Genomic DNA, 72,089 nt, shown 5'->3' on the forward strand with positions numbered 1-72,089 from the left:
ATGTAGCCCCTCAGGTCCTAACACCACCCACCAGCCTCCCTCACCTCTGACACCACCCTCAGATAGCACCTAAGGTCCTGACAATACCCACCAGCCCCCCTCACCTCTGACACCACCCCCAGGTAGCCCCTTAGGTCCTGACACCACCCACCAGCCCCCCTGACCTCCAGCAAAACCCCAGGCCGCCCTGCCACCACCCACCAGCCCCTGCAACCTCCGACACACCCTGAAGGCAACCTCTCAGGTCCTGACACCACCCATCAGCCCCTCTCAGTTCTAACACTCCCCCAGGTACCCATCAGGTCCTGACACTACCCACCAGCCCCCTCACCTCCAACACCACCCCAGGCATCCCCTCAGGCCCTGACAACACCCACCTACCCCCCTTACCTCCGACATTACCCCTAGGTAGCCCCTCAGGCCCTGACACCACTCACCAGCCCTCTCACCTCCGAAACTACCCCCAGGCATCCATTACACCACCCACCAGCCCCCTTCACATCCAACACAACCCACAGGCTGCCCTGACACCACCCACCAACCCCCTCCCCTCCAACACAACCCCCAAGCAGCCCCTCAGGTCCTGACACCACCCACCAGCCCCCTCACCTCTGACATTACCCACAGGTAGCCCCTCAGTTCCTGACACCACTCACCAGCCCCTCACCTCCAACATTACCCTAGGTAGCCCCTCAGGCCCTTACACCATCCACCAGCCCCCACCTCTGACACCTCCCCTGGGCAGTCCCTCAGGTCCTGAAAACACCCACCTGCCCCCCTCACCTTCGATAAAACCCCAGCCGGGCCCTGCCACATTATGCCCGTACCAGTCCAATGTTGCCCAACAACTTCCATTAACACCACTGACCTGCCTCCAACATGAAGCACACTGGCCACATATCCTCCCACCCTGAACAATGTAGGGCACAGAATCCATGTCCATAACACATCACAGGACGCCATGGTACATCACAACCAGTTGCACAGCAACAGGGCAGCAGAATGTAGCACCAGCTACACTGTAAACACGCCATATACATGTGATGTGCTGTAAGTAATGTAACGCAATGTGACGTACCATTGTACCCATGTGCCATTGTAACGGCCTCAAAGTGCGCAACTGACACAAGTTGAACAGGCATCTGTTTGGGTGATGTGAAGGATGTCTCAAAGCGTGTGAGCCAAGGAGATGGATGATGTGTACAGCCAGACTTAAAAGCTCTCATGTGAAGATGTAGCGTTTGAGTGGCAGATGTACAGCATGACATGAGAGCATCTACTGGGTGATAGCTGATGTGTGCAGGTGGGTGGCTATGCATTGGGAGGGACACACCTACCGAATAACGACTGCACAAGTGATGAGTGTATCCCACACATCGGAAGTCAGGCCCCCAACCCACGTGACAGTCACAGAACAAATGCATTCCAAAACCATAGGAAACCAATTTCTGTACATGAACAAAGAGAAAGCAACAACTGCGTGATCGAGAAACTTAAATCTGTATTCAAAATATGTACACTGCACAAAGAAACTATGTGGAAGGGGGAAATGTCCAAAGATCAAAAATGAACAAAAGTGAAAAAGGAAAATCCACACGAAGAGCTATTCACACAGGCAGTGGGCTCAATTCTCTCTCATCATGTCCTCCAGGGCAGAGTCGCATTCCTCATCCTCTGTTCTTTCCTGGATGGCTTGCAGGTCCTCTAACTTCCTCCTATCCTCCACCACATCTCTGCAAGCCTCCTCCAGGATGGCGGCCCACCTCAGAGTTCGTCTCTCCACCACCTCTGGCCTGACCCTAGCAATCCTTGCCTCCGTAGTCCGCTGCCTCTCTGCCATCAGCTGCCTTCTGAACTCCATTCGGAAGCAAACCATATTGCATAGACTCCTCTGTTCCTCCTGCCAGGTTTTTGAACTGTCCTGGCTGACTTGACTCCTCAATGTTGAATGGCACTGTGAGGATTGCCTCTGTGCACTCCTTATCTGCTGGTGCCTGGCTGAGCGTAGGCTGTGCAGTCTGGAAGTTATACGCTGGGGGGTACAGTGCAGCACTGTCCTGAGGTGCCAGCTGTCCCACTGCTGCCTGTCCCTGTGTTGGTGCATGGGCAGGAACAGTGACCACCCTTTCTATAGTAGGTTGGTCTTCCACCAGAGGCAGGGAAGTGCTTGCCACCAGACTGGGCGGTGTGGGTGGGATTTATGTAGAGGGGGCCTTGATGTTAACTTGCAAGGAAGGCTCTCCGGTTTGATGATTGGGGCACAGAGGAGTCAGTGGAAGAGGGGGCAAGTGAATGTGCCAGAGCACAGAGACCACCTGAGAGTAGTGCATGTGCCAGCTGGTGCAGGTAGAGGCACATTGATTGGTGATGCTGTGACAGCTCATCACAAGTAGCTGTCACAGCATTCTGAATCGTGCCTGTCTGCCTCGGCAGACCAGCTAGCAGGGTACACACCAACTCTGCGATGGTATCCTCGACACAAGAGGGGGCTTGGTCGGGTGGAGGCATCCAAAAAGGTGGGCAGTGTTGCAGCAGATGAACCAGGAACAGGAGGTTGTGCAGCTACTTACACGATGCACTGCACATCCTTGCGTCCCTGGCCCAGGGGTGCAGTCTGAACACCCTTCTGGATACCCCCACCAGACCACATGTGCTGGCCTTCACTTGCCTCATCCTCCACCAACCCCTCCATCTCCCTGGATGACTCCAGAGAGCCTTCATCCCTAGATGGCTCCTCTGTTTCCACACACTGGCCCACAGCCACTGAGGAATCCTTCACCATAGCTCCACCTGATGTTACCTGCGCTCCACTAGCCAACTCTCCATCAGTGGTGGCAGGCCAGGGTGTGCGCTTCGGTCTGGTGAGCCGGTCCCCACCCTTCTGCTCCACTGCGATGCCTCTGCCCTCTTCACATGCTACTGCAACTGTGGAAAATGGGATAAAAGACATTGACATCAGTTATCGTCGTAAATGCATGAGTGGCATACACAACATTAACATACCAATCATGAAGCATGTTGCAACCAGGAACTGACACACACACAATGTACACACATGTATGTACCCATGCAAACTGCATGTCAATTGCTGCATGAGTGTAGTGTGAAGGCTGAATCACAGTCATGACACATGCACATGTCAATACAGCAAATTTTGCGTGGCCACCAACACATCACCAAAAACATGTACCACCACCATACCACTCACCACCCAACACAAGTATGACATTCAGCCAGGGGCATGGGAACTGCACCAGGGCACCTGGCCACACAAACATAGTCATGTGCCAGCATGACCTGCAAGCAAGCAACATGTACCGCCACACATATCTGGGAATCAATTGCTCATGTTGTGTGACCCAGCATACACATATTGCATGTACACACGTACAGGTGTGCACCAAATGCAGTGGGATGAGACGTTGCATCCCTGTCCCGGAGATGTCAATGCAACAACTTGTCATACACAGACATCCATACACATGTGTCACTTTGACTAGATGTGTCCGCATGGATGCACTTCCAGGTGTGCCACACATGGAGGTGTCCATCCTGCATGTCCCTCACTTGCCCACAACATAGTATGCCTGCATCCGTACTGTCCCTGTACTTGGACCATGATCCCACACAGCATGTGTCTGAGTTCAACAAGTCACTGAGGAAAGATCTGTAAATACCCATGCATATGCCAGTATACAATGAGCCTCATTCCGGATGTGGCGGTCTGGAAACAAGGGCACTTTCTGCAGGGAGAGTTGCGCCCAGCAGGGTCTGACCTGCTGGGTGCAACGGACCCTGCAGGCGGACTTTTCATGGAAGCACTGGCACTGTTAGCAACCGTGCTGGTGCTTCCGCGTTCCCATTCCCATGGAGTCCTATCGGACTCCACGAGAATGGGGACTTACTGATTTACCAAATCCCCCACCTAAATTCCCGCTCCGTCTGGACCTGTAATGTCCCGGTGGCACCGGGAAGTCAGGCGGCAGATTCAGTGTTTTAAGGTCAGTGGCAACCCGGCTTGAGAGCTTGAGGGCTGCACTGCATGATGAACTCTCAGCCACAAGGACACAGCTCCACAAGGAGATGGATGCTTTGAGGGAGACCCTGTCCCAGCAACTTGATGCACCACCAGTGAGCATGCATACAGACTCTGTAGCCATTCGTGAGGAAGCGCATTGTGAGCTCACTGCCATTGGGATTTTGGTGCATACTAAAGTGTCACGGCTGGCCCTGACAAATGAAGACCAGGCCTTGGCACTGCGTGGATTGGATACACCACCAGAACCACCTGCAGATCAATTGCAGGATGGGGGCCCAGCACACCCACGCCTCTTCAACCACTGTTGCTGTGATCTTCATGAGCCTATGGAGTTTGTTTTGTTTATCACTCATTTGGATATTGATATGCACCCTCCTCCTCCCCCCAAACCCTTCCCCTCCAGGACTGGCACATTTTTTTTTACCTGACCAGTGTGGTCTGATTTAATTTGTTTTGACCCCCTGATCAGGATGAACCCATTTTCCTTATTTGTTAATACCCCTGTCCAGGATTGAGGCATGCGTTTTTTTTTCCCAATCCAGGAAGGACTTTTTTTTCTTGATATATGTGCTGCTGCCCTCTCAAAGGAATGATGAGTGCAGTACTGGAGATACAGCCATGCACAGTGGTGTCAACTGCCATGGTTGCCTTGAGAACTACATGTGCAGGTACAAATGGGTTGATGGACTTTTTCAACAATGTGCTGGATGCATCAATTGCTACTATGGCTGGTGATATACCATGTCCCATGCTGTTGCAGTGATTCTGATTCATCCAGTGACTCACTCCCTAGGAGGTCCGCCCTGCTCCCTTTTTCCCCCCTAGTCCCCATGACCTCTGCCAGGCACAACGCCCTCCTTTCACAAATGTGGTGGAGGTGATGAGGGTTTCACATCAAGGCAGCTCTTTCAGCAGGTAAGTATGAGCACATTCTCTCATGTTGTATTTGTATTAGTCATCACAACGGTATTTGCATGCATTCTCACACATTTATTTTCTGGGGGTGTAGTGTTTGAATCACGGTAAAATTCAGTGCAGATGTGTGTTTGTCCACATGCATGTGGTACATCATCCGCTCCATCCACCTTCTGTTCATCTGTTGTCCCTGTAGATGTTGCCAGTGTACCCTGTGATCCACGCAGACTTACTGGGACAGTCACGTCCACGGTGTGTGGTCTGTTGGAGGGTGATTGAAAAGCTGCATATTGTTCTCATGTCCATTTACAGTGGTGTCCAACAAAGGGGGGTTGGTGCAGGGTATGGGAATGTGGTTGGAGGGACCTATGTGCTGGGATGTTGCAGACATAAGTCTCTTTTTGGTTTGCATGGCATGGTGGATTCTGAATTTTCTTCCTGTGATGTGAAGCTGCTGATTGACCTTTCACAGGTGGACTTTGTTTTCCAGTCTGGCCTTCTCCATCACCCACTAGTGTCCTTCCTCACCCCTAACATGTGCTAGTTTTCCATCTATGTAACTTCCAGGCTCTCTGACCATGCTTTGTATTTCTGTGTTTCTGAGTCGGTCATCCTCTCTTGCCCACCTTCTCTCTGCCCTCACACACTGTAATGTCCTGCATGTCTCTCCTCATCCCCCACCAGCCAGTATCCTCCTTCCACCATAATTCCCCTATCCCTCTCTCTCACTCCACTTCACTGCTATACATGCATTGCTCAATGTCCTGTCTCACTATTTCCCTCTGCCATCCTTCTCATCAGCTACCACACTTGCACTTCCACTCCAGAGACCATTGCCTCCTCACTTGGAGTCCTTTTCCTCCCCTGCATCCATGGGTGACCCTAAAGCACACATGACACCTGGCAGTGGGTGTGCAGGACTTGTATGCTGACAAACAATGTCTGGACTTGTGGCCGCATCCCAGGCAGGACTGATGCCTGTTTCCAGGGAGCATGTTGCGCTGTGTTTGTTATCTGTTTACTTTGCTGGCAGTGATTTATCTGTTGGTGAGTTTTGCTGTTGGTATATTGATAGTTGAGGATATTTGGTTCTTTGTAGTTCCGGTAGTTGACACTGGATGGTCCATTGCTATATCCCTGTTCCATACGGGAGTTGACATCACTGTCCAGTGTCTTTTCATTGATACAATGCATGTCTTTGCAAGTTCAGATGTTTTTTCAGGTGGGATGCTTTGGATGCCAGACAGGTAAGTCGAAGGCCCTCAAGGTGGCACTTGTGGTGTTTTGGTGTCAGGCAGTCTGGCACTGTATTGGGTGTATTTCTTGTTTCTGTATACTGATCTGAGCAGGTCTGGCTTCATGGGTGCGGGTACACAGGGTAACGGTAGGCTGGTGGTTGCAAGCTTGCTGTTTGTGGATGTCATTCAAGGGGAAACTAGCTATGGGGGGGATTATTGTGAGGGAGGCTGTCACTGTAGGGCATTTATTGGTGAGTTTTCATGAGGGTGGCCCATCTGGCTGCATGAGTGTTGGGACACATGGTAATTGGAGTCTAGTGAGTGATTGCTTGCAGTTTTTGCATGTGTGCTGCTTGCCACGCAGATTCCCATTCACTCAGCTGTTCATGTTATGTGTACCCATGCTGGCAGTCCACCCTTGGTACTTCTGCCCCTTCTGGGGATGGTGTGCTGAGACAAATACACACACAGCACAGCATTGCAAATCATTTAGGGGATGCCATGTTCACCACAGTCACCAGGCACATGCCATTGGACATTGGTCCCCGTGCAGTCCTCTCCCTGTGAACTTTGCCTTCCCTTCCTCTTGCCTGTTCCCTACTCCCATTTTGCGGCAGTCTCCCTGACCTCCTTTTCTCATTCCATTCTCTTGTCTGCTCATCTCTTTTATGGCACTTGCCTCTGTACCCTGCATTCCTGTATGATTGTTGTATCTTTGACCATCTGCCTTGTGGCAGATCCTGTCTTCACTGCAATTGATGAGATGTTTGCATTCTGTCATCTTGGTCTTTCCATTATCGCTCCCCTGCCAGTGTTTACTGCACTGTCCTGATGCCATTTTAATCAGGGGATGCCATTTCGTGGCATTGGGAGTGTTTGCAAGGGGATCCTGGGTTTCCAAACTCTCAATGATCTCTATTTTGGAGTCCTCTCAGTGTCATTTGGACTCACGCAGAATCAATGTGTTCACAATGTCCCCTCACCAGGACAAGGGGTAAGTGGTACTTGGTCCTTCACTGCATGGCACTGGTGGGCACAGGCAGTGTAGGTGTTGTGGGTGGGGATAGTGTCACTGTGTGGGGTGAAAGAATTACATGTGCCTGAAGAGTGTGGATCTGTATGCATGGGTCCAGGGACACATGGTGATGAGTGGCTCAGGAGTTCTTGTTTGCATGTGTTGCATGACACTCAGTAGTGCATATGTTACAGTGGTCAGGGACCATGTTGCTTATAGTGTGTGTTGTGTTGTGGACAATGTAGGTTAACCTCACAACAGACAGACATTGAATTAACAGCCCACTAGGGTGAAAGGCTAGGTGCACCCTTTTCGGGAAGAACACGAGCTTTGTTTCTCTGAATTTTAATGTGGCAGCAGGGTATTCTTTGTCCACTGCCACAATATTCTCTGTCTCATTCAAAACAAGCAGTACGTTATGTCTATGTAAGTCATCATGTGCGACGCATTTCATATAAAGTGATCAGCCACCTCCCTCATTGACTACCGCCTATATACATGCTTTTATTCACATACCGTCCAGTCTCCCATTGGCCCTCTCATCTTCTCCTCTAACTCTTTCACACATGAGTGATGGTCTCTTCACCTTGGGTCACTGTGAAATGATTGGTTATGCCTTCGATTACTCGACCCTATCTTGGGGTATACCCACATGATGTGCACTTGGCTCAGTAGACAACTTCAAGGTCAGCCGTGTCCTTGCAAACAAGGCGACTGTTTTCTAATCCCAGACATGCAGGCGCCCCAATCAGACCTCACGCCACATTCTTATTGATGTTGGCATCGCCCTTTGCTCTCCCTGGTATAGATGATGGACCTTGTTCTCCATTGCCCCCTTTGTCTGTTACCTGCACCTCTCCCCCCCGGCACTTCTTCCTCCTCCCTGCACTTGCACAATCTGAATGACACAAGGCCTAGTAAGATCACTGTTTTGTCCACCCTCTGTACCCCCTCCTCGTCTTGTCATGCCTAGAAACACCTTGGTACAGGTGCTTTAAAAATGACTTATCATATCATACAATACTGCACCCAAGGGGTTGGCCTGGGGTTCCTGCATGTTCGACTGATCCATTTGATTCATGATGGATTTATGATCTGTCTCCCAGGCCATCTGGTGATTCAAATATGATGACCATTATGATGGGGGGCACTAGTGTCCCATATCTCATCTCATGTTTTGGCAGCTCAGGACCTCTGCCCAGGTACCCATGGGTATGCCATTCACAATTGGCCACAGCCCTACTCCCATTTGACTGCTTGCATTCTTGTCTAATTGTACACAGTTGTAACCTGATATATGTGTATGTGTGTGTACATGCGTATTCTCTGCCTTACCTGGGGCTTGTGATGTGATAGTCAAGCAAGAGAAAGGGCCTAATTGTTCTATGTTTCAAAGATAGCCTGCAAGGATCGAGGCCTACTATCAACTACATATGTTCTGTATATCATGTGCATGCAATGTATTGTACGTTACACTGCTGCAAAGCAAGTGGTTCTTTTCACTTGAATTTGTAAATGCTTACACATTAACACGTGTGTCCCGCCAGTCACCACTACCCACATGATTCCCCCTTACCCCTATGCCCACCCTGTGCATTCCCCACATCAGTGTTCATTCCACAATTTGAATCATTTGGGAGAGGCTGGGATCTGAACGTGCTTCCCCACAACAAAATGCATTCTATTGTTTCCATTTGCTATGACTGTGTTGGTGTATGGTGCATGCTATATTATGTATAGGGGACACACACAGTTTCCCTCTCCCAGACACACATTCTCAGCGTATTGTTATGGGAACGGAGGATATGCCCAAATTCATCATGAAATGGCACCTGTTGGGAGTGTAGGGCATGCTACTGTCATTGTGACCGTAGCCACCAAGAGAAAGCTAATAAGCCCTGGTGCTTCTGTACTTTAGAGCCTCGGACTATATTACCCAGAAGCCTGGGTGTCATTGCTAAGGGCGTACGGCACGCCGAGCTGGCTTGATAAGGCACGTCTCTGCCCGGGCCAAGTGCTGGTGATTGATGGTTGGAGGCATGGGCGCAGGGCTTTGCTGAAGCTCCTGGTGAAGCATGGAGCATTTGTTTCCTTCGGCCCCTGAGAATGCAGCAAGCCTTATGAACATTGCTTCCCTGGCCGTGGCAGTGAGATGGGAGAGTTGCTGTGAACTGGCGCAGTGCCGGCAGAGTCAGAGTTGGATACTGCCTAACAACGATTGCTCGGGAGTCCTCACGAGGCTCCCAAGCCTCAGATAAGTGGCCTTGTTGAATGTGCAGCATATTCCCAGACTACACAGCACATTAAGTCATCATGGGGCAATGTTAGGAAATAGGTGACTATGTCACAAAAACCAAGTTGATGTGAAGCACACAAGTGAGGGACATGTTTGTAAACGCATTCATGGAGTTGGGTAACTTATACAGACTCTGGTGAAGGGAAGTTATGGTTCTCTAATATCCTCAGTGTGTGAGGTGAGCACATGAAGGCGGTAGGGGGGGAACAAGTGCTGATCAAGACATTCATTGAATGCTGTATATGTTATCATTTCGCCAATTCATCATGTCATTTCATTGTCCTTGCCACTGTTATGTTTTACGTACGAGGTTAAATACTGCCAAGATTGGACAGGAGAGGTTATAATTGAAGTCAAACCTGTGAAGAGATGAAAGGTGTTCAAAGTACTGGAGACAAGGGCATGTACAGGTTGTAATAGAGTCACAAATAAGAGTGATAGTGTGTCTAAAGAAATGATTGCCCAAATTCCCCTGTCCTATCCACCTGGTTACCCTAATCCTCTTCCGGTTTCCCTACAATCCCCTTACCCATCCACAACCCCTCCCTAATCCCCCCACTGGCTGCCTTGTGGTTACCTGTTACGTGGAAATCAGGAACCCGTTCAAACCAAGGTGAGAGTGGTCATATACATTTCGGCTTCTGTGGTTCGAGAGGGTGTGTCGATACCCTTCCCTTCTGCAGGTTGTGACAGCACCAGGGCTGTGGCCTCACGGTGTATGCTCCACAGGGACAGGTTTCACGTAAAGAATGTTTGCACCAGCAGGTTGCATGCAGCCTCTACCAGTGCCCTTTCGCCAACCAAGGGCAACAGTGGTGCATGTGGCTGAGGGCAATGTCCCTCCTACATATCAACTGGTACGCCACGCCATGTGGCTACATTGGGCAATACACATGTGCACCAATAATTTGTAGACTACTGGTGGGGAGTATAGCAATACCCCATAGGAGTGGTCTAGGGAGCAGAAACGTGACTTAAGCACCCCAAATGTGTGCTCCACTATGCCCCTTGTGGCCACATGTGCAGTATTATATCTTACCTCAGCTGGCGTGGCAGGATAACTGTAAGGCATCCTCATGAACAGTGATAGCTGGTACGAACTGTCCCTTGAAAATGTTTACATGGTTGTTATTGGCACTTATTGCCATGGATGTATTTGCCAGTTCTTACTCACCATAGAGCCAGGTGTTCCCATATGTTCCTGATGTTCAGGGCCTGAAAGAGTGTTTACTTTTGGTAAATGTAGCTGTCAGGCATGCTGTCAGGAAAATGTCCATTGACTTGCATGATTACTCCATTTGCATCACAGACGACCTGCATGTTGATGGAATGCCATTGCTTGTCATTGCGGTATATATGCTCAGTCATTCGGGGAAACCGAAGCAAAACATGTGTACAGTCAATGGCTCCAAGTACACGTGGAAATTGTGCAACCGTATAGAAATACTGGCCATGCAGGACAGGACCTGGTGAAAGCAGGGGGATTGTGTGGCCTGTGATATCCCACCAACTATGGCAGTGGTACGCTGGAACGAGCCATTGGAAATTAAATGTAGTGCTGTCAGCACCTTTACAAGGGAGGCAAGGGCCTGGGAGCAGATGGTGGGGGACGCTAGGTCTTGCTCCCACTCCCTGACAAGGTCTAGGATGATATGGGGTGGGACCCGGTACCTGGCATACACTTGGTCATCAGGCATCCCAAACAGTGTAGTGCGTGTAACAAACATCCGGGGCCTAGGAATCCTCCTCCACCTTCTGTGTCCATGGACAATGGCTCCCACTATTACAGTGTCCATCGTGGCAGTGGGTCATTGGTATGGTGTGCATTGCATTCCTTATATGCATTGGATCCCTTGCACGTTGAATTTTATGCCTGCTATCATGTGGTGGTTGGATCACAGGGTTTGTGTGTAACTTTTCCAAATGTAAGGTTGAGCGTTGGAATCCATGAATACGTTTGGGTTTGCAGAGGATTGAGCGTGCCATTGCTTTGCGTGTCCCGTCCCTCAGCATGCCCACATTATTCCTCATTCTGCATCGATAATGGGGCATATGCATATTCCACCCCCTATGTTTGTCTCTGCGTAGCTCCCACCCACACTCTGCAAGGAGTCTTGTGCAATGCATTTGACTGCACGCAGAGACGTGCCCGACCAGCGTGGCGTCCCCGCAAGGTCCTACAAAGTCCTGCAAAGTCGATTCCATGAATCGGCGATGGGAGGTTTTGCGCGCAGAATGGGCTGCAAAGTCCATATTTTCCCTACAAAGTATTCAATGAGTTGAGCCCTTGGTGTTGGTAGCATATTAAAACTTGATGAATCTAAATATACAAAGGCAAGTGTATTTCTCACACAGCAGTACAAAGAACAGAGAGTTGGCTAGAGGGACCTAGTAATGGTAAACATACATGTTGTCAAGCTGCCTGACACAGGAAAATGTGTTATTCAGACAGCAAGCTGCGATAGTTACTTCATACATTCATATTAATGACAGGCACTATTGAACCTTTTATTTTATGGATTTTATTTGTAATTCATTTGGTATTTGCTGGGCCCGAAACAGCATCATTAGGGCCATGTCCTCAAATGCAATTGATGTGACGTTTTAGAGCTCTCCTGATGTTATCATCCCACGTAATGCACTGGGCCCACTGGTGTCCTTACTCCCTCTCTGCTCTCACACCTTGTCGGTGACCCCGGACTGTCAAATTGGTTCCATCTCTCGGCCTGGAACTCGAGTAGGGCGTCCTATCTTTATGGGCTGAGTTATTGACTTAAGGGAGATCTCACCACCTCTCCTCCCTCGGAAGGAAGTGATGCTGTCACACTGGCAACAAGTCCAGACTAAGGGTCTGATTTACACAAATGTTTTCAACGGGAATTTCCCATGTTGAAACATTTTTGTAAATCAGGTCCTTAGTCTGGACTTAAATGTTCCCCTCTGTCTCTTTCAAACTTGATTTTATGTTATGCCTCTTAGTTTTATGTAGGCTTTCTTAGTGATAACCTATGCTCTTCCACCAACAGGCTCCTATGAGGGTCCCTTCTGCACGAGACCACAAGCATCCCCAAACATTTATCGGCCTCGTTGGGGCTCACCAGTGAGGAGCAGCTTGAGTCTAGCCCCAGCAGGAACGGTTGCCCAGACCAATGCCAGAGGTTGAGATGAATTCTACACCTTCCAGCTATCACCTCTTTTGTTTTGACAGGACTGATTTTCCACTTCAGCAAAAGTCTGGACAACGTTCATACTTGCCGCGCATCCCGTTCATCCATTTCTTTTACTCATGTTGGTGTGTTGGGCATTTAAAATTCGGCCAGGCGTTCCTGTTACCTGCAGGTGTCACTTGTTCATGGTGTTTTACACTATGACGCCCATTGTATTTCTCACCTCTCCCGTTTCCGCCGTTTCTTTTCTTGATGGCTCTTTCAGAGGCTGCACTGCTCAGTAAATGGCCCTAAACATTAGCAATTGCAAGTACAATAACATATAGCCAGAATGCATTATTTTTGTGTAAATGGAATTACAGGTGCTCTCATGTGCCGGTGGCAGCGCTTCGGTTCTACAGCAGGACTTCCTTGAAGTGGGGAAAGGGTAATTGTGCAAGAATCTTCACAGGATGTTTATTATTTCCGAGAGAGAAACTACCTTTGAAATCTTTGGAGTTCGCTTCAAAGGATTTGGTTAATGCAAAATATTTCTAATTCTTTACATTTTAATGGCTAACACATGAGGATTGCGGTGTTTTTTGGGAATGTTTACGAAGGAAGGCGAGATATCAGCCTGCACAAGGCTTGACAGCGGCTGTTGTTTATGCATAAAATGCAAACATTGATGCGTTAGCCTTGTGGTGGAAAAAGCGTGGAGCTTCACTGCCCTCTTGTGGCTGATTGTCCATTGTGCTATGCCTGGGTTTCCAAATGCCAGTGGGACACAGATTGACATCATTTGTTTATCTTGCCAAGAGCAATGGGACTTTGCCAATTTGAACTCAAAAGAATGAAAAGGAGAAAAACACATTCTTGTATCTTTTAAGTAATGTGCTAAAAAGTACGATGAATAGTTCAGTTTGAAAGTGAAATCATAGTTTAACATGCATACACCGAGGCTTTTGAAACTATTTACTTTGTACACATACACATATTTGTATTAACCACTGATTAGAAATCATTCATGTTCCTACATCATGGTTCCCCGGATGTGCTAACTTTTCAGTTGTATGCAGTCCATAATGCAGGCTGCTGCGCTATTGGAGTGGTCAGCGTCACGCGGTTTTATTGAGATCACTTTTGTACCTGTCCCCTACGAAGTCTGCTAGAGCGAGAGAACACTGCCTCAATGCAGAAGGACCTATTTCGCACGGACTACTTTAAATGGGTCGAATGGTTTTTGCTGGGTTTGCAAAATTCCCGTTATAATCACTGCTGATCATACCCGAGTTCTCAGAAAAGCCTCAGCACGTAGACCAGTGGCAATAACTCACTGGATGGACGGCCATTTTCTATTTCCACTCAGACGCCTCTACAAGGATCCATGTGAAATAATCAATCATATGCATGTGTTATCTGCATGTTGTGTCCTGATTCGTCCACCCAGGATCTATGGAACCTGATTGGCTGTACCCCCCACCCTGGATGCTAATTAAGCATTAGAGCCCCAACCAGATGTCGGTATGAGTTATGAGTTATGAGTTATGATATGATATTTGTAACGCGCCTATACACAAGTGTTTCAAGGCGCGACGAGGCAGGGAGGGAGGGAAACAAGGGGAAGACAGACAAACGATCCTACTAGGCCAGGTGTCATTCAGATCGCGCAAGTGCAGAGGTAAGGGGAAAAGGAGAAAGTGCAGGGGGAGGAGGTGGGGGGGAAGTGCGGTACAAGGTAAGTAGCGTAAAATAAATAAATAATAAATAATAAATAAAAGGGCCAGCTGGTGGCAAGTGCGAGGTAAGTGCAGAGCAAGTGCTGGGAAGGGGGCTGTAGGGATGCAGTGACAGTCCCACAGTGCAGGGGGAGCCAGGGAGGCAGTGCAAGTGGAGAGTGGCTGGGACCTGGACCGAGGTCGCTGAGAGTGGCTCAGATGCAGGTTTAGTGCAGAATTCAGTGGGGAGTTAAGCAGGTTTAGCAGGGGAGAGGGAGAGAGAAGGCAGAAGCGAAGAGGAAGGTTTTGAGGTGCTTCCGGAACCGGAGATGGTTCTCCTCAAGTTTCAGGGAGGCAGGAAGGCTGTTCCAGAGGGAGGCCCCTGCTGCGGAGAGAGATCTACCCCCAGCTCGTTGCTTCGAGAAGCGGCTGACCATGAGGGAGTTGGAGAAGGATGAGCGAAGGGCTCGTGAAGGAAGATATTTAGGAAGAGAGAGTTGAAGGTATTTAGGCCCCAGGCCCCAGAAGGCCTTGTGGACAATGCAGAGGGTTTTGAACTTAATCCTCGCAGCCACTGGGAGCCAGTGAAGAGATTTCAGTCCTGGAGAGATACGGTCCCTGGGCTTGAGGCCAAGGACAAGTCTCGCAGTTCTGTTCTGGATAAGTTGCAGAGGGCGGAGAGTGGAGGCAGGCAGATTAAGATAGAGGCTGTTACAGTAGTCCAGCCTTGAGAGAACCAGGGCTCGGGAGACAGTGAGCTTCTGGGGGAAGGAGAGGAAGGGAAGAATACCTCTGAGGAGGTGCAGCTGGTAGTGTGACTTCTTAGAGACGTCAGATATATGAGGAGAGAAGGAGAGTGTGGAGTCGAAGATGACCCCAAGGTTTTTAGCCTTGCAGGTAGGGGCAGGAAGGGGGCCAAGGGAGGCCGGCCAGAGAGCTGCAGGGAAGGAGGGAGTGGGTGTGCCGATGAGTAGAATCTCAGTCTTACTGGCGTTAAGGCAGAGGTCATTGGCGGCACACCATTCCTGGATAGCAGACAGACAGTCGGAGATGAGGGAAGGAGAGGAGGAGGCCGAGGGTAGCCTGAAAATGAGCTGGGTATCGTCCGCATAGCACTGGAAGTAGGGGCAGAGAGCGGCGATGCGGTGGGCAAGGAGTGCCAGATACTGGTTGAAAAGCCAGGGAGAGAGGTTGGATCCCTGGGGGACACCACAGGTGGAGAAAAAGATGTCAGAGAGGAAGGAGCCCATTTGGACCTGGGAGGGTCGACCGGAAAGGAAAGAGGTCAGCCATGCCAGAGCCTGACCAGTGATACCCAGGTTATCACGGAGACGGTTGAGCAGGATGGCATGGTTGACAGTGTCAAAGGCAGAGGAGAGATCGAGCAGAATGAGAACACAGGGAGTGTTGGAATCGAGGTTCAGGAGCAGGTCCTCACGGATGTTCAGGAGAGCAGTTTCCGTGCTTCGGGCCGCTCTGAAGCCGGATTGATGGTCATGAAGATTACCAACAGATTCAGCATGGAGGTTAAGCTGGGAGATGGCCAGTTTCTCCAGGAGCTTGCCCAGGAAGGGAGTGATGGAGATTGGGCGATAGTTGGCCGGGCAGGAGGGGTCGGAGGAGGGTTTCTTGAGGAGGGGGTGCACAAGGGAGTGCTTGAGGGGGGATGGGAAGACTCCAGAGGCGAATGAGTGGTTGCAAAAGGCAGCCAAGGCAGGAGCCAGGGAGTCGATGTGGTCCTTGATGGTTTTGGAGGAACAGGGGTGAACCTGTTTAGACGAGGCTTTCATAGATCGGACTTGTCTGGAAACCTCATCAGCAGAAAAAGGTGGAAAAGCAGAGAAGGAGGGCGGAGGGGAGGCTGCAAGAGAGCAAGAGGAAGGGCCGGGAAGAGAGGGAGGGAGGAGAGAGGAGGAGAGCGAGGACAGGATGTCCTGAGTTTTTGAGATGAAGTGCGAGGCCAGTGCGGTGCAGAGGGCCTGGGAGGGGACAGGAGAGGTAGAGACTGCAGCAGGGTTGGCCAGCTCCTTGCAGATTTTAAAGAGTTCGGCCGAGTTGTTAGATGCCTCAGAGATGCGGGCTTGGATAAGGGCTCTCTTCTTGGTGAGAACGGAGAGCCGGTATTGCCTTTGGAGCAGTGGTATGAGTGGTAGGTGACTGATGACTAAGTTAGTGGCCCTGAGCCAGAGGTTTTGCTAGGTCTGGAAGAGATCTGGGACTCGGGGCTAGCTAGCCTTTTAGTTGTAGCTCCTGAGCTTCTATCCGGGGCTACAACCAAAAGACCGGGGCTATAGCCCCTCCAGCCCCCCCTCCCCTTAGCAATGCCTATGATGAGCCGAACGTTAGGGCCTCTATGGAAGATGGGCACGCATGATACAATAGAGCCGAAAGGTAAGGTCTCTAACGTGTTTAGAGCCAACACATGGGCATAATGGAATCCTCAATGGAGGCTACCTGTAACTGAACCTTTTCATGTCTCTCTGCCCAGTGCCCAGTGCAAAAGGAGAAACATGAAATGCAGGCTTCTGTTGGGGGAAAATCCCAAATTCCACACTTTCTGATTTTCTTAAGAGGAATAACATCCTCTAACGTTTACAATTCTCTAACGTTTACAGAATCCATTGGTGTCATGAATACTGTACATTGAACTATAATATGATTGTTATGTTACGCTAAGCAGTATTTGTGATGCAGAAAGTTCACAATTCACATAATCACAACACATGGTATATGGACATCTACAATTAAATGGTTGTTGAACTTAGATTCTCCATGAATAGGCAAATACCGGGTCTGGCAAGGTGGTAATGACCCGGTAATTGCCCATTTCTGGGCGCTGGAAAGAAATGAATACCGACGGCAGATGTTCATGTATTACAGGCACGGCTACCGCCAGCCTCGTAATGAGGCCCAATATGTTTCCTTTTCCCTCCTCTAAGGCCGCAGCAAGATCCCAAAGGAGAGATGCAGGACTTTGTTTTTTTTATATTTATTTATTTATTTATTTTATTTGGAAAAACTTTAAGCACATACAACAAATACAAAAAAGTGAGCAACATCAATACATTTCATCATTATTAAAATACAGTTTAAAAAAGTGTAAAAGGTCAGCACATCATATGTTTACATTCTTTACTATTCCACATTCTACTTGATTACAGAATTAGGTCAAATCTCGTTGAGTCTTCCTGCCATATCTCATAAACTGCGGCAGTAATTACTATGGATTCGGCCCCGAGGATAGTTGACCCAAACTGATCCCAGAGATATCCTCAATTTTAGTAATATATTTTGAATATCCTTCTGTATAACAAATTAGCAGCTCAGGGCAAGCCGTTAATAGATGATGTTTGGTCTCAGCTTTTTTGCTGCAAAGTCGGCAAAAACGTTCCGTCAAGGGGGAATTTTCCAAAGAACCCAGAACCTCTTTAGCTCGGAGTACATTTTACCGCAGAAGCAAAATGAAATGCTTTAAGTATATGGGACAGTACTTAGTCAAGTGTAAAAGGTGAAACGCTGGCAAGAGAATTCCCAATATTTTTCTTTTTTGTGAAGTCTGTCAATGTTTTTGGCTCGATCCCATAGCCTCGATTCATTTTCTGGTCTGTGGGGTGAAATCTAGCCCCTGGGTTCCAGATATAAAGAGCCCAGAGCCATTTGTGTATGCCCACTGAAATATAGGGCCAGCACAGAAATGATGCCAGAACTGAGGCCTATGGAAGCAAAACGGGCCCAAAAATCTAAGGAAAGAAAGCGGGCTTGACTCTAAAGAGTGCAAAGATGTGCGCAATGCATTTCAGGAAAGAAAATAAAGACATGTGAGACAGCAGTGCGCACAGTATCCTCAATGGAATACCAGATTCTGCCCCAAGCAGCTAAAATGAAACGGGGCATTGCATGTAAATTAAATAAAAGAATGTCATTTTCGTTTTTCCCTCCAAATTGACAGTATGTGAAGTGAAATGCTCACTACACTTTCAAAATTTGAACATGGTTCTGCATATAACCGCCTTAGACGAAGGACAATTTAGAAGTGATACTTATATATATGCGGAAAATGTCTGCCTTATAAGATGTAATTGATAAGGGAAATTGTGTGCGAGTTAAAAGGCCATGTGCTGCTGGTAATTTCCCAATATGAAACCAACCTCCAGGACTTTTCTGTCTGCTGCCCTGAAGAGAGGCCTGGTTGTCATCATCAATCAGAACCGTCCTCAAAAATACAAGAAGGTACATACTTCTTAGATCAGAAACACAATGAAGACCAGATAGGCCCATCTCTGTTCTTGCAGCAGAATTGACATTGAGGTTACAAAGCCCATATAGTTTCCAATAAGAGCTGTTATCAGGACCACACATGCCGTGAAGGGGCAAGCCAGCATAAACACAGACCAGGCTCTGCTAATGACATGCCTAAAACTAGAAATTAAGCTAAAAAAAGGTTCGGGCCCAGTGAAGGAGGAGTGAAACTGCAGTTTGATTAAAATGGGAGAAATACATTGTATCGCATGAAAGGGGCAGTGTTCATGTCACAATGTTCATTCCAGACCTTGATTAAAGGTGACAGTCACCCCCTTTTAACCATGCTAAAACGATTTTGGTGGGATTAACTAAAGTTATTAATGAAAATGTGATTTGGTCCTTCCCTTGATTCCAAGAGATATGAAAGTTGGTATGAGCGTGCCGGTAATATTTAATATGAAGACTGTAAAGTGGCATATTGTTCCCTGATATGGCTCCTGAGTAAAATTAAGAAAAACAGTATCTCTGCATAGGAAGGGTGTGCGGATTTCAGACTAGTTTTATCTAATTCAAATCAAAATATAGTTCTGAAAAATATATGCATACTTGTAAAGATATTAAATATTAGGGCACTTGCCATGTTGAGATATTTTGTGAGCTCTAAGCATGCCAAGCCCACATGTCAAAGTGGGATGATGAAGCTTTCTCCTCCCACAACTGTCCCAAATCACTGCTCCATCCCCGTATTCTATCAGCACACAGGTGGGAGGTGGGTAGTGAAAAACCATACAGTCCATTTCGCGGGAATCATGACAAGTTAGTATGTCATTTGCGTATACATAAACTAGTTTGTATGAGAACTGGAGGTCTTTCAATAATTCTGAGAGGTGACCTGCTGCTAAAATCTGGTGAACAACATCCCGGCAGAGAGGCCTAAAGCTTAAATTGGAACCAGGAACCAGGAGACATAGAAGCTAATTTGGACCCCTGGAATGACTCAGAGGAGATCTTTGACTGAACCCCTTGCTGTCCCAGTCGTGCCCTGGTGTTCCTGACACCCAGTTCAAGGCCTTTCCTGTAAGTAGAACTGCCCCAAATCCATAGATTGTGTAGGCCCTATATTTCTCCAGCACTGTTTTAGTTATTTACCCATTGAAAAATATCCAGTTTTTCTGTGCAGATCCCTAGCATATTTAATCAAAGTAAATCAATGAATTCCCCTATAGTGATCATGGGATGGGTATTGTTGGTGTTCAAAAACCAACAAAACCCACCGTGTTTTGAACCGTTATAGACATAAAGATTTGGCCAATGAATGAATCCCAAGGCTCTATTTCCACGAGTGTGCGCAGGGTGCAAAACAAAATTAAGGTGCAGCACAAAATTGCCCCTGTGTATCCATTGTGCTCTGACCAAAATCCCAAAGCCCTGCCTGTTCTTTTTGTATATGGGAAACACATTTCCCATTGGTTTTCATTCTCACATTGCATCAGTGATCCTAATCCAAAAACCAATTGTCCCACTGTCTGACCAAAACCACAAAGCCCCACCTGTTCTTTTTAGGTGTGACAAAACAAATGTTCACATGTGCTTTTCTTTCTCCCATTGCAGCTGTGCTTAACACTCAAAATCCGATTTTCCCATTGTGTTCCCACTTCCCGCCACTGCCTTCCATTCAAAGGAGTCAAGCCTAATTGATGTTTGGAGAGGGAGGGTTGCTGGGAGGAAAGGTATTATAACATTGTGTTTAAATCAGAAATCACTGTGTGTCTTAAATTGTTCTTTTCTGTATTGGTGGTTTTATTTTAAAGGAAACAATTGTTATTACATTTCTCTGTGTTTTGGCGCTAAACGGAAGTCATTTTGTTCTTGTGTTGCCACAGTATTGGTGGCGGATGTAATCTGTTTGTCAACATTTTATTTAATTACATTATTCAATAAATATATTCTTAATACATACCGGCCTGGTTCCTAGTCGATTGCGTCACCAGGTAATTTGGAGGATTGTGTGCGAGACAGGGTGGAGGCCTTACCAAAGTGAACCTAATAAAATCATAGTTATTTGTTGTGCGCCGCATCCATTGGGGGAAAGTCACTCCCTGAGTTGAGTGTGACCGCGTAATAAACCGCGACAAAAATCAATTCATAATTGGGTTCAGAGTCAAAAATGTTTGGCTCGATCTTCAATGCAGGACTTTGTAATATGTTTGCAAATCATCATTATTATACCTACTTGTCCACTTCACTAGCAGGTGTGCATTCTACTCTCAAGTCAATTCAAGGATGGACCAAACCCCGTACTTCAAAAAATGCTGCACTGCCGTTGCTATTTTGTCAAACATTTGAAACTATATTTATGTATTATTTCCAGCACTATCTGCCAATACAGCCTCTTATGTGCCTGCAAGCCCGACTTATGAACCAAATCACTGTGAGAGTGCATTTAGAGAGGTGAGGGAGCATAAAAGGCGACTTTGCCAGTAATAGAAGGATTGCATTGGGGAAGGGTGAAAAAAAAAGAAGAAACCTGCTCAAATGGCCGCCAAGCAACAGACAATCATTGGCCTGGGGGAGCTGTCCGTTTTCCATGTTCATGTATGTACGGAAGTAGAGACGTTGTAGGAGGCTCTGCCATGTGCAGAGAAGGGGCAGCAGCAGCACAAGATCATGGGAGGAATGGAGGCAAGTGGCAAAAAGCAGTGAGTGGGTGTAGCAGAGGGGAAAGCAGTGGAAGGTTGGGTAAAGCGTGACATGCGGTACCGAGCATGGCAAATGGAATCCTGAGAGCCACCAGTATCCATGACTGCCCCAGCAAATATTGCCCGGGTGCCCAGGATCCGATTGGTTCCCGGGATTCCAACCATCCACCCGGGTACTAAATAAATGTATTAAACATGTCAGCTTTGTATTTATTCATAGTCATATGTAAAAATAGATAACAGGGAGCAGTAAACGGCACACCTTGTTTGTCAAAATGAAAGGTGAATGGAAGTTAAGGCTACGCTGTGTAAACTCTTTCACAGGAATCGGCTGAAATTCACTGCCTGCTCCTCCACCAGACATGACGGCAACTATGTCATCCTCCTGATGTTTTCCCTAACACTCCAAGCAGCCAAAGCCAATATGGACGACTGCAAGGGATCATGGGAGTTTTAGACCCAATTTGCTGGAGGATGATACAGTAGATTGTGCATCTGCCTAGTTAAAACGACAGTCAATTTCCAACTATGCACACCTTGAAAAATCAAGTTTTTTTTATTTTTATTTTTTATTACAAAAACAATGTTTCGTCTTCTCAAACTTATTACATTTTAGTAATTCATTTCAATCAGTTCCCGTTTTCAATTCTTTCCATAATCTTCTTCCAAAAATGAAAAATTATGTTTATCATTCGTTTCTCGATCCCTGACAGTATCCAAGCCCATCTTTGGTCAGAGCTCATTGTCTTTTGTGTAGACTCAAAGTAAGATCGACATACACTTCTTTCTTTAGCAAGGGCAGGACATAACATCGTCAGATGATACAAACTTTAACTCAATTTAATTACAGTAATGCTTTCAATATTTGTATAAATTGTTTCCAGTGCAAATAATATCATGCATGTTTAAAAGACAGAGGGACCTGATTAACAAAACCTTTTTTTGATCCATGCAAAGTGCTTTCTGTGCAGCGCTCAAAGTCGGCACGTGATTCACAAAAGGCACTTTGCGCTGACACAGCAGCCCTTGTTCCCTGCCCAAGCACGTAGAGGTCCAATTGCGTTAGCGCCATATTAGCACAATGGGAGGGCTGGCGCAAGGGCAGGGAATGGGGCAAAGTATGCATGAAGCCTCATTATTTCAAACAAGAAGAGTGACAAGGGCGTGATGAAGGAGGCACTGGGAAAACTCCAAAACACACCCACCAAAGTTCAAAACAAATCTAATTCACAAATAATATAGTGCTCTAGCACAAAACACAAACACATTGGACCTGATTCACAGAAGTGTTTTATAATGGTGCAATCCCATATGAAAACGTTCTGTGAATCAGGCCCGTTGAGTTTGTTCTCACAAAATGCAAGGAGGAGGAGGTGGCCTAGGGTCTTTCACAAATGCACCACCATTTTTGGAATGACAGATACAAAGGTTTATGGCACCTACAGATTTTGCCCCCACGTCATCCTGGACATGGTCAGGAAATGGGAGGCTGACTTGACACCGTGTGTTCGCATGCTGTACCACTGTATGGGAAAGTGTTAGCAGCCCTTCACTTTTTGGGCACTGGTTCATTCTAGCTGCCTGCAGCCATTGTAGGGGGCATATCAAGTCCCACATAATTACAGTGTTTGAATCAGGTGTTGCAGTGTACCATTGCATATTTGCATAAGCATATAGACATGACCCACACACCAGAGGCAAGACCAAGAGTGTTGCAGGAGCTTTAGGCCAAGGCACAGCTTCCCCGGGTCCTTGGAGCCATTGATTGCATGCATGCAGTATGGCAACCCCCCAAGGAAATGGAGCACACATACAAGACTCCCATGAATTAGCATTCTATCAATATGCAGGTCGTTTCCAATGCAAATGTCAGCATAATGCATGTGATGCACCCACAATAGCTCCATCCTCTGCCATTCCCGTATCCATCATGCTTTGGCATCTGGATAATATGGCACCATGTGGCTCCTTGCTGAGTGTGTCTGATCAAACACATCCAGCCACACACATAAACAAGCACATGCAAACATTCCCCCAACCACAGGAACCAAGCAAAGCAATATTTACCATTTACCTCTTTGCAGGGGACAGCACATACCTGCTCTCGCCATTCCTCCTGAAACCTTTTAGGAATCTATCTAATCAAGGTCAAACGTGCTACCATGCATGCTGCACATATTGCCACTAGAGGCATAGTTGTGCCCACCTTTGGAATTCTCAATTCTGGGTTCCGCTGCCTTGATTACTCGGGTTTTTCTTTTATACACACAACCAGTGGTGTGTAAAATCACACCAGCATTTTGTGTTCTGCACAACATAGTCACACTCCATGGCAAACCTGCGGGAGTGGAGGGTTTGTGTTCACATCTGCCCGCCCCACCAATACCTGCAGCATGCATGGCAAAGGGCACAGAGGGGGCACTTCCAAACATTTGGTCCAAACATTTGTTTAATGAAACACACCCTGTGTTGTGAAAACACCCCAAACTCCATCCCCAGTGGGCTTCAGTGATATAAGAGGGCAACACTTGTCTGCCCAACATAACACCATGAAAATGCCTCCCTCCAAGCAATGAGTGTGTGCACATTAACAGCAACAACATACTGCAAGCTCATCTACCTCTACATGGCTCAAACATATACAATCAGATACAGGACACGCCACTACCCATGCACAATGTAAGGACTACATGTAGTGCCATCATCAAATAATTAAAATCCCCACCAATAACAACAGAAACAACATGCATGCAAACATCTCAGAAAACCACATTCTTCAGGAGATGATATACTGCAGCCAACACTGGAATGACTCACTCGCCAACGCACCAGGAATCACAGCCCATCTACATGAAACAGAGTACACATAACCAGACATCACACTGGCAGAACACTTGTTAGTGAGAGCCCAGAGCCCACACAGATTTTGCAAAAGGGCAACATATGTATCCTTATGAGTCCCCTCGCAGTCCACCCCCGTAATATGCGAGCACCGACACCTTCAGGTGACTGATCACAGTCAAGCCTATGCCATCTAACATCACATGTGCTTTGAAGAAATGCATTACCAAATACTGTGCCCACCACAAATGCAGACAACATCACATACCGTGACGACGCATTGCCGCTGCTACTCACCAGACTCACAGAGCCTACGCAGAAGCCAGCTGCCTATGACACAATCTTTGGCCACATCCCAGGACCCCATCTGGGGGAGGGCAACACTCTTTCACAAATAGCCTGACCAACACTGGGACCAACAGCTCACGTAATAAACTCACAAAACAAGAAATGGTGTGGAAAATCCATTGTGTTAAATAAACCAATAGGGAGGCATCTAGGATATTCCCAGATCACAATATCACATATAAGCCTCGTAAAGAAGAACCGTACTGCCAACAGAACACATCACATCAACAGACATCCCAAACAGCTCCTTCAACATCAACACGACAACAGGGAGGAAAGCTCGGGGCAAACACACACTTGTCTTGGAAACAAAACAACGTCGAGCAGCATGGGTTTGAAACTGTTTAGCCTATACATCTAATTTAGACCAGGTTGTTTAGTCTATAAAGCTCATCAACCTCCTTACCTGGCTGCTAATTTGCAGCTGTCAGGAGGTTTAAGCATGACTGCAGGCAAAACTGTGCTCTGCCTTACATTCACCGAGCCAACAAGCTCGGGCATTTTCTCCTGTCATTCCACGCTTGTTTCTTTTTCTTGCCTCCTCTCTTTTGCTTTTTCATAAAAGATGGACACTTGCTTTCCTTCATGGTAGTTTAGTTAACCTTTTTTGTTATGTGTCGCTTTATTCTGTAAATTGTATTGTTTTTACATACATTTATCATAGATTGTTATTTAATATTGGGATGCCGCTTTTATGTTTCCGTGTCACGTTATATACCGCACTCCACATGCCTTTGGGACAGCTTACAGCAAAAGCACATATGCCTTTGCGTCAAGTTCCCACGATATTGAATGACATCAAAAACAAAAGAATACATCCTACTTGATGTCATATCCTCCCTACTTGGGCAGCGCCCTAACCGAAAGACGTGTATTTGTGCTACTGTTCTATATGCCTCGTGCGCTCTGACTGCACCACTTAGGAGGCAGCGCCTATTTGTTTATTGAAATATTGGCAAGTAATAAGCCTGCCTTCCCTCCAAAAAAAAAATCAACCACGTCACAGCGAATGGACGTGAATAAAAGCCAGGTACACCTAAAAAAAAAAGTTGTCTGGTTAGTTTAGGGAAACTAGCAAATCGTTCCTCGTTGTTTCTCAGGCACTACACAATGGCATTGATATTACAGTATTAAACATATGTTTGTGCTTGCACACCTACAAGATGGAGACAGATGTTTCCCTTAATGTTATTTCTTTATTTCCACTGTTTGCGAGGATGAGCCCTCTCCGTGGGCCACATTGGGAAATAAATGAGGAATGTTTTCTGAAACGGTTGAGTACAGGCTAGAGACGCCCATTCTAGAAGGTTCCTTCGTGCCGCCATCGTATCCAATCACGGTTTAGACTTCCCTCGTGTCCTTTGCTGAATGTCGGGTTTGCCACGTTAGGGGAATACAGTATTTAGCGCATTTACAACACTGGCCTGAAATCACAAATCACTTTCTCGTAGAATGTACAATTTTATAATAAAAACGAGTTTGCTTATGCATGGATACGGGCAATTTACTATCATTGCGCTCATCCTCATTCTATATGTACGCATTTCGCCTAGCCTGGGAACACGAGCCTGTTGGAGAATGGCGCAGTCCCTAAGCAAGAACTGTCACTGCTCCGGTACTAGCCTGAATAATGTTAAGCCTAATTTAGAAATCCTTTTCTGTAACTTTGACTCTGCTCCCAGAGAGGCTAGGAGGACATTCATTCGGTGTCCTGAGAGATAAATCTGTTAGGCCGGTTTGACATTTGTGTCTCCCCAGAGATCCCGAATCCCCTGCTCTCACGGTTTTACTGGAGCAGGTGTATGCCTCAAAAAACAGCTGATTTCAATACTTGCAAAAATAACATGGTTCTCTGACAAAGAAGATCAGGGTTTCACTCACCGCAGCCTGATTATCTATGCCTTTGGAGAACATTACTGTATAGTTAATTGTTGTTGGAAATGTGTTATGCAATGCAAGACCGCGTGTGCATATACTCAGGCAGCACGACGAGGGACCGGCACCCCCAAAATTATTCATTGGGTGCTGATATGAATATTCAACACCCTTCTCAGAGATGATGGAACGATTCTGATTTATGAGGCATGGTCTGAACGTGCCGCACAGGCGTTTCTAAGGGGGGGGGGCTGAGTTGGCTATAGCCCCCGATCATTTGGTTGTAGCCCCAGATAGAAGTGCCAGGGCTACAACCAAAGGGCTAGCTAGCCCGGAGTCCTGATAGTCCTGACATTAGCGTTGCCCCGGATCTTTTCAAGACCTAGCAACACCCCAGTGCATGGTGTTACTGGCCAAAGTTTATTGAAATAGACCACACGTTGGCAGCACATGTGCAGTGCAGGTTATCGGAATTGAGACCCATTGCATTAGTGTTGTGAAGGTTAGGCCCATCACAAACACTGTATTCTAGGTTGACGTGATCCTGGTCAGCAGGGGGCGCCCCTGGGTACCGTTCAAGAGCCCTAGCGCATCTGTTTCCTATATAGTTCATGTATGGGGCCAGACCTCTCGTGGACGGTGTTCAGAAAAGGAACATATGAGGGGGTGTCAAGGCAGCAGGGGAATTACTTGATATTGAAATAGCCCTCCCACCCCCAAAAGGGAGTTTATATTTTCAAATGACAATGTAGAAGAAGAAACATGAAACAAGCTTCATTAATTGAAACCTGGTAAACATGAAAAACTGGGGAAACAGCTTCTACTGAACCTTATGCAATGAAGAGAAATCCATCCAAACAGATATTCCATTACTGCGTGGACTGTCAAAAATGGCGATTGGGGTAAACAATTCGAATACAGTGTTGAGTCATTTACATTCCCTGTTGCACCTTTTCAACCCAGGCTGGCAGTGGCAGCCATACGTGACACTCGGAGTCTGAAACACACTGCAGACAAAACATAGGGTAATCTCATGTCAGCCCTTCAAAAAAACATCTTCCTTCAGTTAAGCTTACAGCTAATCGCAGAATGCTTGCAGAGCAACCGGCACATAGCCCACGTGTACACTACAGAGCAGAAACAGTGCATACATGAGGGGAGACCATCTGTTACATGAACACTGTATAGGTGAGAACAAGCCGCCAGTATGAATGCCATGATAACGTGTAAAGCATGTAAAACACTTCCAGAATGTTCCACTGCCTAAACCCCGAATGAAGTTTCCTTAATACCCATTAGACAAGGTAACATTTGCGCCAAACCGGTCTGACTGCACCAGGAAGGTTCTGGACAATATTTTATTATGGTGAGGTAGACTACCATATTCTCTGTCACAGAGATCCAACACGAGGAGGAACAACAAGTTATCAAAAACGGAGTGACCTCCAGGTGACAGTGCTGCCTGATTAGACACTGGACACCGAGACCATCGGGCATCGGGCAAACACCAGTTGCAACATCAAGACAAGCGCACTCCAGAAAATTTGGACAGTTTATCATTTTTCGGCAATAGGTTATTTCAAAGCGCCTGTGTTTTTGGTACATTGTGTCTCATAACAACTCTGGCAGTAGCCGTGCCATTAAAAATGGTACGGCTGCCGCCGGAGTTGCAATTTTTCTGGCACCCACGAATGGGCAAGAACCGGGTCATGCCGAGCTCGGCAGACCCGGTAATTGCCCATTTGCGGGTGCCGGAATCAAGGGTGTCCCGATCTCCATTCTGCCCCATAGGGCTGAATGGGGATGAGGACGGCGGATGCACCGGCACATTCAGAGTTGTGTCGGTGCATCCGACGTGCTCTGCTCGCGGGTGCCGTTACACCTGCCAGGACACACCTGCCGGGTGAAACGGCACCCGCGAGCAGAGCATGCTTACCGGTAACGTAGTTCCCCGACCACCATGGTTGTAATGAGGCCCATTGAGTCACCCAGACTAACTGTACAAAACACTGAAGTAGGCTGTGGGTGCAAGGCCTAGTTGACTGGGTGAGAACATCAGAAACGGCACTGACCAGAACACAGGAGTTCTAGTGAAGAGCAAGTGTGTGCTATACTGTTTTCCCCCAATATAGTTGGTGTAATAGACTGCTTTTGTGTGCCCCTCATACCATGTCAAGTGCACCAGAGGCGTGGAGTGAGAGGCCATCTGGACTAGAATGCTATGTCTACACAAGAAAAAACAAGTAGCTGCTCATGTTGCTTCAATTCGTAATTTGACACCAAGGAGCTGTTACATGTTGACATACACTTAGGCTGCTCCCCGCCGCCACATTTTCGTAATTTGCACGGTGGAGTGCTAAAGTGCAGGGCAAAACCTTTTGCACTGCACTTTTGCACTCTGCCGCACAAAGTGATTTAACACTGCCTGCTCGCATTCTAGGGAGTGTTTATTTTAATTGCGTGGATCACAATTACAATTAAAATGGGGGCAACGTGAATTGAAAGCCTGAAAGTCCTATGTCCTTTTACGCTTCCAATTCAGTACGCCCCTGATGCAAATGAGCCCCGCAATGTTTTCATTGCCCTAGGCCCCCACAAGGGCTTTGATGGGGATGGAACTGCAAACTACCCTCTCAGGGGAAACTGTCAATGGTCAACGACCCACTTCAAGGACGAGTACATTGATTGTCTACAAACATAAAACAAGACAGAGGATCACAGAAGAAAAAGCCTGCCACAGCAGGCATTGCAACATTGTCATTTAGGTACATTGAGCAGATGTGGGTGGAGCAATGCACGCTTCATACATTCCACGTGAGACAGAGGGGACAAGATGACCTCTTTGTTTCTGATAAGGTGTGTGTACCAATCCAGCAGTAGTGAAGAGTTGCAGTACCCCTACATTAAGCCCCATCATATCATCAAAGGGGCATTTGTGATCCTGAAGAACAGGCCCATACATTGCAATGCATTACATCTTTGATAAGGTGTTCACTATTTCAGTTTTTTTTATTGGATGCTTCACCACAGCGCCAGGTGCTGCAATGAGATTTTGCCTCAAGAAGAGGATCATTCGTCTTTTGTGGACAGTTGCACGAATCATCTGCATGGTTGGATTCTGGAGATTCAGGTTGATATATGAGTGAGCATGGGATATGTGGTGGGGAATTGGCTTCAAATGAATGCAGAGCCTTTTGTGATCAATGGAATTTATTCGGCACCCGAACATGTTCAAACTCTGTTCGGAATCTGGTTGTCTAATCAAGCAGAGGTTCTGTTTTGATTTGCTATCCTCTCCCAATTATCCCAGTTTCCTTTTGATATTTGGGATTCCATCACTGGAGAGAAATAACCTTATAATAATTGAACGCCCCATTCTGTAAGTGTGTGTAGGATATTTGGTTGGATGGAATGCAATCAGGGCAATTTAAGAACCCATGATTGCCTTTTTCATATTCTTGAATGGATTGATTCAACCACAGGATAACCACCATACAGTCAGGCACAGGAAAGAAACTGTTTTGTAATCATTTTTTTTTATTTCAGAAAAGGACATCTTACATTAAAATGATTGCATAGACCTAGTCACATATAACTAGGCAGTTTATTTACACATATTTTAACCATAGAAAAAATAAAAAACAATGCTGTCTTTCACCTTTACTTTACTTTAATATATTCATAATGCGTGCCTGGGTACCCGGAGGCTTAAGGGTGCAACAGACAGACAAGGAGAAAGAGACAGGTACGAAGAACCAGACCACCATCCAGAGGGGAACATCACCTTAAAGAATTGCCAAGCAACGTATGTTGGAAATGGCATTTAAATTGAACACTACTCCTTGTAATACATGCTTTCAACTCAATGCATATCAGCGATCACTCTGAATGATGCAGTTGTCAGATATCTTTACAGAATTTACAACAGTATAGTACATGGGTGAGATGCTGGAAATGCTTTGGAGGGACATGCCCCCCTCGTCCTTGTCCCACTACTCCCCTAGCATGTGTTTTCTGCTTGTTTTCTGCATTGGATTTGAGTTTGGACCCCTGTTAGGGAGAATTCTCTGTTTAGGCTGAATTTCCTAACCTAGTGAGTCCCCCAGCAGCTTTGCTGGATTTCTGGAGTTTGTTTTTCCCATCCTGCCAAGAGTGTGACCCTTTTCCTCTCACTCTTGGACATGTATGTGTGTAATTCCTTTGAGATGTCAATGTGTTCGATGGGCTATGGGGTCTTTTACTCCATAGGGTCTCATAAGTTTTTCTATGTGTGTCACTCTGCACCCTACGTGTCGTGACACGGGGGCGCCCTCGCGGGTCCCCCCACCATAGACTCCATACCCGGGGACTGACTACTGTCTCCCCGGGCATGTAAAGTCACCATTGGCTTTACTAGACCTAAATTTACTAACAGAACTAGTACCAACCATCTTATTGTGGACGTGCTAGTAGGGGTAATACGATTACTCCTGGATCTGTTACTCGAGGGGGCACTGTCCCGTCCCTCCTCGTCGAGTTTTGGCTGGTGGCAGTGGAAACTACTTGTTATGTTCGACCCCGAGCATAACTCTATGGGATTCGTCCCATTGTTGAAGATTGATACTGTTTTTCGTTAATCTCCAACGTACCACCGATCTACTTATCTTAAATAGGTTTATCGAGTGGTATTTTCTGCCAGAACTCGGGTTGTAAAATGGCGTCTGTGTTTTTCTCTGTGACTCCTAAACCAAAGGTTGAGCCCTTTGTTCCACTTTTGGCGGGCCTCTGGACAGAGACCCGCGAAGGTGGCGCCATTCTGTCTGGGTTACCTCAGGGGTGTGGGAGGGGATTTAGACACCCTGGACCGAGTTGCCTTGCCAACTCAGGTCGCACTCTGAAGTGATTGGCCCAGGTGGTGAGCCTTCCCGCTCACCACTTAGCATGTGTTGATTGACAAGCTAGGCTGAATGAATGGGGGACGTCTGCATAAAAGCAGGGCCTTTGGGACTGGATCTTCAGGAAGTCGCCACTGGACCTAAAGAATCCGACGAGGGTAACGTTGACTCGACCTGCACGACGACACCTCCGGTGGAGCCCTGCGGAATCGTCTCACCATCTCCCGACGACAGAAGAGATCTCCCTGCCGGAGAGGCTCTTTCCCTGGCTGGTGGGAACAACCAGTCTTCTTCTTCTTTGTGCTTTTTGGTCGCCCAGGACGCAGTGGTCGAATTGCCCGTGCAGAGCACCTGGCAACCGGATAGCCACTACTCCTGCACCGTGATCGAAAGGTGGTGCCTTGTGACGAAGCACTCCGCGGCTGGTTTCTTCCCTGGTGGTGCACCGGACATCTTCTCTTCGATGACGAGAGCATCTCTTCTCTTGGCCAAGACCCGTCGTGCATCCACCACCAGGAACAACTGCCCCCGTCGGAGCTGTCTTCCACAACAAGGTACCGTAACCGCCTGGCTTCCCTTTTCGATCGGTTCGTGTGAGGTATCTGATTCCTCTCCGTTCCGTTGGGTTGCCTCCAAGCTTTATTCACTCTTTGTTCTGAACTGGTTCCACCTGTCGCTAACCAATTTGCTAAACGAGACTTGAATGCATCACCCGTAGAGACTTTCCAGGACATCGTGCCTTGCCTCTCACCGAGTGGGCCTGGCCGCCGAACTGTATGATCTAGTGTGATTAATGCTTTCTTGCCGTGCATTTTTACCCACTTCAGTGCGAACCGTGTTGACTTCGTTACCTGCCTTTCTCTTCTCTCCCTTCCTCACTAAATATTCGAGTGTCATCTGGGTTGAGGTATACACCTCTGTCTGAAAATAAGTGGTGCCGTAGAACCTAGAGTTGTCGATAGTGTGTTTCGGGGGATTGAGCTTATTCCATTCTGCAGAGTAATTGTATTTTGAATTATTTGCCGTGTTCTGCTTTAGTATTTTTCATAGACGTGCTGTTATCAATAAATAACTTACTATCTTTATACTAAAGCCTGGTTGCGTGTTACTCGTTTTGCTGCAGAGAATTACCCTATCTTGTATGCTCCCTATACTGACCAACTTTTCTTGAGAGAAGTCTGACTGCTCAGCCACAGCTACCAATTGAATCTGTGTGGTACAGACTGCTACCAAGTGGGTTCATCGCAACACCTGTAGTCCTAAATCTTTTGCAGTGGTCCCAGAGGGAAGTGCACAGGTTTCCGCCTAACAACCCCTGGCCGTGCAGCTCTTCATTTTCTTTTGTTTGTGAACAAGACCCATGGGATGCCCCTATGGCACCCATGGGTAGGGTTACACCTTGGTATCCGTAGTGTGTGATTTTAGTCAGCTGTGTGTAGCTCAACAGAGAAGGAAATGGGCTGATGTCAGCTACCTGCTGATTTTGTAGGAGCTCTGGGTCTTCCCATTTTGGGAGACTCAGGCCCTGTCATAGGAACCAATGGATTCCTGAACAAAGGTAAGATGGATACTGCCATTGCCTTTTCCTTCCTGTTTCTCAAAGTCCTGAGAAGCCATGGATCTATATCCCTTCCCCTGATTGGATGTTGGATTGAAATACCATATATGGTTCTTGGGTTGCCTTCCATAGAGACTGGTTGTTTTGGCTAAACCCTAGGGGTGGAACCTGAAGGAATGGAAAGAGGAGTCAACTCAAATTCTGTGTTTTGGATGTCTGGTTTTGGTTGTGTGTCACAATGCCTGTGGTCAGGCTGAGCCAGCCCTCTCTGAAACTCGAGTAAATGCAGTGTGTGCTCTGAAAGGCTGGGACTTGCCCCCAGTACACATCCTCTGTTTTGGGTGTCTGGTCATGGGTGAATGTCCTGAATGCCTGTGAGCCTGATTGGGAGCTGCAGGGTGAATGCACTGGTGTGTCATTGGCTGACCTGCCTAGGACATCCTGAGTGAATGGGCGATTTGTGTATATCAGAAGACCCCTCAGTTGTCACAGCGTGCCACAAGCTTGCAGTTTTCCCGGATGTGTATCCTGAAACCAGATGGAGGAAGAGGTTCTGCTGCTGCAACTCTTCAAAAGATACAGATGCTTCTGTGCTGATTCAAAGGCTGATCAAGAGAGGACTTTGGACAGGTGACATATTCCCACAGCTACGAGTGGACATCATGCAACTGCTATTCTTCACCAAAGTGTCCTTGCAGCTTGTCCTAAGTGCCTGCTATCCTGCAAAGGTAACTTTTCGATCCAGAAGAAGAGTGACCGGACATCATGTGCCCAAGAAGTCCACTAGCATTGTGCAGTGTCAGAAGGCTGTCTGTGACTGTTGGAAAGCCAGATTGCAGTGCACCACCCAGATGAGGGCGTATCCTGGCATAGGGCTGCTCAATGCCCGGAGCTTGCCAAGATCCAACTAACTGAAGAAATCTTCAAGTGACACTGCAACTTTGACATCTGTCCCCATCGCCCCAGTTGAGGAATTCCAGTGTCGACACCTGCAGAGAAGTGCCTGCTGGTGGATTTCCCACCACTACGCATTGAGGAACAAATCTTGAATGTCCAAACTTGGTAGGGCCCTGCAGGTAATTCCAGTGCTCGAGTCCAAGTGCCCAGAAAACAGGCTGTCATCCAGCGACACACCATGAACCAGGGAAACTCGACACCTACTTCTGGCACTGCAACTGCCTCCACCAAAGGTTGATGGAAATCAAAGAACTGTAGTATAATTTATTGTACTTTGGAGTGCAGCGCCACTGCATGGGATCACATTATTGCTATAATGTGGCACACATATAGCCAGCCAGATGTTGCCAGTGTAACATATGGATATGCAAATGAAGACAGGTTACGGATTTAAAAGCATAATAGAATTTCTTTTTTCTCTTCTCTCACTTGAAATGCCTCATTCACAGGAGACCACATTATCTATCTAATTGACTAACTTAATTAACAAATACTAACACTAATTCTAACTAAATAACATTATAATGTGCTCTCCATGTGGAAAGGGAGGCAGAAGAGATGTGCTCTGAGAGTCATTTTTAAACGTGCATTTTTCTCTGATTTTCTCTGGCTGCACTGAAATGTGAAGGACGGAAAGGCAGCAGGAAACAGAAACAGAAACAGTTATTACAGTATGAAGATCACATTGTTTGTGAAACAGGGGTGGCAGCCTAATACACTTTCTGTTAATATGATTGGAGGGAAGTATATCTGAAGACAGGCTGCGTAAGCAACAGAGATTTGCTGGATGAGCTCTGACAGAAAAACAAGGGAGTTCACTTTTGTGGAGCTGCTGTGAGGTCACCTTTGCTGGGCTGCTGGGAGGAGTCGTTCCAGCTGCGCTGTTGACCTTCAGAAACTGGGGGTTCCTGGTCACTTGGCACCGGGTTGAGAACTGCAGATTGCAGATTGAACTGCATGTTCTCGCTGCGCGCTTTAAAAAGAAAACCCCGGGCACATTCATCAGAGGCCACGAGCCAAGGGAGATTGCGTGTGGGAGAACTACAGATAACTGGTAATTATCAAAGTGAATGGAGATTATTGTGACTGCTGTACAAATGACCTAATATATATCAGGCAGGCAGAGTAGAAAAAAAGGAATCCTCTGTCTTTAATTGACACTTTATAATGTTGCAAAATGAATATTGTTCTTTTGCTGCATGTTGTCCTTTTTCTCTTTGTTACAGATGATGCAAAGTGAATCTCGTTCCGCTGCTGTACATTTTTCTGTTTATTTCTGTAAAAAAAACAGATGGTGTTCTGAAATGCAACTGTTTATAAAACACAAAAATACATGAAGGCAGACGTGTAGTGTATTTTTGTCTTTCTCTTTTCTTAGTGCATCTAGTGCATCTAGAATAGCACTTGTGAAATGGGGAAGATTTTGAGGTAGTGCATTTCCCATATAGATAAAACAACAAAAGAAATAAGTTGTCTAAAAGTAAGACTTAGCAATTATAAATAGCTGTGTGCGTGATTCCACTCAGTGTATGTGTGTGTGATTTCTGAGTGTAATATAATACAATAGTTCTTGCTGAGCATACATGAATCAGCAAAAAGAGGCCTATGGAAACATAATCTCACTAATGTAAATAAATTAGTGATAATACCACATGTTATTGTGAATACTTTATGGAAACATAGTTCACTGGTGTAGATAAATCAGTGATAACAGCCATAGGTGGCACTCTATATGAAAATGTGGTGTTTCTGAATAATGTAGGTCCGAGGCCTCTAGAGATCACACAAACAGTCTAAACAAAAGAAGGGGCCACAAATAAAACAAAGAAATTATGCTCACCAAAATACCACCAACAAAATGTATACCACTATAAAGCCAAACCCAATCTAAATGCAAGAAGTAGTCATTGCCAAATTACCATTATTTTTGGCGGTAAGAAAATACTACCAGGCCCCAAATCTACACAAAATACCCTACATATTTATGGTGTGTTGCAGGCTAGGAAAGTGAACATAGAGCACCTACTGGGCGTGGCAAGTGTGTCTCACACTGCCATCTGTACATTAAAGGGAACCCATTTCATAATAGCAGTGTGTCACTAAAAACGAATTTCAGAATGTCTCAAATGGAAGCCACATTCCCAGAGCTAGTGCAATATTTAGAGGCAAAGTTATATGCACATGGGACGTGGTCATCGAACAGTGCTACAGAATGGCATGACCGCATTCATGGTGAAGTGCAGAAAGAAAAATTAGACAATATTTTTGCCGAAGGCAGCATAATTCAGGTCTGCCTTCTAAGGTTGTTAAATGCAGACGATAAACATGCAGAGAAAGAGTTTTTGATACGGCGATGCGCCAAGATCTGGTTTATTTTGAATAGGTCCCTGCGAATGCAAGAAAATGATACCAAGCTGATTAACAGATTAAAAGCCGACCTAGATGGGGCAAGTAAAACGGAGGAAATGTTAAGAGCAGAATTAGAAGGATGTCAAAAAGACATGCAGTTAAAATGCAGAGATTTTGATATTCTATTGTCCAAAAGCAAGAAACAATTTGAGGACAGTGAACAAGAATTGGTACACTTAAAAGCATTAGTGGACCACATTAGACAAGATAAAGATGAGATGGTTTCAGAAATGCAGGTCTTACAAAAGAACATTTTGAAAAAGAAAGTGATCTCCAAAATGCAGAACAGGAAATGGTTAAAATGCTTTAAGAAAGAGACAAGAGAAAAAAAGAATTCAATGAATGCCAAATGCAAATGTGCGACATGCAGGAGGTAATTAATAAAATGAGTGATGAAAACAATTACTTGCAAAACGAAGCAGACAGGCTCCTTAAGAAGTGTAAGGATTTGGAACAACAAATGTGCATTCCCAGGTCCCAGGATAGACGGCAGGGCACCACATTCAATGGAGTTGAGGTGAATTCTATTTCTACCCAAAGAACTAGTGCCCCAGTGACTGGGCCGGTGACTGAACTTGGTTGCAGCGGCCTTGGGGGATTTGATACTCCCAGTGGGGGCTGCCACCAATCCCATACACCTGGAACCAGGGTTGAATCACCAAGTAGTGCAATTCCATGCATTGCAACAAGTAGCCCCATAAAGATAATGAAATCCATCAAAGCCCTGATCAAACCATTTAAAAAGGGAGGGGAATGCTGCCTAGAGGATCACTTAGAAGCAGTTCATGACATTTTTAAAGCCCTCCAGATACCTAAGGAACAATACAGGCAGTATTTTCATTTAACTTTAGATGCTCCCACGGCCAGAATCATAAGGGGATTGAATGAGCAGCAGAATATGACATGGGCAGAGAGTTTCCAGTCATTGCAGGAGGCAAAGAAAGTCGCTTACACAATCACCGCTGGTCCTAATACCTCCCCTCGCCAGTTTTTACAAGACTTAAAAAGAGCATTTTCTCTCTTGGATGTATCTTTTGACCCCAATTCTAATGAGTTTAAAACTGCCTACTTCTATGGGCTACAGAAAGACATTATATCACAACTGGTCCGTGAATTTGATCGTGACAAGTCCCTTCAGTGGATTGTACACCAAAGTACAAAACTATATGAAGTCCAGATAAAAATAATTTGACACCTGAACAAAGGGGTAATCAACAAAGATCATCACTTCCTGTACCAATGTTTCAATCACATGATCCTAGTAATAGGGAGAGCTACATTAGCCCAAGGTACTTAGGAGATAGGCCCCGGGCAGGCTATCGGCCTGATATGTCAGGTATGAACAATAACCAGAGACAAAATCAGGATCAAAGAAATGATGGTCCCTACCAGACATTGGGAACACAGAGCAGATTTTGATCCCAATACCATGATATATGACATTCAAGATAGAGCCCGAAATGTGGATCGATTTGCTGATAATGGGAATCAACATAGGGGTCAATACCCACAACATGAGAGACAGGACATGAGGCAGAATATGAATTATGCTCCACGTCAGTACAATGATTCCCCACCAGGGGATTACAACCAAAGGATGGGTGCACCCCGATCCCCTCCACATATGAATCAAGAGTTCAGGAACAACCCCAATAGAAATCATTCACCTGAGAGGTACCATAATAGATCCAATCAGGGGGAAAACAACCAATATCAATCTAGGCCACAGAGAGTGGATTCTAGAGAGATGGAAAGATTCCAGTGTCTCGAGGCCCAAGTGAAAATGTTAGCTGAGCAAATAGGAAAGCTCTGTACAGCACAAACACAGTCATCAAAGGGGAAGAAAGCCATAGCAATGACCGGGTGGTTTCTGAAAAGTGACTATGTACTTATAATACCTGCAGTGCCAAAAAGACAGATTGTTCTGATGTAATTATGCATAATGACTCTGAGATGCCTAATGTTTTAAAAGTAAAAGTACCAGTAAATGAACATGTGACAGAAATTGCAAATACAACTAAAAGAGAGGTACGGTTTAACCTAGAGCTAAATCAAACATTGGAGATTTGTACAAATGAAAAAGGAAAAACTGAAATTCCAAAAGAACAAAGAGACATTAAGAAAAATGACTCATGCATGGGGAATACCAGTGAACAGGGAGTAAGTGGGGATGCTATAATTCCTTCCCTGGGCAATCAAAACAATGACCAAACACAGGCAGAAAAAAGAAATACTCAAAAGGAGGGTACAGGTCAATCACCTGAAGAATTCTTTGAGCCACATATCTTTTAAGAAGTTAAAAGGGCTGGTACCGCACTAAATAATCACAAATGCACATGGTTAGACAATGACAAGTTGCCAAATGATGTTGTTACATATGTTCAGTTGGAGGATTATAGTGTGACCTCTGATGATACCTGGATGGATGGGCGAACATTGGCCACACCCCAAAAAACCTCTGAACATGGAGAAATGAATAAAGTCTCCCACGCAGAAATGGGCAAAAAGGACGGAAAAATGTCATTCCATTTACCAATGTGCTTAGCCAAAAGTCAAAAAGGCCTGAGAAAGGTGAGCCCTTAAATCAGTAAGAATTCGCACTTCTTTTATGTGTTAGAGGAAGTTGAAGACAGGTATTATGCTCCCATCACTGTAGAAGAAAAATGCAATACATTTGCAACGATTGACACTGGCGCACAGGCCACAATTATGTCTAAAGAATTGGTAAAGAGTATCAATGAAGGGAGATCTCCACAGAATCCGATCACAGTGAAGGAAAATCAAGGTCCAGTGCATAATTTTAATGGGGAGGAGATGCCTATTATAGGCGTCACCGCGGTTGACATAAAGATAGGTAAACACAGAATGAAACAGGAGGTATTGGTCACATCCATTTGTGAAATTCCATTTCTGATGGGAACAGATTGCCTGAAAAGATTGTCTCCTCTCATAGATGGGGTGAATGGAGTACTGTGGTCCTTAACCAAAAAACCATTGAGACCTAAGAAACTAAAATCACAAAACAGCAATATAAATGAATGTCACACCGTTGCCAAAACAAATGATGCAGCGGAGGTATATCTCCAGAATAGCTGCATCCCTAGCGTCACTGTTATATTAATGTGTCAAGACAAAATGCAGAGTGAAAATGAAAAACTACCTGTACAAATATACTTGGACCCAAGGAAAAAATGGCAAACTGCCATAGATGAGCACACATTACGGTTTCATTTAAAAGAGAAGACATGTAAACAGAATACTGCTCCTAAAGCAGATTCAGAAAAACACATCACCACTCTTGCTGAAATACACATGGAAGATGAGCAACCATGGGTTCACATTGGTATAAATGATTATTCTAAAACAACAAAAGCCACTTTAGCATTTGAACAGGAAAGGAGTTTCATTAGTGAGAGACTGTTGCAAAAAATAATGGAGAGGGAGGAGATCCCGAAATTTAGAATTAAAAACCAATATGTCTCTGGTTTGGACAGTCCAGACTTTGAAAACCGAATTGCAGGCAGATGCATGCTGGAAATTGGTATTGGACAAAAAACAATTCACCATAATGTTTGGATAGAGAGTGGGACACAAAATGACTTTTACATGGGCAATGATATAATGCAGAGAATGTGCATGGTGTTAGATTTCCTTAACCAAAAAATATGGTCACGCCTAGGTAGGCCAGCACCTGAATTTGAAGATAAAAGAAGAGCTTATCATTGCGCACAGCTTGTCCCATATGCAATTGAATTACAGCTGAGGAAGGATACTATAATCCCTGCATTCACCAAACAGTTTGCAAAAACACTGAAATGCAAAAATGGACAACAGATGAAAGATTCTGATGCATTTGTGTGCTTAAATGAATCCATAAAACAGCAAGGCCTGGATTATGAATACATTCCATTGATAGATATTGGTGAAGGGTCTGTAAAAATTATGGTGAATAATAAAGGTTGTCAAGATATTCATTTAGAGGAAAACTCCTCATTAAGAATGGCCATACAAAAATCACATTATACTGCAGATCTAAATAACATGGTGATTGGAAATATCCCTGAAAAGTATGTGGATGCCAAGGGTGAGTTGCCAGAATACCTGGACTCTCAGCCCAAAGGAATATTTAGAATTCATTCTGTGTACCCTTATGATTCAAATGAGACAGTGTGCTGTCCTCAAGAGGATTGCATAACATTTAACTTAAATGAAAATGAAACAGAAAATCAGCCCATTGAAGTGGAAGCTGATATGCCAAAATATTTAAAAGTGGCAGCTTTACAGAGAGACACAGCCACACACTTAGAGCAAAGCACAGAGATTCCTCAACTGGAAGATTTTCCAGAATTTTCCAAAATGGTAGAGGAGCAGATTTTATCAGCGGATGCATGTGACAGCGATGAGGATAGAAATGAACTGAGGAAGATAGTATTTGCAAAAGATGCTTATGATTGCGGTTTAACTGATTTACATGTGGCCACACTATCAGAAGGGTGTAGTAGAAGCCCAGTATTTGTGCGCCAGTATAGATTACCACTGGCATGTTTAGAGTCATTGCAGAGATTATAAAAAATTTGGAGTCTCGGGGAATTATCAGGCCTATTCATAGCACATCCAACACACCTATTTTAGGTGTGTTGAAGCCAAATGGTCAATGGCGGCTATGTGCAGATTTGAGGGAGTTAAATAAAAGATTGCCAGTATCCAGATGGCCACTGCCATTCATTGATCAAGGCCTAGCTCAGGTAAATGGTTCAAAAGTGTTTACCACGTTAGCTTTCACCTCTGGATATTGGTGCGTGCCATTGGCAGAGGAGATTCAGAATTTATTTTCATTGTCATTTGATAAGACTCAATACGCATGGGTTAGAGTTCCATTTGGGTATGTCAATAGTGGGAGTGAATTTGGAATATTTTTGAGAAAGGCCATGCCTGATGCAGCGGAAAGAGGTACCATAGTTTATGTGGATGATGTCCTGATGAAGAATGAGAGCTTGAAAAACCACTTTGATGAAATAAGACATGTTCTTGGCCAATTGCAGAAGGCAGGCGCCAAAGTATCTTTACAAAAAGCACAATGGTGCAAGAAAAAAGTTAATTTTCTAGGCCATGAAGTGACTGAACATGGACTAAACCCACAAAAGAAGAAAATAGAAGCCATACAAAAACTAAGAACTAAGAGACCCTAAACATGTGAAAGGGGTAAAAAGTTTATTAGGAATGACAGGCTATAACAGGAAGTTAATTGAAAATTATGCTGAAATTAGTCAACCATTGACTAAACTGCTAAAGCTGAATACACCCTGGAAGTGGGAAAAAGAGCAGTCTGAGGCAGTGGCTAAATTAAAGGAATGTCTTGTAAAGGCACCATCTTTAGCATACCCCATAAAGGATAGGGATTTCTTTATAGAAATAGGTTTCTCTGAACATTGTATGTCAGCAGTGTTATCACAAAAACATGATTTGAATCACAAAACCATTGCCTATGCAAGTAAGGCGTTTTCTCAAAATGAAATTAAATTCAATGAATGTGAAAAGGCCCTTTTGACCACTGTGTGGGCGCTACCACATTTCCGCCTCATTGTTCAGGGAGAAAAGGTGATTATTGAGACAAATCATCAACCTTTGCCGTTTTTAGCGAGTAAAAGAATTAGGTCAGGCAATCTAGCACAGTCCAGAATCACATCATGGACGCTGGCATTGCAGGGTTTTCCTGTAGAAGTGAGATATGGCTAAAATAAAAAAAAGCCCAGTTGCTCAAGGTTTAGCAGGTCTACATGACTGTGCAGCTGAACACGTATCAGACGAAGTAGAAGTGGAATCCAGTTTACAGGATTTTGGGCAATCACCACACAAAGCTTTTGATGAAAAGACATGCAAGGATTTGCCAACTGTATGTGTTGATGGTTGTGCTTTTCACATTGAAAATGACTGTAATAAACAATTAGTGTCAGGAATAGGGAATGTCTGGTTGAAATGTCAAGGCATCCCCAGTATAGGGATGAGGATTGGAGCTAGGAGCAGTCAATTAGCGGACTTGGCAGCCATGTATAAAGCAATTACTACTGCAGTTGATAATAAATTTAGTGAAATTGTCCTGGTAACTGATTCTGATTATGCACAAAATAGCTTTGTGGAACATTTACCTGGCTGGAAAGCGAGAGGCATGATTAGATACAACAAAAAGCCACTTAAACATGGAAAAATGATACAAGCCACAGACAAATTGGTGTCAGAGAATGATTTAACAATATACTGGAGGAAAATTCGTGGGCATTTAAAAACTCCAGGAGAGGATAAGGAGGGAAATCATAAGGCAGATCACCTGGCTAAAATTGGGGCTGTAATGGAAGAATTGCTACCTATTGAACATTTACTGGGTGAAATACAAATAGATGCAGTAACACGCTCTAAAGCACCAAAGGAGATAGAACAACCAGTGGTACAGTGGAGTTATGATACGCCAGATCAAGATCTGATTAAGGCACAAAAGGATGATCCAATTTTGGGAATATATTATAATCATTTGATAGACCCTGAACAACCCTTTAACAGAAAATGATTGTGTGGGAAAAGAAGAGTTAAGAGTACTATTAAAGAATAAAAAACGAATTAGACTACAGGATGGGCTCATGATTAAAGTGTCCATAACAGGACAAATACAATGGGTGGTGCCCCTTTCATTCAGAGGGCTATTGCTACACCATGCACATGATGCCATAACTGCAGGCCACAGAGGTTCACAAAAAACATTGGAAATACTAAAAGATTATGCTTACTGGCCACATATGTCCCAGGATGTGGAATTATATACTAGAGGATGTCTAGTATGTGCCCAATTTAAACCAGCTTCACCAATGCATAGAGCCCCATTAATGAAAAGAGGATTAACTCTTCCATGGTCAGATTTGCAAATAGACTATGTAGGGCCTGTAAAGAGGTCGAGCAGGGGGAACCCTTATATTTTGAGTGTGGTGTGTTTGATGTCAAAATGGATTGAGTGTATTCCTGCACCAGATTGCAGTTCACAAACAGCAGCTACATTACTGGTGAATCATGTATTTTCAAGGTTTGGGTTACCACAAAGAATAGAATCTGGCAGGGGAAGTCTTTTCGGTATGGCAAATACTGGGAGTGAAAAGAAAATTACACATTGCATATCGAGCTGCTTCTTCTGGGGGAGTTGAACGCTGTAATAGGTCTGTTGTGGACATATTAAAGAAGTTTGTGGTAGAAGCAGGTTCCAGCTGGGATTTACGTTTACCTTGGTTTTGATGGCAATCAGATCAACTCCTGCCAAAGTAACAGGTATTAGCCCCCATGAGGTTTTGACAGGTAGGAAAATGGTGTTACCGCAACACCTACTATACAGAACACATGAGCAGACACTTGTAAGCGCATCTACAGTTCATGAATATATGGATGAGCCGAGGAAGCATTTACAACATGCATTTGCTTTTGTACAGCGAAATCTAGAAAGAGCTGCTGACAGTGCATAGTCATGTTATGATAAAAAAACATCAGTGAAAGAGTATTGTGTGGGCGATCAGGTGTATAAATTTCATTTTGGAAAAGGTAAACAAACAAATTCTAAATTTCTGGCAGCCTGGCAAGGACCATTTCGAATTATAGATAAAATATCTCCCGTAGTGTACAAAATTTTGAAAACTGAGGGTTAAACAGCAACAGAACAGTTTATTCATGTAAACCAAATTAAACCATGGCACCCCAAACATGAGGTAAGGAGATTTGCGCGTGTAGAAACAGATAAAGCCACTTGAATACATGAAAGAAAATAAATGAGTTTAGTCATAGGGCAATGGCAGAGAAATAAAATTGGGGTGATTGATTATTGTAATGGAACACACACACTCTGACATATGTATATATATATATATATATATATATATATATATATATATATATATATATATATATATATATATATGTATAAAAACACATGTGTGAATGAAAGTTTGTAACACTTCAAAAAAAACCCAATCACATCATGCAGAAAAAGAACCCTGCACACAAGACCAAACCGCTTGCTACAAAAAAACGTCTTTTATTGCATTATAAAGAATCTCGTGCAACCAACACTGCCTAATGGCTTAAAAAGGGCAGACATAATTACCATGCCTCCCTTGCTGACAATCAGGTTAAAAAAAGATATAAAAATGGAGGCTGAAATTAATGGAGTTATTTTACAAAATTAAAATGTGTTAAATGTTGAATGCTATTTTATGTATGTTTGTTTTCGCTCTAACATGTGCTTAATTTCAGAAGGCGAGAGGAAGAGGGCGAAATGATTTATGAAGTGCATGGATATATATATATAATTTTATTTTTGGCAAAAGGGTGAAGTTAGTATTGTGCTATGTACTTAATTTGTTTTTTTTCTATTTGATTTAGATTATTGATTAACACATTTTGACTTGGAGGTCACGGGACCGAAGGACACGGGAGACGATGGAGTCCTGGAGTCCCCTGGATGAAGATCAAATGATGCCTGCCTCCGGGTGGAGGTGACGACAAAGTAACCGGGATGCCAAAAGAGATGACTCCAATAGAAAAGGTACCCAAGAATGCCAAGATGGAAGAGTGCCCAAATGAAAGAAGTGATATGACGTTACTTGTCGGGACATATCAGAGGCAGACAAGTGTCCTGGAGTATGGAGTTCCACATATTTATTATTTTAATTAATTATTTTAATCTGTTATGTTAATTCTTTATTTTGATTATTTATTTTATTTTATTGTTTTATGATTGACTTTGAGTATACAAGCAAGACATTGAACTATGGACATTTCCGTTGGGAACAAATATGTAAAATATTTTTATAAGAACTGATGGACTCAGAGATGAATGTTAATATTACGTTGGTTGAACAGTGATTTATTTTATTTTTTTCATTTTTCATATGTGAATATTCATTTTGTTGGATTGCTATGATTTAAAATAAGAAAAGGAGCAAGTTGGGTTTCTTCCAATTATGGCTTGGACCATGGCCACATTCTCAGAAAAAGGAGGGTATGTAGTATAATTTATTGTATTTTGGAGTGCAGCACCACTGCATGGGATCACATTATTGCTATAATGTAGCACACATATAGGCAGCCAGATGTTGCCAGTGTAACATATGGATATGCAAATGAAGACAGGTTACAGATTTAAAAGCATAATAGAATTTCTTTTTTTTTTCTCACCTGAAATGCCTCATTCACAGGAGACCACATTAGCTATCTAATTGACTAACTTAATTAACACATACTAACACTAATTCTAACTAAATAACATTATAAAGTGCTCTCCATGTGGAAACAGAGGCAGAGGAGATGTGCTCTGAGAGTCATTTTTAAACGTGCATTTTTCTCTGATTTTCTCTGGCTGCACTGAAATGTGAAGGACGGAAAGGCAGCAGGAAACATAAACAGAAACAGTTATTACAGTATGAAGATCCCATTGTTTGTGAAACAGGGGTGGCAACCTAATACACTTTCTGTTAATATGATTGGAGGGAAGTATATCTGAAGACAGGCTGTGTAAGCAACAGAGCTTTGCTGGATGAGCTCTGACAGAAAAACAAGGGAGTTCACTTTTGCGGAGCTGCTGTGAGGTCGCCTTTGCTGAGCTGCTGAGAGGAGTCGTTCCATCTGCACTGTTGACCTTCAGAGACTGGGGGTTCCTGGTCAATTGGCACCGGCTTGAGAACTGCAGATTGCAGATTGAACTGCATGTTCTCGCTGTGCGCTTTAAAAAGAAAACCCCGGGCCCATTCATCAGAGGCCACGAGCCAAGGGAGATCGCGTGTGGGAGAACTACGGATAACTGGTAATTATCAAAGTGAATGGAGATTATTGTGACTGCTGTACGAATGACCTAATATATATGAGGTAGGCAAAGTAGAAAAAAAAAAGGAATCCCCTGTGTTTAATTGGCACTTTATAATGTTGCAAAATGAATATTGTTCTTTTGCTGCATGTTGTCCTTTTTCTCTTTGTTACAGATGATGCAAAGTGAATCTCGTTCCGCTGCTGTACATTTTTCTGTTTATTTCTGTAAAAAAACAAGGATAAGATGGTGTTCTGAAATGCAACTGTTTATAAAACACAAAAATACATGAAGGCAGACGTGTAGTGTGTTTTTGTCTTTCTCTTTTCTTAGTGCATCTGGAATAGCACTTGTGATATGGGGAAGAGTTTGAGGAAGTGCATTTGTCATTTTTCCCATATAGATAAAACAACAAAAAGAATAAGTTGTCTAAAAGTAAGACTTAGCAATTATAAATAGTTGTGTGCGTGATTCCACTCAGTGTTTGTGTGTGTGATTTCTGAGTGGAATATAATACAATAGTTCTTGCTGAGCATACATGAATCAGCAAAAAGAGGCCTATGGAAACATAATCTCACTAATGTAAATAAATTAGTGATAATACCACATGTTATTGTGAATACTTTATGGAAACATAGTTCACTGGTGTAGAAAAATCAGTGATAACAGCCATAGGAGGCACTTTATATGAAAATGTGGTGTTTCTGAAAAATGTAGGTCCGAGGCCTCTAGAGATCACACGAACAGTCTAAACAAAAGAAGGGGGTTTTGTATGTTGGGGCCACAAATAAAAGAAAGAAATTATGCTCACCAAAATACCACCAACAAAATGTATACCACTATAAAGCCAAACCCAATCTAAATGCAAGGAGTAGTCATTGCCAAATTACCATTATTTTTGGTGGTAGGAAAATACTGCCAGGCCCCAAATCTACACAAAATACCCTACAGAACCCATCCTCACCTCCCAGGCATTGTCGAGGTCCACACTAAGTTTCAGCTTTGTGGGACATCCACAGCCGGCGAAGCAACCTGATCAAGCAGACCACTACATCAGAACTTCAATGCTGCCTTTCCTACACTTCTTGGTTCCCTTCTCCTGCTAAACAGCAGCAACCCAGTGACTTCTTTTTCAAGAGGGGGGGGGTCCATCCTCAAGGGGCATCGTAGAGTAAAGCTGAGAGACTCTACAACTACACCTTTCAATAAGCCCAATATACTGTAAGGAAGAAGATGGGCTTCCTTCCTCATCGTCAATTCATGGGTCTCATATTCATCTTGGGCCCGGCTCCCCTGTTGCTTCCCAAGTACTTTGGGCGTGTTGGGACTTGTAAAGAGAAAAGCAGACAATTAATGAATATTTAAGGACTGGACATTAGTATCAATGCAGGTTGCCCAGGTGGGGAATTTCCAAACAGAATTTCATTTTGACTTTCAAATGTATGCTGCCAGTGTTCTGAAGTAATTACCTGCATTTCTAAATGCATGTTTTTGGAATTAAACAGTGCTTAGTTATTTAAGTGCATTTTATGACATATACCAATTGGTGCATTATTACTGAGGCTAAAAATAACTGTGGTACCACTTAGTACTGTACATAAGTTAGTCTCATTTATGTGTATATATTCATCTAAACCTTATGTTATTAAATAAAATAACTTGGGTAGCCTATCAGATAGTGTGTAGACATTCCTTTGTGGAGGCTTGGAGATTCACTTTACCTATGAACCAGCCTGCATCACCTCCCTTGAGTCTTAGCCTTGGTTGCTCATCCACTACTCCCATTTGAGAGCCTTGGCATGGGTGCCTCTGTCCCTCTACCCCAACCATATGGTGGGCAGTACCACAGACAACCCCCTCCATTCATTACAATGGGCATTCATGGCAAGGTGCTGAATTGGATCTCATGTTTCATCACAACTATCTGCAGCATTTAGGGGAAAACAACGGACACATGGAGACTGGTGCATTGTTTTAGTTAATTCCAAGAGAGACAGCACCTAATAAATGGCACAGAGATTGACACACAGCGGGACTATTTGAAACTGAACATTAAACCCACAGCCAGAAGTGCTGAAAACATGAATAAAGTAAAATTGTCTGCAGTTATTTAAAGTGGTGACCTGTCATGTTGTAATTGGATACTGACAGCAAAATACAACCAGAGCCAATTTCTAACACCAGGAAAACATTATTCATGTTGAAAACAACACTAGCCTATGCATTTTCTGGTATTCTAATAAACAGAAATTTTGGAATGTGTTCAAAATGAAGCCACAGTGAAGCATCACAGTGTAGCATCTTTCCATTTAATTGGCATTGTTTAAATTGCAAAACTATTTTTAGAGCATGTTGAATACAAAGAAATGAGGTCAGTGAAATGTCATTTGATGAGAATGACTTACATTTTGCTATTATAATAGATGTCATTAAGCACTTCATGCATGCAAACTAATTTTCTGAATTGGCTGGGGCAATGCTGGTTAGTTTCCAAATGAAATCTCTGACAAAACTTATTCACTTCAGCCCTGAACACATGGTCAGATGTGAGAGCAGGTTTACATACATAAGGAGATTGGGGTGGAAACTAGAGTGTAAAGATGTATTTGTTGCTATCATGGACCATCATTAAGCTCACAGAAAAACAAAAGGTGCTGTGGAACAGGTTCTCTAAATTAATGAGTGGCACTCACCTCTGTGAACTCATCTTTGGAGAAGATATTTCTAATAAATATATGTTAAATTACCACAAAGGCTGAATCTATGTTGTGATGGCCAGAGGCGTAGTCAGGATTTTCGAACAAGTGGGGCCTGAATCTATATGTAGCTGGGCCAACTGTGGTGACATTAAGATCTGTTAATGCCCACACAGCGCTGCTGAGTGGACATTTACAGATTTTGGGTGGGCCTTGCCCGCTCAGGCCATACCCTTCTACGCTTATGGTGCTGGCTGATAGATTTGTATTTGTATTGATTTTAAGAACAGGGATGACAATTTCAAACGGAAAATATTTACATTAACAGATGGCAGAAGGATTCCCACAACGAGTGCCTGTACAATGGGATAAAGATGAGAACAAGAAGTGAGCCTGCTTATGATGGTGTACAAATATTAGGACATACACCAGGGACAAAACAATACAAACAGAAACAAAATCTATACTAGAAATTAGGTGACTTCCAAATGCAACATTAACTTAAGGGCGCAGGTGCTTCAAACTAAAGAGGAGTACTAATTAAATATACAGAATTACATTATTAAGTCATCACTGGAGACAGTATTGGGGTTAGGTAGGGAGATGGTAGAGAGATCTCCCTCTTTGATATGATAGGTTATTTATGACGCGCTTAATACCAAGAGGTTTCTAAGTGAGAGATCCGGGGATCGTACCTGTGTTGCTCCGTGTCGTCTTGCTTCCAAGGCGAGCACGTAGCCGCTGAGCTATCCTCTCGGGACAAGTAAGTGAAATTTAAGCCTAGCTTTGAACAGATCCACACTTTAGCTCACAGTGATTGTTATGGGCAGTGGGTTCCAGTGAAGCAAGATGAACAGGGAGAAAGAGCGGAAGCGAGAGGAGGCACATGGAGGGTATAAGACAGTGAGGTTGAGTAAAGACGAGGATCAGAGGGAACAAGATGGTGAGTAAACAGAGATAATCAGACAATTACTAAGGAACAAGAACACTGACAGCTTTATAGTCTAGGAGATGTAACTTGGAAACAGAGCTGTTGTACATGGCAAGCCATTTTCAAAAATCTCAAAGAGACTTGAGGGATACGAATTAAGGGGCTACCCCTCAACAAGTACTAGCAAAAAAATATGAAACCCCTTAAATAAATGACCACAGAGGTGGCGAGTAACTGAATCACATTATCATATCTGTATCCCATGGTTTTTTGACAGCAATTACTTCGAATTAATTTACTTTGAAGTAATTATTTTGAAAACTCCTCAAATTATATAGGGGGTTGTGAATTAAGAGGTTCAAGGGGGAGGGGATGGGGGGGCTTACGGTAGGGATACTAGTGTAAGGGACGGGAGATTTGAGGGGAAACCACCCAAATAAAATAAAGAACATGTGAAGTGATTATTCAAAGTAATTATGCTGAAGTAACTAACTTTGAATAATTACCGTTGGAGAAATGACATGGAACCATTATATCAGTCGGCTATCTTACAATTTAAAACAACATTAAAAAATCAATACGTTCAACACGTGAATGATATGAATGAATTCACAATGTTTTTTTCAAAGATACATAATATCAATTTCCTCTTGTGTCGGCTTGTAAAGTAATAGGTTAGCAATTGTATTGCACTTGCCCTTTTTGCCACTTATCTTACTCTCACTCACACAGACTCATCATACAGTGCATGGAGAGCCAACCAGAATGTTGTTGGTAGATAGAACTGGGGTAGATTGTAGAGAGCTCTGGTAGCAAAAAGCCCTCAGAATCTGGCTGCAAGTGAGGCAATAGGTACCCCCTATGGATCCCATATAATCCCTGTGCTACACTATCTTCACTGGCTGCCTGTGGCACAGCGTATTCAGTTTAAGGCGCTCTGTATTGTACACCAGGCTTTACATTGTATAGGTGCAAAGTACCTGTTTGTCAAATTTGAATGATACGTCCCCAACCGCCCACTTTGATCAGCCTCTGCTGGCATGCTTTACATACCCCCTTTCACCGTGCCTGGCTAGGGGGCCGCACCTTTTCTATTTCAGCAGCACAGTTGTGGAACAGCCTTCCATCTGCCATAAACTTCTGTCTGATCATTTGGTTTTTCGGAAGGCTTTGCAGACTCATCCCCTTCGAGCTATTAGCTCCTGATCCTGTGTTGCCTCTTTGTGTGGCTTTTTCTCTCCAGCGCCAAGATAACTTTGGGCGAACAGGCGCTATATAAATAGTCATAACTTAACATAACATAACAACATTCCTCTTTCTTTCCACATGTATCAAAATTTTGATTAACTTATTCAAATTGAAGTGGTGTATTAGGTGAGAGTGTCACTTTTTAGGCAAACCAATGTAAATATTAGATCAATAAGAAAGTATGATGTTATCAATTACATAGTTTGGGAACCATCCTGCTCATAAAATGAGGAACACATATGGAAGAGGAGATCTGACTCTGAAATCAAAAGCTGCACAGAAGGCATTTCATCTGTTCCCAATGGATGAGTGTTGAACTTAAACATGTCCTGCAGAATTGAACCCAGCCATTTAGGTAAATATTACCTGGAGCAGACTTTTCAAAACGGAGCAGAGGATGACTGGGAGTTCTTTGCAAAGCAATGAAGGCCTGTTCTGACTCAGCATTTTAAAGTAAATATTAAGATTCCCCTAAATTTAATTAGAAAATTCCCCTAGAGTCAGATGTAATTGAGTTGGTGGTTTTCACAAGGGGAGCTTATTCCAGATACAATATCTTGACATTTTGTGCAAAATGCAACAGTTCTTTCTCACTACATTTGAGGGGAAGTGAAATGTGACTTCTTGTAAAAGACATAGCATTTTCTGCCCACAGAGTCGAGGGGCTGACAAATTATTATTAACCAAGTGGTAATAGGATTTTTCAGTTTGCTAGTGTAAGTTATGTCTTGCTTTCACTTCACTAAAGATGAGGGAGATTACATTTAAAAAGAACAAAAATGATTTCTCTGTGGGTGTTGTGGAAAACAGCAAACACCTATCACCACCAACAATGTAGCATTTTTTTTAAATAATAGCTAAATAAATTGAATCCTACAGTAGTCGCAGATCTAGTGTAACCCTATGAACTGTGAACCGGTGGCCAGGCTTCAGCTGAAATAGAGAATTTCTTGATAATGTGCAGCCTGAGAAAGCCATAGATATAAAGGGAAACCAATGTAAATAGATCCTCCATTCTGATGATATATCTAGAAGGGGAAGAGAAGGGGAAGGTGTACTCATCTGTTTAATCTGTTAAAAAAATCATAAAATAAGGTTCCTATATTGGGAGGGTGAACCAAGATCCTGTCCTTTCTAAAGTTGTAGCGCTGTTTTTCTCACCCATACCAGCAGAATTATATGACACTCATAAGAGTTTACATTTAAATTACATGGAAATCTTAGAAATCCACAAGCCAATGCTCACAAATGGGGGCACATTATGTAAATATGGATACACAAATGTCATATTTCTAAGACACTTTTCTTTCATAGCAATACTTGTTTTTGATATTGGAAAAAAACAAAGGTTTTAACCTGCTATTAATCAACAGAAAGTAATTTTGTACAAATGATAATTGAAAAGAGGTTTAATGTATTGACCGATTAGCGGCATGGTTGTCATAGAATTTACTGTGCTGCTTAGAGGTAGCCATTTATTATTTAGGATTACAAATGTTAGAAATAGATTTCATAATTATGGTGTGACTGCATATGTGTGTTACCTCAAAGCTACCTTACAGCGTTAGTGTCAAGGGCAGGCCAATTCTACTTGTGTACACAAATCATCATAGTTTATGTATCTTATTGTGGTGACTTCCCCCTGTATAAGGTAAAGGGAACACATTTGATTCTGTGGTTGAATAAATGTGAGTCTTGATAACAAATTGCCTGTATATTCTCCCAGAATTGTGTGGTGGGATTGCATACTAGGGGACCTTAGATTAGTGATTTCCACTTAATTAAAAGAGCGGTATATCAACAAATGTCTTTATAATGGTTGAACATCGCAAAGTCCACTCAGGTTAATAGCATGCTCGACCTTTGACATTTTCAATTTGATAACATTTTTTGGATCGTTTTTTTTCGGTCAAATTAAATTAAATAAATATATGGGGGTGAGGGAATAGGTTAGGGCGGGGGAAGTGGGGTGGACGGTGCAGGGGCTCTCCCTGCATTTTGACAAAAAAAATTACCAAAACAGGTCAAATTGGAAAAGGTCAAATATTTTCGATCAAGTACACCTAAACCTTCTAATCCAGCACCTCAACACTGGCATTTGCTGCAAGGCTCATCATTATCACTGTGCCTTTCAACACCTATGCCAGTACCTTGCATATCAAGGGTAGTTGATCACCAATTTGATACCTGGCTTGCAATTCTGATTTGCTTCTGTTAGCTTCCTGTTATATGTTGTATTGTTTTGTTGTGAGTTTATTGTTTATATTTTTCTGAAATATGTTGCCTTGAAACTGGCTCACCTGCTAAATATTGCTTTCAATGAATATGTTTTACTACTACAAACTACTACTATTACACTGGTTGAGAGATTTCAGTTGCTTTTCAACCTCTACACTGATGACATCCAACTAGCTATTCACCTTGAGGAGACCAGTTTCTACAAACACACAGCAGTGTCCTGCCTTCAGTCAATACAAAACTTCATGTCAGAAAGTTACCACTTTTGACGTCTGAAAAGATGGATATCCTCTCACCAAGCTTATAACTTATTTCCTTTTGGCCACCATCACTTATCACCCAGCCATAGTCAGGAAAGATAAAAGCAATGGAGTAACCTTCAAGAACAGTATTTCCGTCACCCACCCACATGGCAGCCCTTTTGGGTAAATATCACCTGCAACTTCCCTACCTAACAAATAACGTCCCATTCCTGGAACTAGAACACAAAATCATAACCACACAAGCAATGGTTTTAGTCAAATTGTACTATTACAATCACATGTAACCAGCATTTGGAAAGTTCATGTTATCATAATTAGGTCAGCCAACTGATTTGAGGCTCATAAAACATGGTAATTTCTTCAAGACTTCGCAAACACTGTACCTATAGTCTCCTACTCAAGCACCACCGTTAATTCCATATTCTGTGTATCACCCTTGGAGACGTTTACCTTTGAGGCTTAAGTAACTTTGCAACTAGGTTCAAATCCTACAACCTATCATATACTCTAAGTTCTTCCACAGGGAATAAACTGAGATAACCCACAACTTGGTTGATAAACATCAGAGGAATATGAAGTGCAATGAATGCCTTTGAAGTTTGGAACAAATTACATGAAATGTTAAGCATCCTAAAGCATATTCAGCCACATTCTTAAACAATGACGTTTTCCGATTCAGTGAGTTTAGTGAGTTCAGCTTTCTCAAATTTCAATCGAGGCTCATCAAAATGATTTGAGTGAGTTCATTTTGAAATAGTATGACTAGGAATTTTCATGATCCAGCACTGTTTGCAGATAGACAACACACAGTATTATCCAATGTACTTGTAAAAGCTGATTATTCTACAGCATATAGGTCTTCAATGAAGAGGGCTACATTCCCATGCATGAATTAATCAAATTCAATAACATATCAAAAACTGATAAGATGAAGCACACATATTCATGGGAAACTATATAAAGGACCTTGCTACCTTTGATTCCAGGAAAATTGTTTATGCCATCAAATGTTCATGAGGTTTGTACTATATAGGATTGACAACTAGAAAAGTTAAACTCAGATGGCTGTAACATAAATCAAATATATGAACAAATAAAACAAAGACAACAGTAGCAATGCATTATAAGGAAAATGTTCACACTTTAGCACAGATGACCTTCATAGTTTTGTAATGTTTGAAATAACCAAGAAGGGGTGGACATTTAAAAAAAATGTCTTGCAAAGAGAGAGATGTATTGGAATGAAAGATTGTTGACCATGGCCCTTTAAGGGTTAAACCACGACTGGGACTTAGGTTGATATTTCTATATGCATATTATTGACACTTAAGAATGTTGTGGAAACATGTATCAAAATACCCTCCTAATTATTGGGATATGTGCACACACTTAAGTGACAAAATTAGGACATCAAAATAGTAATGTAAAAATAGAGGTATACTTATGAGATGTGAATTTTAGGTGATTATATCAGAATGTTTAAGTAATGTATAATTGCAAACTCATGTGAGTTTTACTGTGTTTGTTAATTCACACAAATGTAGCAAGAATTATGATTATATTTGGATGAATATAATATTTAATTATGGGAGTCTGTTTTCAAATACGAAATTCTTGTATTAAAAGCACATTGTATACAACAAGGAATTATTGTCATACCTGGGTTGCTTTGACATGCATGTAACTCTGGAAGTCTAAATACTGACTTGCTCTTCGAAGAATGTTCGTTATACTAGACGTCAAGCTTGGAAATATCAGGAAGGATGTCAGTGATAAAATGACACATATGTTGCCTTATGTAATGATGCATTTTAGATTTTTAGATTTCCTGTCATTACTTATAGTAATACCCTAATTATCTAACACATTTATTGTAACATTAAAGAATTATCCCGAGAAGCACCATTGCAAAAAGTCTTAATAAAAATGCTTTTTACTCTATTTCTTTCTTTTATTTAATACATTTTTCACAACACCCAGAACCGAGGGTATCACAGCGTTAGACAGCATAACATTGAGGAAGCAGAAAATATCATAACGTCAAGACAGAATAGTAATGGAGAGCCATTGTTACACATATTTCTCAAACAGCCAGGTTTTTGTTTGTTTTTAAAGGCATGGAACGATTGTTCGTTACGGGTGGGCTCAGGTAGTGAGTTGCATAACATGGGGGCAGTAGAACGAAATTAACTCCGCCAGCCCTTTTTCTCTTGAATGTTGGGATGAACAGACAGATTCCCCGATTAGATTGGAGTTTGCGAGCAGGTGAAATTTAGGTGATGGAATTATTGAGGTATTGGGGTGCAGGATGTGGACACAGTGATGCAATAGTGTTTTAAATTCTATATGTGCTTTGACATAGAGTCAGTGGGTTTCACAACTAGTGGAGGAAATGTGATCTGAACATTTTAAGCCGAGGGCAGAGCGAAGAGCTTTGTTTTGGAGAAGTTGTAATTTGAGCAGGTTGCAGTTGGAGGTACCCATAAGAAAGGCATTGCAATAATGAAGGAAGTTTAGAGAGAATAAGTACTCGAGCAAGGGTGATGCAGTTACTTGGAGAGAGAAACTGCCTGCTATGGTAAATTCATCTGGCAGTGTAGGCAGTGGAGGAAGCAAGGGCATTAACATGACTGTTCATGGAAAGGTCGGCTTCAAGGTAGACCCCCAAAGTTTTCATATGCTTTGAGACTGAAATTACAGAGCTGTCTATGCTGAAGGATGAGTAGTTGGGATCAAGGTTTCTGATCTGGTGTGGGGAGCCAATGACAAGGAGCTCAGTTTTTTCATCATTCAATCAAAGGTTGTGGGTGGCCATCCAGTTTTGGATAGTGCTGTAAAGCAAAGAGGAGGCAAGTGAAGGTATCTGGATGTAGCTCTGTGTGCTTTCTACTGTACCGGCTTCATTATTGGCAGCATTGGAAAGGGCATTGGAAACAGACCGAACTTTGGCGTGGAAAACATTGTGCTGTGGCTTTAAGCCATGTGACCCTTGTGAGCTCCTGTGAGCCCCTCCACTCTCCACCAGGATTGGACTATCTAATTCCACTACAAAACTGCCCTTCCTCCACGAAGCTGAGCAAAGTGGAGGCAAGTGGAGTTATCTGGAGGTAGCTCTCTGTGCTTTCTACTATACCAACTTCATTATTGGCAGCATTGGAAAAAGCATTGGAAAAAGACCGAACTTTGGCGTGGAAAACATTGTGCTGTGGCTTTAAGCCCTGTGAGCCGTGCAAGCCCCTGTGAGCCCCTCCACTCTCCAACAGGATTGGACTATCTACTTCCACTATAAAACCTCCCTTCCTCCGTGAAGCGGAGTGAAGTGGAGGCAAGTGGAGTTATCTGGAGATCGCTGGTTTGCGGAGGTGTGAGCGTACGGTGCGCGACCTCTGTCGACAGACGGCTGCTGCCTTCTTTGTGTAATATGAGCTCTGACACCTGTCCTCCCAGCGCAAGAACCCAGCTCCAGGTAAGGAGGGGGGGTTTGGGCTCTGAATCTATGTTGGTGGACCGTTGCTCGCTGCAGGGGGTGGAGCCATCGGCTCACATTGTTTCCCCATCTGCATCGCGGATGAGCCCTCCAGCTTGGTGGAGAAGGAGAGGTGGGGCAGGCAGAGCCATCGCCTAATGATCACTCAGTTTTGGGTGTTCACGAAAAGACAGACGCAAATGTGTAATATAGAGGCTGCTGGCCAAGATACTAATTCACTTGCACTAGCGCTCCTCCAACATGAAGTTATTGAAAAATGCTGGTGGCCAGGGTGTGCTCCCCGGGAATGCCACTCAGTCTGGTGGAGGAGACAAATGTCAATCTTGTGGGGGGAAGTGTACAAGAATCCAATGGGTCCCTCCCAGAGCTTGCGGATGACACTGTGGATAAGCAAGATTCTTTCCCAGAGGTGTGGGATTCTAATCAGCCCACTGTCATGGTTGAAGACATTTCAAACTGCTTTGCTAACCCTGTTGGTATACATGAAGGCTTAGCGAATAAACTGGCCAAAGATCTAGCAGACTTAACAATGAAAATAGCCCAGCAAAAGAGGCTAATTCTATCTAGAGTAAATGACTGCTTAATGATGTTGGATGTGTCTCTATTGCAGGCTGAGGCCTCTGTGGAGAAACTAAAAGAAGGGTTCTCGTTCAGCAAAATCACTCTTGAAAGTCTGAGGTAGAGAGAGCTGCTTGAACTCTGTCAAGGGGCCAAAATTCAGGGTGCACAACCGGAGGAGGTGTTGGGTGAGAGGGCCCCCTGGAGTGAAAAAAACCCATTACGCGATATGAATGAATCACTGAGGGCCTGTCCCAGCTGGGTAGGGTCTGGGCAGTTGAAGACCCAAGTTCGAACTTACGGGGGGTCTCGGGGCTCAATTTCCACCTCCTCCTCTTCGCTGTATACCCCCTCGGATCCCAGGAGCTCTCAGAGAAGTAATGGAGGTGCCAGGGGTTTCTTGGATTCTGAGGACACGATGCACCTGCAACAACTTGTGTTGGCATCCCTAGTCACATCCCTAGCACATTTTATGAAATTATATGAAGGGATAAATAACAACCTTCAGGATCAGTCTGTGCTGATGGCAGGGTTAACTGGCAAACTGTGTGCGATGGAACTGCTACCCTCCAGGGTGGAAAAAAGGTTGGATAAGGAGGTGCAAACCTTGATTGCCTGGCAAAACAGGCTATGTAATTTGGCGAGACTTAAAATCATTGACAAATCTGTGATGATGGAGGCTTTGCTCCAAGATTGTCAATGGATGAGAGCCCACTCTAAAGCCCCACCTAATGCAATGAAACCGTTGTGGAAAGTTAGTGGGGAGAAGATTGATCTGACTAAACCACAGGCGGGAAGTGAGGATTGGAGGTGGTAATCCGGTAGTGGTGGGTGTGAAACCAACTACTGGCCCGATGGAGAAAAACAATGTTTTTTCAGTGTTTAAATCTACAAAGTGCGATGTGACAAAGAAAACGGCAAAGGTCGGAAAAAACTGCTTTGTTGAGAAAAAAAACAAGAAATATGCCGTCAAATTCCAGAAGGAAAGCTAATGGCTCTAGGGCTTTTTTTGAGAAACATTCGCTCACCACTAGAAAGGGATAACCTCTCTGCTCCTAAAAAGGGCAGAAATTAACTATCACTCCCTTAAGAAGTGTTGAATGAGAAAAGTTCTGCCTTGGTGGAAACCAATAAGTCGGGTTGATGATGTCCCCCATGGTTGATTTAAGTGACTTGATTGAAGAAATTGAGAGAGTAGAGGATGATAGAAGGAAATTAATAAGTAATTCAGAATGGGAAAATATAGAGAACCTCCTGGATATTACCCCTCTCCCCGTGGTTAAATCCAGGGGTCTTTGGAAGGAAGGGAAGGTGATAGAAAAGTCAGGTGGTCCCTCTGCTGTCTCCAAGGCTACCATGGTTGAAGGGAAGGTAGGCGGCCACCCAGCCCCTAGTAAGTGCCTGGAAGGCCTTAAAGCTCTTCCTGTGAGATGCGAGCCACCTGAAGACAAAAGCAGGGGGGGTGATCAAGCACTTCCGCCGAAGGCGCTAAAGACAGCGGGAGTAAATAGGAAGGAAGGTGGTCTCCCCGCCCCTGTGAAGGTGGCGGTAATTCAAAGATTTCCCCAATAAAGTTCTTGATGTTGGAAGATAAAAGAAAGGATGCCACCCACCACTCTCCTAAAAAGATCTTAAAATTGGGGAATAAAAGTTCAGGCGTGGAATGGAAAAGAATGAGACGACTGAGGAGCTGAGATGCCATAACAAAAAAGGACGTCTATATCCGATGGACGGGATGAGCGCCAAGATTTGTGTGGAAAGAATCAAGACAGATAAAAAAATGATGGTGCTAAATAGAAGGAATGTCCTGCAATTGATTAATTGTATATTACCAGCGCACAAACGTACCACCAGAGACATCAAGAATTTTTGAATTTGTGGAGGAGGTAAAAACTGATTGGCTAATTTTGCATCTAATCTCCCAATTTAAAAAAAGATATAGTGCTGGCATCAAGAGATTTGTTTCTGTGCTTGGGGTATGAAATTAGTGACTACCATGACCAAATCAAAGCAAATTGGACTGAAGTGACATGGTCCAAGAAAATCAAAATGGTGGTATCGATTGCTGCATACCCGAGTAAAGACGCCAAGGGAAAGCTGAGGTTGCCAAAGGAAGTGGATGAAGAAGGGATGGAAATGTCTAAGGAGAACGTAAAGTCTATACAATTCACCTTTGCTAATCAAATCAATTCATTGGATAAAGTTAGGGGAAATCAGAAGGATAGAGGTGATGGGGGTGTTCCTGATCCTGGCTGGCGGGAGCCTTATGTTGCTCCAACAAAAATTAGACTCTTGTTGAAAGTGGATCCACAGCTTTGAGGATTGGTTGTTGGACCACCAGAGGATTTCGATCCCTCTTTAGTGAAAAACCTCTGGATTTGGAGCAATTCGCCATTTTACTATTTCAAGAAACTTGGCTAAAGAAATTTCCCCAATCTGATTGCTGTCTGGCTTTCCGGAATCCTGTGCCAAAGGGCTTGAGGGGCCTCCCTTTTGTAGGGCTCTTGGCATTGATTAGGATTGATTCTGGTTGGTCAGCAGTAGAGGTTAGCTGTCCAAACCCCTATGTGCAGATCCTCTTTTGAAGCAAAAGTCTGATCCATCAGAGGTATTGCTGATTGTCATAAATGTATATTGGCATGTAAACATGGGGAAGGAGATAACATTTATGTACTCTGTTATGAACTGCCTCAATTAAGCACTGTCAAGATGGGAAGAGGTTAAGAGTGTGCTATGCCGAGATTTAAATGTTAGACTGTTGGACAAAACTGGTCGGTTGTTAAAAAAGAGTGAATGGAATAAAAGAGAAGGTACATGCTTGTCTAATATGAAGATCAGAGAAATGTATATGTTGAATGCCCAGACTGAGGAAGATATACCGGGTCGTCCAACCTGGAAGTGTGATGAGCTACAATCTTGCATTGATTATTGTTTTGTTTCCGCCAATCTGAAAGAGAGGATTGACAATTTATCTGTCCTGCCACAGGAATTTAGTGACCACGACTTGCTGGCCATACATATTTTGAGTTGGACGGCGAGCGAACTTCCAAAAATTATGGATCCGTTTGAGCTAGGCTTTTGTGGAATCCGGCTAAGATTAAAATCGCAGGAGGTCTTTAAAGTTAGTAGTCAATATCAGGACCAGCAGAGAGAAGATCCCCTTCATATTGACTATTTGGATCTCCTGAAGGATTTCTCCAGGAAAGGTGATCTAAGGTCCCAATCTAATTGGATCCATAATCACATATATGATCTTGAGGTCGTGAAGAGAAAGAGGTTGATGAGAATGATGATAAAAAAGATTGGAAAAGATGAGTTGGAGTACAAAACTGAACGAATTAGGTAAACCCGTCAGATTTATAGAAATTGGTGCAAAAGCCCGAAAATAATATGTGCTCAGAATGATGCAAAGGCCATAATTAGAACGGTTTGTGCCAAAAACTCAAAATATACGTGGGAGCTCATCAATAATGGTGGGGTCTTCTGCCAAGCTAAGACCCTGGTGATGGTTGCGGAGAGTAACTGGATTCAGCATTACTCAAGTCTATTTGCTGAGCCAGGATGGAAGTTAGCCAGGGAAAAGGGACCGTGTTCACTGCCATGGGATTTTGCCTTTGATGAGCACGATGCTACCATGATGATTGGAAAGCTTAGTGCTTCTCGAGCGGCCGGATCTGATGGCCTGTCGAACCAAGAACTAAAGAAAAACAAAGAACAATGGGCGGAACTATTGGTAATTATGTTTCCCCAAATAATTAAAAATAAAGAGATCCCGGCGGCATGGATGAAGGCTAATATTGTTCCCATTTTTAAAAAAGGCAGTAGAGCAGAGCCTAGAAACTATCGCCCTATTGCCCTTTTGGACTCTTTGCCACTGTTCTTTTAAGGGATTTGAGTGTTTCGGCCAAAAAGAGCGAGATTCTGGACCCCCGGTTTTGTAAAAGGGGTAGGAACAGGCCTAAACCTCTTCCTTACCATTCTACTTAAAGAAAGAGCATTTGAAGAGGGGGAACCTTTGTTTTTGGCCTTCATGGACCTCGAACAGGCTTTTGACGATGTTGTTAGAAAGAAACTGTGGCCCAAACTGCTTGTTTGGGGTTGTCCATGGGACCTGGTGGAGGCTATGGAAGCCTTGTACACTGACACCTCAGTTAGAATTCGTTTAACAGCCAAGGACTCGCTCTCAGAAAAAATCTACACATTCCGGGGGCTAAAGCAGGGATTTGCGCTGGCGCCCTTGCTTTTTTGCCTCTATATAGCTGATCTAGCTGATTCACAGGAAACGATAATAGCTTTCCCACCTAAGATAACGGAGCAGAGGTGCAGTGGATTCTCTTTGCCGATAATTTGGTCTTTTAGACCAAACTCAAATTGGGGTGCAGAGAGACTGAGAGTCTTTGAAGTCTACTTAAATGAAAATGGTATGAAAATCAATACTGCAAAATCCCAAATCTTCATTATGAAGTGGGGCGGATTGAAGAAGATCGAAAAATACCACTGGCGGGTTGAGGGGACTCTGCTAAACACAGTAGATTCTATGGTATATCTGGGTGCCACGATCAACAAGAACCGCAATGACATGGACCAGCTCTCATATCTGCGTTCGGGATTGGTAATGCTAACTAACCAAGCCAGACCTTTTCACCGTAAATTTGGGAAATTTACATTAATTACAACAATTTCCTTTTACAAGCAAAAGGTGGCGCACATCTTAACTCATGGAGCGGAATCCTCCCTCCATTTGTCATGCTTGTGGCAGGAGAAGTTGGAGGGCAAGTTTTGGAGGAAGGTATTGAGCCTCCCCAATAGCTAGCCATCCTGTGCTATCAGATACGAACTAAGACTACAGTCACTGGAGTTGATGGCTTTATGGAAAACTATCTCCTTATTTAGGAAGTGTGCCATGGACCCCGTGACGATGCCCTTTGCTATTCTGAATTTTGGTAAAAGACCCCTTAATGAACATCTTTGAAGGGTGGAGGTGAAAAGTGGAGACGGGTTTGAAGGACAATGAAATAGAGTTGGAAATGTTAATACACAATCCCGTAAAGCTGAAAAGGAAGCCAATGCTGCGTGACTGGATCACTACCATGGAGCAATGTGCTTGTTTGAAATCGAGGTTATCTTTGTCTCTGGAGGAAAATGGTTTGAATAGGTTACCAAAATATCTGAACAAATTCCCGTCCCCAAGGTATAGAGATGTGTTATTAAGATGCTGTCTGAACATTCTAAATACAAAGGAGGTTCAATGGTTGCGGAAAACACAAGGGGTGGTAAGTGCCCAGTGTTGATATTGTAAAAACAGTGACACAGTGGAAACTCTGATGCATTTAGTAGTGATACGTGAATCCTTATTGCAGACTAGAAAGTTTTTTTGGATGAATTTAAATCTATGGGTCAAACTCTTAGTCGAGAGGATTGGTGGAAATGGGTGCAAATTGGCGACTAGACTTGAATGCTAATTGCGACTTTGAAAATGCTGGAATTTGTGTTGACTATTGATGCAGTGAGTAAGCATTATATTTATTTTGAGAGGTTGGTGATATGAATGACTGGACTGCCTCGGGAACATACTTATGAACTCCTGCACCCTATAAAGAAAACATTGTTTATTAGGGTAAGAGGGAGGGATTTGGATTATGACAAGAAAATGTTGATTTTATATGGGTAGGGATTATGTTGGACTGGGAGTGATTTTAGGATGAAAATAGGCTGATTTAATGTTAAAGGTTTTATTTGTTTTATTAACTTTGTTGTTTAACTATGTAACCAATAAACATTTTTTAAAAAAAGGTGCTGTAATTAGGACAGTGTCAGAGTCCCTAGTGAACGGGACTAGGTTCTGAGTGTCGTCTGCGAAGTTGGTGTAAATGATTCTGCGGGAATTAAGGCGATCAAACAGGGGTTTTGTATAGGTGTTATGAATGGTAGGCGAGAGGCAGGAGCCTTGAGGGACATCTAGCGGAGCTGACATAGCATCAGCAGCAGAGCCTCCTGAGAACACTCATGTAATGTGGCCACTGAGGAAGGATTTTATCTAGTTTGTGGATTCCGGGGAGAAGTGGGAGTGTTGGGTGAGCTGTTCACAAACAATATTTTGATCAACCAAATCGAAGGCCGCAGAAAGATCAAGTAGGAGCAGGATTGCTAGATTGCCAGAGTCCCGAATAGAGTCCATTTGCATTTTTAAATCCAGTAAGGTGGTTTCTGTGCTGTGCTTAGAAGGGAAGCCAGATTGTCTATTGTCAAGCAACTGATTGTTTTCTGTGAATTGCTGGACTTAAGCGTATGATAGTCGGTCAAGGATTTAAGGAGGGGATGGTGGTGATGGGATGGTAGTTGGTAGGAATCGCAGGGTTCAGTGATTGTTTTCTTAGTAGAGGGGTTACCAGAGCAGATTTGATCAAGGTGGGCACAGTACTTGTTGTGAAGGAATCATTGGCAAAGTTGGTAATGATAGGTGTAAGCGTAAGGGCACAGAGCTTCACTATGTGAGGTGGGCATGAGTCACCTTTGCAATAAGGTGGCATAATTGTTCTGATAGTGGCTGCTACTAGATCAGTTGAAACTTGACAAAACGTGAAAGGGGGGGATGTTACTGGTAAGCGCCTGGATGGAGGGGGTGACTGGGTGGAGAACTTGTGGGTTACTGGTGAGCAGGTCTTTTTTGATACTGATTTTAGAGAGTAATGATTACATTTTGTGGGAGAGGGCATCTTGAATTGTGGTGCACCAGGCTTTGTCGGTATGAGTAATGCCCACAGGGGAATGGGTGTTTCCAGTTCTCAGAGTATTGTAATAATACTTACTATTGGAGCCAGAATTGGCAATTATATCTTTATAGCTGTTAGATTTGCCACTGAGGACTGCTTTTGTGTACTTGAGGGACAGCTTGGCGAGGGCCTGCCACTTCCTGGGTGACGGCTTTTTCTTGCAAAGGTATTCAAAGTATATTGTTTCTCTACATAATTGGACCAGATCCTCTATGAAGCAGGAGTTATTGGTTTTATGGGGGTTTTGGAATTTTGAATTTCAGAGGTGCATGTAGGTCCAAGGCATGGAGCCAACAAGCCTGGTATTGGGTTGGCAAATCATGGGCTGAATGGCTGGTGGTTGGTAAATAGGAACTCAGAGCAGTGAGGAGGGACGACTGTAGGTCCTCATGTTTCAGTTTGTGAGTGTTATGGACCAGGATGGGGCTAAGTGGTACCGGTGTGATTTTGTGGAGCTTCAAACTAGCGATAGAGAAGTGTATAAGGAAATGGTCTGACCAGAGTTCTGGTTCAATGACATCAATATTGAATTGGATGTTGGCCTTAAGAATCCAATCTAGGATGTGTCCTTTAAGTGGTTAGGGGAAGAGATAAGTTGGGTGAAGCACATGTCACTGAGGGCGGCTGACAGTACATTGGCTTTGGGGTTGGAGATATAATTGGAACTAAGGTTCATATCTCCCAGTATAATGCATTTAGTGGCTGGTATCATAAAGGGTGTGATTACGAGCAGAATGTCGAGGTCAGAGGGGCTAGGACCATTGGGTTATCTATATAATAATAGGATGTTAATAATCGTTTGGGGGTCTGTGGTGAGCTTCAGGAGTAGTATTTTTTATCCTGGACTGGGGGGCAAGGGGCATGTTAAAACTTAGAGATGAGAGCAACTCCCCCTCCTGCCGCATCAATGCGATCGCATATATAGATAGTATAGTTAGGTGAAATGGCCAAGGAAAGATTGGCCCACTTGCATCATGTAGCCAGGACTCTGTAATGACTAAAATATCTAACTGTAAGTCGATGATGTCATCAGTTTCTACAGCATGAGCGCCTAAGGATCTCACATTGATAAGAGCGCATTTTAGAGCATTTATTTGTGTGTTGATTGGTAGAAGGGGAACTCATACAAGTAGTCTTAGGTGGTTCCTGGGTCTTGGAGGGGGAGTAGTAGGGCTAGTGGAGGTCCTTGGGGTGGGTCTGTGACCTCTGGTTGAAGAATACCAAGAGTTAGTGTTGTTAGTGTCCGTTCTTGAGTGAAGTCTGAGTTGGCTGGTTTTTTTCCGATGCAAGGGCCTGAGAGTGCAAGTATCCAGTCACTTGTGACGATGCCTATACTGGAACAGAAGTCTGAATTGGTGGTGTTTCTCCAAGCAAGGGACTGAGAGGACTGAGGCACAGTCAATAGTGATGTCTAAGGGGTTGGTCAGTAGTGGCCAGGCCAAGGGTGTGGTGAGAGCCGACCAGAGCAACTCTTAGAGGGGAAATGTAGGAATTAGATGGGCCGGTTTAGGGGTTGTAGGCGATGACATAGTACCCAGATGAGAGGGCCGGTTGATGACCCAGGCTGGAATGCAGGACGGGATTGTCATGAGTTGGGCAGATGAGATTTGAACAAGAGGATAGTTACTATCTGGTCCCCAAAGGTCTGGAAGGGGGCCAGGGGGCAACACAATCCATTGTAATGTTGGCAGGAATAAAGAGGGAATGAGGAGGCGGTTGTATTTAATGGCAGAGGCATAGTTGTTGGTTGTGGCCCCAGCGTGTGGTGTCTCACTGCTGGTGTGCTGGGTGAGAACCAATGTGCTTGATGGGCCTGCAGTCTTAGGGGGTGGAAAGGGTGGGATGCGAGGTATCTCTTTGCTGAGTGCAGTGCTATAAGGCAGACCTGAGCTGGGGGCATGCATGATGAGGGTCTGGTGGTGGAGGGGATAGCCAAGGGAGCAGGTTGCGAAGTTTGAACTAAGCAGGCAACATGTGAGGCAGGAGGACAGGTGGAAGTTATAGTTGCACAGTGCATTTTACAAGTGCTAGACGGCAGAGGGAGCAATATTCTCTAGCTGTATTCTCTAGCTGTAGCTGCGTTGCAAGTGGTCCTAGGCAGGAGAGTCCAGTAACAGAAGGCACAGACACCACCTGGGGTACAGTGTGGTAGAGCAGACAGGTGATTGTTGTGTGCAGTAATTAGGGACACAATCAGTAACACATGACCTGGAAATTGAATTAGGCATGGCACAGCATTCGAAAACGGGCGGACGATTTTGAATGTTGCAGTATAAATATTCAGGTACATGGCAGATGATGAAATGGCAAAAATATCTATGGAAATAACGCATGAATGAAGGTAGAAATAGCTAGCTAGTGTTGTATAATTTTCTGTCATTGAAGTATACAGCAAAGCAAGAACATGGTGCTCAGATAGCACTATGGGAAAACACAAATAATGATTTGGATGTCTTAAGAAACAAAGAACATCCGTGTAAGGGCAATGTGGATTTTGCCTCTGTGTTGTCATTTGTTCAACATAACGCTATAGAACCCTGTTGGAATGGGACTGAAAGGTGAGAACCGTTTTTGGCTTGTGCCAGGCGATAAGCACTGTTTGAATTCTTAATTTCATTGCCAACAACACTGTCTTAAAATGTAGTGCTATTTAAATGACTACTGTTAATGTATTTCTCCGTAATATTATTCCCACTACACATAAGAATATTTAATGAACATCACAAAAGAATCTTTAATGAACGAACATCAACTAGGAAGGTAAAACTCTTTCTCTATCTAGTACATTGAATTTATGACGTTTTGCTTATATTTAGGTTAAAATACATATAGGGAGTATGCAGTTCTAGTTAAGGTTCCTTTTTGTATTATGACCAAAGAGCACATGAACAAACAATGTTTGAAGTGGAGTGTCTTACTCTGCCTGAATGGAACATACTATTGATTAGAGGTGTGATATTTCTTATATTTTCGAAGTCTGCTAAGAAAAATCATAAGCATTATTTATTATTGTCTAATAAATATAACCTAAAGTTAGACCCTTTTTCTCCTGAAGAAGGGTGCTTGTCACCCAAAACATGTTGAAAAAAATAAAGACAAATTCACTTTTGTCACAGGAACATCTAACAGAACGAACAGACAAATGACAACACAGGTTTGCAAGATAAACAGTATTTAACAAATTGTAAAGTGTGTTGTATGTTTGCTTTGCTATTTGTTTTGGAACACTTTTGTAACCGTAATGATGTTATACGCTGTGTATTCAATGTAGAGTGTATTAACATAATGTTAATGTATCAATTTGCTTGTTATTTATTTAAGTATGTTGAAATATTTTGAATTTCTCAAGGATATTTTTCCAAACAGTGTGACATTTAGTACACTAAGGTTGAGTGTAACATTGGTTGTACATAAATAGGGTATGCCTGGAGGATGGTAAGCGAGTTGAGGGAAAGTTAAAAATGAAAATGGCTTTTTGTTGAGAAAGTGGTAACACATTTAAATAGGTTAGACATATTTATGTGAATACTGGAGGATGAGAGAATCTAAGTGATAACCTTCAATGGAAAAAAAGGAAAGGGACATTTCCCGTCAGTGATGAGGGAGTGAGGAGAACCACACAGAATTAATTTGGCGTTAGGCAGTTGATTACATTTAGTATCTGTGACTTAATTTAGCATCTTTTTGTGATGAGAAAAAATATTAGTTAAATAAATACATTTAAAATTGTTTCAAGAAGGAATTCAATATATGTAATTGTATGTATCAACTGTTTGTGACAGATGCAACAAAATAACAGTTGTGAGGAAAATATTCATTATAATGAACATTTGTTGAATTATTTGGATGTAGGGTATACATTCAGTGAATATAACTGAGTGTGACACATTTTGTGAATGGTTAAAACAAAATAATAGTAGCAAAGATTCATCGTGAGGTAAAATACTGATTGAGAAGAAAATGCATTATAATGATTTTGAGGTGTGATATGCATTCTTTTGCTATTCTTGAGTGTAGGAAACTTTTGTGAAACAAAATAATAGATGCAAATAAAAAGTCCTCAAATCGTTTTGAGACACGACATAAAGTCAATGGCTGCAACTGAGTGTGACAACCTTTGTGATAAAAGAGACTATAGCACAGTTACAGAGAGAGTAGAGCGAAGATGACGCTATTCCTCCACCTGTTCAAGCGTCATTCAAATACAAACTGTAAGATATTAAAGTGCGAAATGTCAGAATAGAGAAACTAGAACAAACATGTTACCATCACAACAACCATCACTGTCCCAGTCAGTTGAGTAATGTAGGATATTTATTATTCCATGACATGGTTCTAAAGTATGGTATGTGTTACGCCATGACAAAGATAAGCAGCATTCTACAATCTGCATTCTGTGCAAGAAAATTATGGTCCAGGGAAGCCTGAGACCATTTTGTAGAGGAGGTCCCAAATAAAGCCTGCACTCCAATCGCCCATTTTGAAGTACCAGGAACGTTCCCACCAAAATATGTGAAGTATGATGAGCAAATAAACCAGCAGAGAGCCGCAGTAGGGCTCTGCCCAGTACCTATCAGAAGAGCAACACCTATTGAAGCGCCGATACCAAGAAAACCATGGACAGTAAGGTAACCATTAAGGGAACCTTACCAGCAAATGAGACGAAATGAAGATTGCCTAAGTACAGTCCCGGAAGAAACCAAAAAGGTCTTAATAGAAGACGAATGGTGATGTCAAGTGGACCCGGACAGACTCACAGATAAAAAAAATGATGACCCAAGAATGACACACAGAGACGAAGCGCCTTGAGTAAGGATATTGTGAACCTAAGATAAAAGATGATGTCCAAATGTAAGAGAGTTAAACTGTAAGCAAAATGAATACAGTCGATCAGTTTACACCTGTACATATGCTTGGAACTGCAAGAAAGCTAAGAAAACAGTGCAGCTTGCTATGCTAAGTAGAAGAATAGTGCAGCAAGCGCCATTATACATAATATCCCTCAAAACGAAGCACATTATTATAAGTGTGATTCCACTTTGCACGAAAAGCAGAATCAACTCAGGTTACTAGAGGCCAAACAATACAAGATTCATATTCTAGCAAAATGAGAAGAGACGGCTGAATCGAAACTCAGCAGATGCAGCTCGTGCCAGGAGAGCCAAGGTCATACCAATAGAAGGAACGAACAGTAGCTGCATCTAATTGAAATTTAAGAACAGAATATCCTGCCTTTGGAAGGTCAAGATAAGGAAGTGTAGGCAGGTGGCAAGCCGAATAAGAATTAAATGGACAAATTGAGAGAAACTAGGCAAATTCACAGTGTCTGCATCACGTGACCATCCGAGCGAGGAGAAGCACAAGTTCACACCTCCGCTTGGCATCCGCCCCAGAAGAGATATCAGAACTTTCCCAGACAGAAGATGCAGTTTCAAAGCCAACCACATTAACATAATAGACACATAGTTTAGTTTATAATTTGTATAGCACCGCCTGGCCCTGGGGCATCCAGGCACTTGGATTGAGTACAACATGTCAAAATACAATAACATTCCAACAATGGAAATAGCATATAGTTAAAACATTGTCAGGCAAATGCAGGTAATGTACAAGGTATGGCAGGCAAGAGTCATATGAGGTAATGCATAATTTACATAGTTGTTGAAGTGATGATTGATTGTAACCTTAATTGGAGGTAGGCCGGGTAGCTGAGAGGTCACCCTGCACCTGGCTGACTGTTCTGCGTGCTGCTAAGTAACCTGGAAATTTATGCATGGGGTTGGAGCCAACCCAATCTCAATGGACCAAATAATCTAGAGTCCTATAGTTAGTAGAACCAATGGGACGTCATACTTTTAGTGACGTCTACAGTAGTCATTTTTGAAGGAAGGGCTTAGACGCCCACCTGGCAGTATTTACCCAATCCCTTCACTCCGTTACCGTATACAGATATAGTACCTATATTAGGGTTACCTTTTCCTAGCCAATAGAATTGCATGTTAACTTTTAAGTGTAACACATCAATTATGATGAGTTTTCAGGATACATGTCACTGTTTGTAGTTTGTATGAAGTTCATTGGAGTTGAAGCGGGATGGACTATCACATCACTGCTGATTGCCATGACTCCCAAATTTTTGTACTTGTCATTAAATGGACTCCCTTTGCCAAACTATTGAGTTGTCCTTATAGATTGGTGTTGGAGTAATAAATCTGCACCCCCATCCATCGCAAGGAGCAGCTATCTCGTCTTAAAGTACTTCGGAGCAAACCTCAGCTCTATGGGCCGGCCGGGGGTCTCCTGAGCACACTTGGTAGCAGAGATTTGATGGTTATCGATTATCGATTATTGATTTGAATAAGACACCTATTGACCATCAATATAAAGTAACTCTAGGTCTTCAGCAATATCACAAGTCCTTTGCCATTCGGCTGAGTAGACCTTGAAGCTCCCTGTAGACAGTGGTAGTGTAAAGAGACTGCAGACAGGGCCTGAAGGGATCCCTGTTTCCCACTCAACCCTTCCCATTCCTACGGGCAGCTGAACGGGTGAAAAACCAAAGAAGGCGGTAACAAAGGTGGTGATCCCGAGGGTCCAGAGAGGAACCATGTGACCGGTGAGTGAAAAAGACTAATGCTCTGGCAAAAGTGCATGCTCTAGAACAAGTAACGGGAAAAGGTAACAGAGGGAGGTGGGAAAAAACTTAATATAGTGAGAAGTAGAGAAGACAGTATATATATAATGACTTGGGAATAATTAAATAAATAAAAGTTACCAGGGAGGACACCCGAGAAGAGAGAGGTTACTGGGGAAGACACCCGAGAAGTGAGAGGATTTGCTTTATTCCTACACTTTTAATACAAGCAGCTGGAAGAAACGTGTACCCAGACTCCCAGCTAAAGGGGGAACGATTAGACTACCACGACGGTTAAAGACGTCGTTAAAGGGCTACGTTTAGACTCCATGAAGGGGTAATGATTAGAGGCAGAGATAACTGTGACCAGCTGGTGTCCGTCTAGTCTGTCAAGCATCTGTCTTACATGTTTTTTGTTGTGACATCATATGTAAAAAAAATCCTAGAGAAAACTGATTTAAATTGTATGCGATTTAATAGCTGAGTTAAAATCGCATATGAATTGATCTTTTTTGAGTAAATCAGAAGGTATAAAATTTTGTGAAAATTTGGATTGGAGTTTGCAGTGTTTGGTACTCGCTCATATTGTCGGAACTGTTTAAGACACACAAAAGTGTTGACCAGTGTTATATAAGAGGAAAGGGAACAGATTTAAAGAATGGAGGATATAACTCCATTGACACACTTATGCAAACAGTTGCCGAAACACACACCCAAACTAAAGAAATATAATACAGAATGGGTTAAAGGGACTGCCCACAAGATGTTTATGCCATGTCAACAAGGTGGGTCTTTATCTAAAGCCATCTTAGAACATATGATGACATATTTGCATGCCACATACATGGGCAAAATGCTAGAAAAAGGCCTCGCTGCCCTGGAGTTTTGGAAAATATATGAGCAGGGAAATGAGGTAGAGCCTCCAACAGATTGGATACTTAATGTATGCACAGAGGGGGGTGAGACGCCTACCGCGCCACCTGCCCCACCCGAAACAAAAGTTGAAGAAAGTAAGGATGAGGGATTATACCCACTGAGAGAACTCAAAGCAGCCACGGGGTACAGCAACCCCGCATATGAGTCACCTACACATAGTAGTGACGAAAATCAAGGGAAAGATAAGGATAAGAATATTGCCTCCACAATCCCACGGGACAAAGGGAGACGTGATGATGAAAGAAGAGATCAGGCAGAGACAAGTGCATCTCTCGACAAAGAGAGAGAAGGGAAGAGATGGAAGGGAAATGAAGATAGAACTG

Source organism: Ambystoma mexicanum, chromosome 4q (genome assembly GCF_040938575.1).
Source record: "Ambystoma mexicanum isolate Mex_15411 chromosome 4q, UKY_AmexF1_1, whole genome shotgun sequence".
Lineage (NCBI taxonomy): Eukaryota > Metazoa > Chordata > Amphibia > Caudata > Ambystomatidae > Ambystoma > Ambystoma mexicanum.